Source organism: Lissotriton vulgaris, chromosome 9 (genome assembly GCF_964263255.1).
Source record: "Lissotriton vulgaris chromosome 9, aLisVul1.2, whole genome shotgun sequence".
Lineage (NCBI taxonomy): Eukaryota > Metazoa > Chordata > Amphibia > Caudata > Salamandridae > Lissotriton > Lissotriton vulgaris.
The window spans coordinates 567,709,071-567,781,159 of NC_141697.1; the positions used below are offsets into that span (position 1 = coordinate 567,709,071).

General features: G+C 42.2%; 1 protein-coding gene across 2 annotated transcripts; it reads right to left on the reverse strand.

Moving 5' to 3' along the window:
- Positions 1–16,989: 16,989 nt before the first annotated feature.
- LOC147691821 (uncharacterized) lies at positions 16,990–40,706 on the reverse strand. 2 transcript variants are annotated; one of them, XM_086938114.1, is made up of 10 exons: positions 40,676–40,706; positions 40,470–40,567; positions 40,305–40,353; positions 39,278–39,994; positions 36,690–36,759; positions 34,839–34,909; positions 28,789–28,855; positions 20,081–20,518; positions 18,597–18,812; positions 16,990–18,160 (listed from the first exon to the last, which is right to left on the reverse strand). In XM_086938114.1, exons 8-10 carry the CDS (start codon positions 20,516–20,518, stop codon positions 17,900–17,902), a joined length of 915 nt encoding a protein of 304 aa, XP_086794240.1. In that variant the 5' UTR covers positions 28,789–28,855; positions 34,839–34,909; positions 36,690–36,759; positions 39,278–39,994; positions 40,305–40,353; positions 40,470–40,567; positions 40,676–40,706; the 3' UTR covers positions 16,990–17,899. The 2 variants fall into 2 exon arrangements, with proteins under 2 accessions (XP_086794240.1, XP_086794239.1); XM_086938113.1 differs by having other exon boundaries at positions 39,278–40,353.
- Positions 40,707–72,089: the final 31,383 nt, after the last annotated feature.

The window sequence follows — 72,089 nt, forward strand, 5'->3', positions numbered from 1 at the left end:
TGCAGAGGGGGTAGAGGGCCGGCGACCAGGGATCAACAGCCAGCCATCTCTAGTGACACGTCTACGGCGTGGGGTAGGCGCGTCTTTGTCTGTTGCAGTGATTCCCAGCACTCCGCAGGTGTCCTGAAGGGAGCGCAGCTGATGCAAAGTTCCATTCCAGCGGAAGATGAGGCGAAAGGGGTGGCCCCATGAATACTGAGTGTCATGCTCCCGTAGGAAGTCAGTCGCAATTTTAAAGGCCTTGCGCTTCTGCAACGTGACTGCTGAAAGATCTTGGAAGAGGGCCAGGCGGTGACCCCTAAACTCCAGGGAAGGCTTGGTTCGGGCTTCGCGGAGGATCCTCTCCTTCAAGGGGTAATCCGGCAGGAAGGCCAAGAGATCGGGGGGAGGTGCTGAGGACCTGCGCCGCAGGCCCACTCTATGCACCCTGTCTATCCTGACAAGAAAATCGGTTGGCTCACCTAATATCTCTCTGAACAAGTCTCTCAGGTAGCCCGCCGCGTCCTCCCCTTCTTCTCCGAGAGGAACGCCCCGGACCCGAATGTTGTTCCTCCGGGACCGGTTCTCAAGGTCCTCTGCATGTGATTGAAGATCGATTTGTTGGTCCCGCAGCCGTATCACCTCCTGCTGGAGTTGCGTGATCTCTTCGTCTCGGGCGTGTCCGGCCTCCTCTACTGAGGTCACCCTCTCACCCAGGCCATCGACCTCCCTCCGCACCTCTCGAACCTCCCCCGCCACCTCCTGCTTCAACGTCTGAAAGTCCTCTCGCAGGGAGCTGAAGAGTGATTCAAGAAAAGACCTGGTGACCGGCGGCTCTCCTCCGCTCGCCCCCTGGGAGCCACTCGATTGGCCTGGGGAGTGCTGTCCCCGATCTTGCCTCGCAGTGCCCCTGTTCAGCATATCCGGCAGGGTACGATCACCCTTCCTGTTCCCTTTGTTGCCGGCCATTCTGCGTGGTATATTGCGCTTCTTGGCTACTTGCAGAGACACTGAATGGCCGCAGCCCCTTGCCGCTCTCTCTGGGCACCAGCCGATCGGCCTGCACTGCTCTCTCGTATCCCCAGTGCCCCTGCGCCGTCGTCTGCGGTCCGCTCACCCCCAAATCCGGCTATCCTCTGAGCCTTCTAGTCCACGTGCCAGGCCCGCACTGGTCCTGCAACTCAATTACCACCATGCACCACTCTCTGAAATGCCGGCTGCTTCCCGAACCATAACAGAACAACACACTTGCCAGTGCTGAGAAAATGATTTACACAAACTATTGAAATGGTGTACATGACAATGACATGGACACTTGCTTTATGAATTGCAACTTTTTAATTTTTCTTTTTTTCTTGCAACCTATTCAGTTATGCATCTTTTTGATTTTGTGCATGGGAATACAAAACATTCTATGTACATATATATACAAACGTGAAATACAAATAAACAATACGGTATGTACAGTGGGTTCACAACTTACATGCAACACATTCGTGGACATCCATTCATACAAAACAAACAAACTGGTCCCAGTGTCAAAATAAACTTTTTTGTTCAATAAATGAATAGTCCGTTCTTTAACCTATCTAACATTCAATTGTAATAGTTGTAAGGCAAGCAAAAAAGTCATTTTACAGGTTCCTCAAGATTATTTCAAACAAATCAGGGGAATGACCCGGGACCTGGTCGGTCGACGCGTTTCGAGCCCTGTGACTGGCAGGGTTCTCCTCAGGACCAAACAATAACTACAAGAAAGAAGGAAAACAATCATGACTATGATGTTCCCAAGAGCTCAACACCTCGTTCGCACGCTAGCCACTATCAGCCTACCTTTAGCGTTGGGTCATGGCTCCAACAGGTAATTGTATTCCAAAAATGCAAGGAGTGGTTTGGGGGGGAAGCTGAAACAAGTGGGAAAGACGAACAATAAGTGCACTGCATTTAAAACATACATGCTCGTCATGTTCTGATTCACTCGTGTTGTGTGTGTGTGCGCTTACCTGCGCTATAAAAAATATAGGGGAATTCTCCTGAGGGTCTGGTTCTATGTTGGAATGTCGTTTCTGCAAAAACATAAATAATTGGAAAGCGTATGTTAACGCTAACCATCTGGCATCTCCGTGGAGTTTTGGAAAAGGACTTGTGTGTTCGTACGGTGAGCTCCTTACCGTTAGTGGAGCTCCGCGTAAGTTCTCAAAGTTAAACTCTTCCTTACTGCCGGGGAGGCTTCATCCATGAATGCGGCTCTTAAACAAATGGTGTTTGTCTGCAATAAGCGAGAAGGAAAGTGTGTGTCAGCGCTTGCCGTCCAGCGTTTCATCGGTCTGTTGTGGCTGGGTGCGCAAACTGCCTCGATGTTGCCCCCTCGCGGGTCGTTCTCAATCTTAGACATCACCGTCCACTTAATGATGTCTAAGATTGAGAACGACCCGCGAGGGGGCAACATCGAGGCAAGGCTAAACCAGAGAGAAGCCATGCTAATGATGAAGTTTAATACTGCAGTAACTGGACTCAACGAGATGTCCGAAATTTACAAACCCACTACGTACGTTTGTTGATTTTCCTTAGTCCAGACCCAAGGACTACATCACCCACAATCCTTCCACCTGCAGCCACTCCCACTAACAGGAAGAGTCAGTTTGCGCACCCAGCCACAACAGACCGAAGGGGCAGGAGCGAACAGTGCGATGAGCGGTCCACTTCTACAATCAACACGGAGCATGACTAACGGTGAGAAGGTTAACAGACGGGGACCCCTGTCAATTCCGAATATTGCACAATGAAACGCTGGACGGCAAGCGCTGACACACGCTTTCCTTCTCGCTTATTGCAGACAAACGCCATTTGTTTAAGAGCCGCATTCATGGATGAAGCCTCCCCGGCAGTAAGGAAGAGTTTAACTTTGAGAACTTACGCGGAGCTCCACTAACGGTAAGGAGCTCACCGTACGAACACACAAGTCCTTTTCCAAAACTCCACGGAGATGCCAGATGGTTAGCGTTAACATACGCTTTCCAATTATTTATGTTTTTGCAGAAACGACATTCCAACATAGAACCAGACCCTCGGGAGAATTCCCCTATATTTTTTATAGCGCAGGTAAGCGCACACACACACAACACGAGTGCATCAGAACATGACGAGCATGTATGTTTTAAATGCAGTGCACTTATTGTTCGTCTTTCCCACTTGTTTCAGCTTCCCCCCCAAACCACTCCTTGCATTTTTGGAATACAATTACCTGTTGGAGCCATAACCCAACGCTAAAGGTAGGCTGATAGTGGCTAGGGTGCGAACGAGGTGTTGAGCTCTTGGGAACATCATAGTCATGATTGTTTTCCTTCTTTCTTGTAGTTATTGTTTGGTCCTGAGGAGAACCCTGCCAGTCACAGGGCTCGAAACGCGTCGACCGACCAGGTCCCGGGTCATTCCCCTGATTTGTTTGAAATAATCTTGAGGAACCTGTAAAACGACTTTTTTGCTTGCCTTACAACTATTACAATTGAATGTTAGATAGGTTAAAGAACGGACTATTCATTTATTGAACAAAAAAGTTTATTTTGACACTGGAACCAGTTTGTTTGTTTTGTATGAATGGATGGCCACGAATGTGTTGCATGTAAGTTGTGAACCCACTGTACATACCGTATTGTTTGTTTATTTGTATTTCACGTTTGTATATATATGTACATAGAATGTTTTGTATTCCCATGCACAAAATCAAAAAGATGCATAACTGAATAGGTTGCAAGAAAAAAAGAAAAATTAAAAAGTTGCAATTCATAAAGCAAGTGTCCATGTCATTGTCATGTACACCATTTCAATAGTTTGTGTAAATCATTTTCTCAGCACTGGCAAGTGTGTTGTTCTGTTATAGTTTACATTGGCTCAGCCTTGCTGAGTTTAGGAGCCAAGACCCTTTTTGTTTCCTGCTTCCCGAACCAGCGCTATAACCAGAGGATCTCCGGCCCCTCAGGCTGAGCGTGAATAGTGCACCCTCATCCCTGGTGCAGTCGTGCAAGGGGGCAGTCTAGGCCAGCCGCTCCTTCACTGCGCCACTTCACCTCCAATGTACCTGGAAGGCCACTCGCCAGACTGGGTATGCAGGCACCTAACCTCTCCTAGGCCATGTTGGTTCGGGCAGTCGATACGGCGGGCCGGACCGCCTCCAGCAGCGGGAGAGCCAAGCGGGGCCCCCCCCACTCCAGCCAGTGATGCCCGCCAGTCCAACCTCCATCCACAGGCGACTCCGGAAGTGCGGGCCGCGGCCGCGGCGCCGCGCAGGTTCCCACGCCCGATGGTGTCTCAGTCCACAGCTGTCCTACCGGGGCTCTCACTCCGCTGCCCGGGTCACATACCGCTCAAGGGGACAAAGCTCCACTCTCTTCTTGGCTCCACCAGCGGGGCTCGGCCGGTTAAGGGCGTCCCCGGGTTCCTTCAGGCTCCGTCGCGTAGGCCGCAGCCACGGCCTCGCGTAGTGCGCGACACCGGAGGCCTCACCCCAGGCCCTCCGCTACCAGGAATCCGTCGATCCAGACCACCGGAACCCTCCGCAGGGTGGGAGAGGCGTAATCTCCACCGCCAAATAGGCACCGCAGTCTTGAGGCCCTTCCGCTCAATGCTGCAGTTACGCGGCGAGCCCTGCTCCGTCACCGGCCCACGCCCAGGGCCGTCGCTGCTCCCGGCAGTACCTCCGGGGTCATCCAGCTGCAGCTCCGGGGTTCTTTGTCGTCCCGGTCGGCGTCACCAGAGTCTCCCTTCCTCCCGTTGCCGATTTGCCGCAACGTGGGGGGAGAACAGCTTATACAGGCGGCATGAGGGACCAGGCTCGGAAGAGCTCACGGAGAGTGCGTCCACTCACTCCGCCATCTTGGCCACGCCCCCGTCAGCTCCATTTAGAAGCAAATATGTACACTTTCTAATGCACGTAGGAAGAGATGTGTTATATTGCTGCAGGCCTCTTAATTCTGTTCTGCAGGCCTCGTGATGTTGGTCTGTAGGCCTCGTGATGTTGGTCTGTAGGCCTCGTGATGTTGGTCTGCAGGCCTCGTGATGTTGGTCTGCAGGCCTCGTGATGTTGGTCTGCAGGCCTCGTGATGTTGGTCTGCAGGCCTCATGATGTTGGTCAGCAGGTCGAGTGATGTTGGTACGCTAGAATCTCACTGATGCCGTGCATAATGTGCGCTGAGTACCGCCAAATGTCTGGCTTCGGCATCGAACGTTGTGCATGTGTACTGCATGGGTGCTAAGTGTCAGTGCGATTCCCACATGACAAAAACGCCTCATAACTCATTTTGTAGGTGTACACATTTATTTTTGTACAATTTGTACAGAGTTGTAGTCTTTGGTCGTTTTTCCTCATCCGTCAATGAAGCATGATTCCCTGTCAATATCTGGTCGCTCCTTGTGTCACTGTCAGGAGACCGGGTAGACCATGTAATGGGCTTGTTGGCTCAATAGTTCCTGAATAAATTGGAGGCTACTGCAGGTCCTTTATTAATCACAAAAGAAGGGGGTTTGGGGTCCGAGGAGATTTTGAGAACAGTAAAGGTTAGCGCCCCATCCTAAGTATCAAGAAACCTCTGGTCTGTGAAACAAAAGGAAGTGTCACAAGGAGCGATCTTGCTGCAGAGGGGTATCCCTTTAAAGCACAGCTTTCCAAACTTTTCATGTTGGTGACACACCTTTTTGTGAAAAAATGTTCAGGGGCATGGTAACTAGAGCGAGCGCAGCGAGCGAGCCCAAACCACCTAAGGGGCGTCGGGCCCCACACACACACACATCCCACACACCCACAAACAACCCCCTCCACACACACCCCACACACCCACACACAACCCCCCACACACACCCCACACATCCACACACACACCACACACACACAACCCCACACATACCCACACAGCCCCACACACACAACCCCACACACACACACACAACCCCCCCCACACACACACAAACAACCCCACATATACACACACAACCCCACACACACACAACCCCACACACACACAGCCCCACACACACACACCCCACATACACACCAACCCCACACACACACAACCCCACACACGCACAACCCCACACACGCACAACCCCACACACGCACAACCCCACACACACAGCCCCACACACACAACCCCCCACACACACAACCCCACACACACACAACCCCCCACACACACAACCCCACACACAAACACAACCCCCCTCCACACACACACACACCCCACACACACACTCACACCCACACACACAACCCCACACGCACACACGCCACACACACACCACACACACACACACCACACACAACCCCACACACACAGCCCCACACACACACAACCCTACACACACACAGCCCCCCCACACACAACCCCACACACCCCACACAGACACACACCCCACAACACCCCCCACACACACACCCCACACACACACACCCCACACAACTATTCTGAAACCAGCTTCACCTTACCTAAAGCGCCGGGATTCTCTTTTTGAGTAACCGTTGCGCTATACTAAATAAAAAAATAACATAACATAACATAACAACCCCCCCCACACACAGCCCCATACAATCCCCCAAACACACACACACACACAACCCCACACACACAGCCCCACATCCCCCCACACACACAACCCCCCACACACACAACCCCACACACACACAACCCCACACACACACAACCCCACACACACACAACCCCACACACAACCCCCCCCACACACAGCCCCCCACACACACAGCCCCCCACACACACGGCCCCACACACAAACACAACCCCACACACACACAACCCCATACACACACAACCCCACACACACACCCCACACTCACACCCCACACACAACCTCCCACACACACAACTCCCACACACAGCCCCCCACACACACAGCCCCCCACACACACAACCCCCCACACACACAACCCCCCCACACACACAACCCCACACACCCACACATGGCCACACACACACAACCCCCCACATACACACACAACCCCCCCACACACAATTCCCACACACAACCCCAAACACACAACCCCCCCACACACACACAACCCCACACACACAACCCCCACACACCCCACACACACACAACACCACACACACAACCCCCCACACACACCTCCACACACACAACCCCACACACCCAGTCCCACACACACACAGCCCCCCCACACACAGCCCCACACACTCACTACACCACACCCACACAGCCCCACACACACACACAGCCCCACACACACAACCCCACACACACAACCCCACACACACACAACCCCACACACAGCCCCCCCACACACACACCCCACACACATACCCGACACACACACAAAACCCCACACACGCACAGCCCCACACACACACAACCCCACACACACACAGCCCCACCCCCCCACCCACACCCCAAACACAAGCCCACACACACACAGCCCCACACACACAACCCACACACACAGCCCCACACACACACACAGCCCCACACACACACACACAAAACCCCCCCACACACACACAACCCCCCCCACACACAAACCCACACACACAGCCCCACACACACACACAACCCCACACACACAACCACACACACAACCCCACACACAACCACACCCACAACCCCACCCACACCCCACACACACAACCCACACACACCCCACACACAACCCCCCCCCCACACACACAACCCAGACACACACAGCCCCACACACACACACACAACCCTACACACACACAACCCCCAAGCACACACAACCCCACACACACCCACCCACAACCCCACATACAAAAATGGCAAGTGTTCATTCGTAACACTACTGGTGCTCATGTAAAGCGCTCTGATACCTTTGGCTCTAGTTTGCTCAACAAAAAAAGTTTGGCAAAAGCTGCGTGGTAAAGCGTAAAGGATGTTTTCTACCATTGTTTATCAACGTAATTGCTTTCTTAGAATTACTCCTTGAGGACCCCCCTTTCTCCCTCCACCCAATCATACTTTGCAGATGTCATCAAAAGCGCAGTCTCTTTCAGGCAATCTTGTATTCCCTGCAGTCCATCAGGGGTTAAAACATCTGAAATAGCGAGCAAGGATGAAACCACGGCATGAAAAAGTCTGTTTAACCAGCTGCTTTCGCTTTATAGTTGATACACTGTCATCCCACAACACACCTATGTATGGGTCGCGACACAGTGACGTGTCGCGCCACACAGTTTGGAAAGCTATGCTTTAAAGGGATGATATACCTCACCCACCAAAGGTGACATGCTTCATCATTGAGATTCTCCTCATGCTGTGATGCCTGGTCACGGCACGGGCTACCGCTCCCTCACTGAGAGGGAGAAGCTCAGGGATGTTTTGTGTGGCGGTATGTGTACCCCAATGATAAGCTCAAGGTCCGTGGGGACAGAAGCGCAAAAGAAAGGTGTGTGAAAGTAAAACTAGCGCATGGGTACTTTATTTGTGCATCCCTGGGCCAGGATTAAAAATTGGGCACTTGCGGCAGGACCATATACCCGCAGTTAGTGTCAAAATGTGGTCGACATGTTTCAGCCTAGTCACCTTCATGCAGTGCTGTTAAGGCTTTCTTCGGGACCAACTAGTGCTGCTGCTCAAAAATATGTAACAAATAGATAATCACAAGTAAAAAAGAATTGTGAATTATACAAAACCATCCAGTGATCCTTAGTTCATCCTAGTTTGGGGGGGTTCACTGGTGGTCCCATTATGATTTGGAAAGAAGCCTCACCTCAAGCTGGCCTCTGGCTCAGGAAAAATCACTGCCCAGTTTTGGGCAACCACGCCTCTGATGCCACATCGGGAGGGAAATGCCAGGAGCCAGGGTAGACCATGCAATTGGCTTTTTGGCTCAGTAAAACCTGAATAAATTGGAGGCTGTTGAGATCACCACTTGTGGAACCCAAACAGTCGAAGGGAGAAGAAAAAGAATAGGATGAATAGAGGGGAATTAGTGGCAAGCAGAAGGGTAAGGTCAAATGAAAACAATGGCTGACTGCAGCTGGTCAGGACTTTAAACCAGAGGGATTAAAAAACCTATTAGGTGATCCTTTAAATACTGTTATGTTAGAACAAGAAACTGAAATACGGTGTCCAAATGTCATGCAGCGATCTAACTACGACCTAAAATCAAACTTGCAAATTGGATTCTCTTAAATGCCACAGGGCTTTGGATCTGCTATATAAATCTAGCTATCTCCTACAGACTTTCTTTAGTTTACCTTTGCCATAGGAATACAATTTGTTTTCAATAACACCCTAATATTTTCATTCATCATCCAGTCACTTGTGAGAAGCAAACAGTGTCTCTTCCTGTGACTGATGGTGCTTACTTGCTAACATTTTTTAAAAGAGGTAGGGTGTTTCAGGCTTCACAACCACTATTTATCGTACTGATGACACCACCGGAAACGACATGACATGACCTTTGGATGAACAATTACCTCACACAAAATGACATAACGGGATCCAGAACATATAAAATGATTGAATGCCTTCTGAAATAGATGATCTCATGCAGTACAAATTATGTAAATTGAATTAGTGAGTTTTTATCGCTGTTGGCAGCCTTTACCTACTCACAGAGTATCAGTAATGCTCCTTCCTCTTCCTCGCAGAAGTCCCCCAAATCCGCCAAGCCAACAGTGGACAACACTCCATCCCACACCTGGCGGCCAAAGCTTGGAACAACCTTCTCCTGCACCTCAGGACCAATTCAGCAAAGGACTCCTGGCTGTTCGAATGAACAGACCACTGCGAAGCAGCTAGCATCCTCAGTGCCTTGAGACCATCACAGGTGATTTGCAGCTCTTTACAGATCCTGATTGATTGAATCCTGATTGATTGAGTAACTCCAGCAGCAAATGCAAAGCCTGCTTTTTCAAAATAAGGCGCAATCTTCAGAGGGTTGTTGGTAATAATCGTCCTGCGCACAGTGCTAGAATTTACTTGTTAACAGGGAAAAACACAAGTTCCCCAAAAGCTGTGAGATTGAGCTGGTATTTGTGGTATGAAACCAGTGTTCTATTGCCAAAGTCATTACGTTTGGGAAATGTGATTTGTGATATCCCGTTGTACAGTTTAAAAATGTGAGGCCTTTTATTAAACTGCAGGAGAGAGTTCTGTTTCATCCTGATGGGTGCGTGGTGGAAAATAAAACTGTGTAGGGAAGTTGCTCCCCACCCCACCTCTGGAACTTAGTTGGCCTTTTACCCGAATGTGCCTTGGCAAGGTTCATCCTGCATGCCGCAGGCTCTAGGCCCGCTCTTTTTCCCTCAAACTAGCAATAAACAATTTGTACACACTATGTTTGCCAAAGGAGTGTTGCCAATCAAGGACAAGGTCCGAGCCAAATAAATAGCCTGGCTTGGAATCAGGAGAGGAAATGGCTATTTGAGGTCACCGTTGGTTGTTGCGGCATGATGGTGGTGCTGCTACAGTCAGTGCTTTAAGTGGAGTGAAGAAAGTGTGGCGTCTCTAAATGGGGTGTAGTCCAATAAGTGGTTGAAGTGGGAGGGATCGGAGGGGCACGGCGTGCCCATACTTTTTTAATTCAAGGAAAACCTTTCCCCTACTTTTCGTGCAAAGACACCCGTCCCGGGACGGTTAATGCCAAATCAGATTGAGAACGAGGCCATTCGACCGGTGTAGAGGTTAATTGGTTGAGGAGGATAGCTGTGAGCCGTTTTTTCACACCGACTTTTCAGGATGTTAGAGCCTGTAAGAATGACAATGGACCCCAGGAGCAATGACAACAGGCCGGTCGCCATCTCCCGCCCCTTCTGAAGGCACAAGGGGGCGGCTCTCCACAGGAGACCAGCAGAGCTCTCTCTCTGCCTTAGGACAGGAGAGAGTCGAGGCGATGCCAGCCTTCAGGAAAGTGACTTCAGTTCAGGATGACAGAACACAGCATTTGTCCCCACTCCCTGGTCCCAGATAATAATTTCTTTAAAATTACTCGAAGTAATTTGAATACTTGCCCTTTTGTTTATAACTGCAGTTTTTTTTATATTCAGAAGAGATATGCATTACCCGAGCCATATCGCCACCCAGACTGATTACATGACCGAACTTACCTTTTCTTATTATTATTTTAGCCCAGCTGTTGGAATGCTTAACTACTAAATATTAACATAGAAAAAATGATGTTTCTCTTATTTCACACAGAATGTTGGGTTAAACTTGAGGTGAGGAATTGGCTTAATAAATGTAAATGCTATTGTTGTCTTTGCCGATGCTGGGAAGACCTGGGGCAACGATAAATCACCTTGCTGCTACTCTCTTGGTTGGATTGCCAGTAGATATGCTTCTTATTCAGGGGCGTAGATACAAATAATGCATCAGGTACAGTAGCACCGAATGCCAGAGGGGTAAGGAGCCAATTGCACCCCAGGTATGTCCCTTTATGGCAGGGGTCTTCAATCTGTGGGGCGCGACCCCCAGGGGGGTCGTAGAGTCCTGTGAAGGGGGTCGCAGATTGTCAGTTTGCCTTAGTGGCGTCGGGCTGATTGCTCACGGCGGAGGCCTAATTCACACCCAGGGGTGAAAAACAACAAAGCCTCATTAACAAGTAAAAGGTCTTTTAAAGACCTGTAAAGTACTTGAGTGCGGCTTTGTGAGCCCGGCTCACATACACGAGGAGGGGAAGGGATGGGGGCAGGGGAGGGTGGCTGGGGGAGGAGGCTGTAAAGCACAAAGCACGAACCCTCATACCTGGCCCCTGTGTGGGAGAAATGTGCCTGAGAGTCTGTTCTTCAGGTGAGATGTTACAGCCTGTCCGCCCCCCGCCCCCAGCAGGGAGGCACAGAAATGCCCTCCCATGAGAAAGGAAGAAGAACAAAACGCAGAGAGATACTGACCCCCCCTCCCCGCTCCCCTCCTATGAGAGGGGCACAGAAAAGGTGGGTGGATGAATGGATGAAAGGGTGGATGAATGAAGGATGGATGTGTGGATGGATAAAAGGTTGCATGGATCATGATGGATGGATGTTTGAAAAGGTAGGTGGATGAATGATGGGTGAATGGATGGATGAAAGGGTGGATGAAGGATGGATGAATGTATGGATGTAAGAATGAAAGGGTGGATGAAGGATGGATGGATGGATATGTGAAAAGGTGGGTGGAAGAATGATGGGTGGATGGATGAAAGGGTGGGTGAATGAATGAAGGATGGATGGATGAAGCGGTGGGTGACTGAAGGATGGATGTATGGATGAAAGAGTGGATGGATGATGAATGATGAGTGGATGGATGGATGAAAGGATGGATGGATGAAAGGGTGGATGGATGAAGGATGGATGGAAGGATGAAAGGTTGCATGGATGAATGATGCATGTGTGGAAAAAGTGAGTGGATGAATGATGGGTGAATGGATGGATGAAAGGGTGGATAGATGAAGGATGTATGTATGGTTGGAAGGAAGGATGAAACGGTAGATGGATGATGGATGGATGTATGGATGGATAAAAGGTTGCATGGATGATGGATGGATGGGTGTGTGAAAAGGTGGGTGGATGAATGATGGGTGGATGATGAAAGGGTGGGTGAATGAAGGATGGATGGATGGATGAAAGGGTGGGTGAATGAAGGATGGATGATGAATGAAAGGGTGGGTGAATGAAGGATGGATGTATGGATGAAAGGGTGGATGGATGAAGGATGGATGTATGGATGGAAGGATGAAAGGGTGGATGGACGAATGATGGATGTATGGATGAAAGGGTGGATGGATGAAGGATGGGTGTATGGATGGGAGGATGAAAGGGTGGATGGATGAAGGATGGATGTATGGATGGATAAATAAAAGGTTGCATGGATGAATGATGGATGGATGGATGTGTGAAAAGGTGGGTGGATGAATGATGGATGGATGGATGGAAGGGTGGATGGGTAAAGGATGGATGGAAGGGTGAAAGGGTGGATGGATGAAGGATGGATGGAAGGATGAAAGGGTGGATGGATGAAGGATGGATGGATGTGTGAAAGTGTGGGTGGATGAATGATGGATGAATGGATGTGATGAAGTCTAACAGGCGCATTTATGGTTGTCGATAGTTGTTGATGATGAGGAGTACCAGTTTATAGAAACTTTTGTTGGAAGGGGGTCCTTAAGCCTAAAAAGGTTTTACAAGGGGGTCTCAGCATCAAAAAGTTTGAAGACCTCTGCTTTATGGTCAAGGTAAACTTGCTGCTGACCTAAAGGAGGTCTTTTTTGCAGCAGTTGTACAATGCACTGGGATTACAGGCAACTTTAGTAAGAACTCTAGTGAGGCTGATGGGAAGTTGGAGAAAGGGCAATGCAACTGGGTGACACATAGTCACACCCAGCGCCAATAAAGAGTTTAATGTAGGCACACATTCTTTTCTTCCTCTCTTTATTACAGGAGCAGAGGCCAAAAGGAACGCCCCCAATAACCAACTAACCTTTCTTTCTGCTTAAAAAAACCCATAAGGAACATATGCAAAGCCAGCCTTGTAATGGCGTTTTATACAATTTACAATGTACTGTGCCTTTATCCAGCACAATGGTACTAGTTTCAATTATCTAGGAAGATAATTAAGTGATTTTACAGGCTTGTAAAATACAGTAATCTACCTGTTCTGGTCACCTGTTTTACTCACAGTTGGGAGTCTTGCAGTCTAGTATGTCTGATTGTGTGTAATGGGTTTTTGTGCAACTTTCTAACTGCCCTAAGATCTTCACATGGCACGATGGCCATTCCCTCTGGCTTCATTGACTTACGTAGAAGTCTTGGGAAGCTTTCAACTGCAGCTGCCAAGTAGAAGACGTGGACCGCCGAAGCTAGCATTTGGGGATGAGCAGAAATGTCTCATTCAGTGGCGGTAATTGGTTGTTGTCTATGCACACCTTAACTTTACAACTAATCCACACGTAATCGAAAAAGAACTCAATCAGTGTGCAGAGCCTGATGGTGTGTACCTAATCACACCTGACGTAAACAAGAACAAGCATTTACAATGCAATGGTTTCGCCTTTGTTAAAGTTAGAGCTATTGGCATTGCTCTTGACATTATTTTTATTTATGTATTTTTTAACATAAATAAATGGCATTGTCATTTACAATGCCACTAGCTTTATCTCTCGCAAATGACACACACAGAGCCCCCCCCACACACACAGCCACACAAAGCTCCCCACACACACAGCCGCACAAAGCTCCCCACACACACAGCCGCACAAAGCTCCCCCCACACGCAGCCACACAAAGCTCCCCACACACACAGCCACACAAACCTCCCCACACACACAGCCACACAAACCTCCCCACACACACAGCCACACAGAGCCCTCCACACACACCCACATGGCACAAGCAGGCAACAGGGGCACACTGAGGCACAAGCAGGCAACAGGGGCACACGGACGCACAAGCAGGCAACAGGGGCACACTGAGGCACAAGCAGGCAACAGGGGCACACGGAGGCACAAGCAGGCAACAGGGGCACACGGAGGCACAAGCAGGCAACAGGGGCACAAGCAGGCAACAAGGGCACATGACAATGGGGGTCCCTGGCGAAACGCGCCCTCGCCCCTCACCGGCGGGAAGCCACGCAGAGAGGCGTTTTTGTTTTTCTAAGCCCTATTTGTTTTTTTTCCATCATACACCGGCCTTTCAGCAGCCTGGGGCTTTCTCTTGAAGTAGTGGGGCAGGGAAGCAAGCACAGCGAGGGGGCAGGGAACTAAAATTAAAATACTAAAAATAAAATATTCCATGTCGCAATTAAAGTTACCATCACCCAGTCACTCGTTAATGACTGTAAAAACAGCATCATCGCCTATGTACTAAAGGGAGGAGTAAAGAACCTCAGGATGCCCTTCAGTGTAAAAGTCTTCATTGGCTTAGGGTGCAGGTGAGCCTTACTTTTGTTTGAGAAAATGATTTGAGCAGGCCCTGTCCCGTCCTGATGCTCTATTCATTAGGTAAAGACAGGCACCAAGAAACAAGTTAAAATAATACAATAAGATGCACACATGCCACATCAAAATGTTGCTATGATATTTTTCATCTTGGGGTGCATGATTCATAAGCTGGACTTTATTGCACCCAATAAGTACCATAAAGAGAGAGATAAGGGGCCTAAGATAGAACGTCAAAGGCTTCATTAAACTGGAACGTTTTAAAAATGTTGCTAAAATGTATGTGTTCTTGCTGTTTTCTGCAATCCTGTGGTAGGCATGTTACAGAACAACTGTTGTACTAAAACTGTTTTGCCCCCAAAGCTGCAACGTGCTCTGCCAGAGTCCTTGGATTTGTAGTGTGCATATCTTTTCATCCCTTTGTTGTCCAAAATATACTGGGGTGCGGGGAGTTGCAAATATTGTGTATAAGGGAATAGCGAGCAAGGAAAGAGGACTTTCTCTCGGAGATAAATAACAGGGCAAGTCTTATGAAAAGCTTCCTGTTTATGGCAAAGTTGAAGTTCATCACAATTCCAATGTTCTTCACCTTGGAGGCCATATAAAATCCCCAAGAGGTACACACCATGTAAATAGTAATAACTGGGAAAGTTCTGAGGAGTTTGTATGCCGCTGGCAGCATTCTTGTATCTACCATAAAGGAGTCATGGATGGTCAGAGACTCAAACAGTTGCATAAGCACCTGTTGGCACATCAGCCTCAAATTCCAGACAACATGAACTAAATGTTAAGTTGCTCTGAGAACCAGAACATTTAACAGACCCTGATATCAAACAAAACAACCTAGGTCTGGACTATAGTCTCTATTAACATTAGGAAATTCCTTCTTGGATTGCAACTAGTAGCAACCTGCATGAGTCTCAATCTGAGACCTTAGCTCTCAAATCTCCTAAAAAGGCATCAGTACTTGCATGAGCATTGAAATGATTCTTTACAATTAACATATTTTGGGGCTGAGCAGCATGTAGGGGCATAAAAATTCACTTTCATCTTAGCTGACGGACAGCACCACCACAGTAGAAATATTTCCTACAAAGTTTAGAATGGACTCCAACCGTCATCAACAACTGATGGAATGCAAAAGCGCACAGCAGAATGCACCCAACATATGAATCCTCAAGGCAGCCATTGCCAGGCTCACACGTTTACCAGGTGAACATCCAGGGTGAATTAAGAGATCACAATAAATAGTACAAAGAAACAGCACAATGACATTAAGAACAGTTCGCTGTGGTCCTGCAAACTTCTTTAAAGAACATATACAATGATGTGAAGGTTTTAGAATGCAATTGCATGTATTGTTGGAAAACATCAATAAGGCACTTGAGGATGTCACACCGAACGATGCATAAGTACAATATTGCACAGTGACTTTACTAGTTTGAAAAAACCATAAGTTCTGAAGAATCCATAGATTGATGTTAAATGTTGCATGGATGACTGATGGATGTGTGAAAACGTGTGTGTATGTGTAAAGGATGGATGGATGTATGGAAGGATGAAAGTGTGGATGGATGCAGGTTGGATTGTTGAAAGTGTGAATGGATGAAATGTTGGACGGAAGGACGTATAAAAGAAAATGTAGGTGGATGGATGTATAAAATGTTGCATGGATGAATGATGTATGGATGTGTGAAAAGGTGGTGTGATGAATGATGGGTGGATGGATGAAAGTGTGAGTTAATTGATGGATGTGTGAAAAGGTTGTGTGATGAATGATGGGTGGATGGATGAAAGTGTCGGTGAATTGATGTATAGATAAAATGATGGATGTATGAAGGATGTATGAAGGATGGGTGGAAGAATGAAAGGATGGATAGTTAAAGTTGCATGGATGTATGATGCATGTGTGAAAAGCTATGTAAAAAAAAATTTACACATTAACATTTTTGCATGTAGCTCAATTTGCTATAGAATAATTACATTTGTTGTAGTCTTTTTCAAGTAAAATTGTCCATTAACATATCTTATGTACTCTGTAATAATAATGCAAATACAAGATAAAAAGCTTTAAAAAGTTTTATTTAAGTAAATATATATTTAGTATTATTGTTTGCAAGCAAATTAAACTTTAATTAAAATACTGTATTTTTAGCCTTTTAACTGAAACATAATTTGAATATCTCCCATTTTTAATTAAAGAGAGTCTGTCAAAGAGATAGTCTATCAAACAGAGAGAGAGTCTGTCAAAGAGAGAGAGTCTGTCAAAGAGAGAGTTTGTCAAAGAGAGAGAGAGTCTGTCAAAGAGAGAGAGAGTCTGTCAAAGAGAGAGTCTGTCAAATAGAGAGTCTGTCAAAGAGAGAGAGAGTCTGTCAAAGAGAGAGAGAGTCTGAGAGAGAGAGTCTGTCAAAGAGAGAGTCTGTCAAAGAGAGAGAGAGTCTGTCAAAGAGAGAGAGAGTCTGTCAAAGAGAGAGAGAGTCTGTCAAAGAGAGTCTGTCAAAGAGAGAGTGTCAAAGAGAGAGAGTCTGTCAAAGAGAGAGAGAGTCTGTCAAAGAGAGAGAGAGTCTGTCAAAGAGAGAGAGAGAGTCTGTTAAAGAGGGAGAGTCTGTCAAAGAGGGAGAGTCTGTCAAAGAGGGAGAGTCTGTCAAAGAGGGAGAGTCTGTCAAAGAGGGAGAGTCTGTCAAAGGGGGAGAGTCTGTCAAAGAGGGAGAGTCTGTCAAAGAGGGAGAGTCTGTCAAAGAGGGAGAGTCTGTCAAAGAGAGAGAGTCTGTCAAAGAGAGAGTCTGTCAAAGAGAGAGAGTCTGTCAAAGAGAGACAGTCTGTCAAAGAGAGACAGTTAGTCAAAGAGAATACAAGATAAAAACCTTTTAAAAAATTTTTTTAAGTAAATATATATTTAGTGTTATTGTTTGCAACCAAATGAAACTTTAATTAAAATACTGTATTTTTAGCCTTTTTACTGAAACATAATTTGAATATCTCCCATTTTGTACATTGATTTACAGTCAAGTATTGTGTTGTTTTTCACAACTCATGTATTTTCCGTATGTATCCATTTTGTAATATTACATTGACATTTTTGGGCAAGATTGGCATTAGTGCTTCCTGAATGTCGTCAATGTCCGGTGGTATTTGGAAGTAGTCCAGTAGAATATTGTTATCTATTTCGACTGATTGTAAATTTTCTGCATTATCAATATGTACATTTAGTGTACTGTGTTCCTGATTCGCATTTTCGAGGCTATATATAGTCATATTTATTTCTTCTTCTGGCGGTTCTATTTTCTGTGAAGGAAAAAGAATTTAGTTAATTTCATATTTATGAAGTTATTTTATTTCTTTTCTTGTGTTGACCTACGGACAAATTTCTTGATATATGCAGTCTTAAATAATGTTAATAAGTAGTGAAGATAGTTTAAGAAAGGATAGTTTGTGAGTACGTATAGTGAAAAGGTATAATAGAGGATTATAGACTGTTTTGTAATGTTATAGATACTTTAGTAAAAATACGTTTTCATAAAGTGGAGAGTATAAGTTAGCTTTATAGTAGTGATTAGTATAATACATAGTGTAGCTTAATGCATTTAGATAGAGAGTATTAGAAGCGATAGTTTGAGTGAATTTTAATTAGTGAATATAGAGTTTGATGGTGTTTGAAGAAGTAGATAGTATAGATTGAGTAGTAGAGCAAGTTATTAATATTTTCATAATTTGTACTTACTTGAAATTGTGTATTCCTTGTTGTGTTTAACATTTTATTGTTGTTAAATTCATGCACTGTCAAGTGCGTCATCTTAATGTAGGATCCAATTTCAATGGGAAAGTCTGTGGCATCTCTCCAAAGAGTTATTTTTACTGAGTCCGTTGTGTCTTTCACAGTTATTGATTTAAGTTTTGTATCTTGTCCGGCAATAACAATTGTTTTTATTTCTTCTTCCTGTAAGATAAAATTGGTAATAGAAATTAAAGAGAGTCTGTCAAAGAGATAGTCTATCAAAGAGAGAGAGAGTCTGTCAAAGAGATAGAGAGTCTGTCAAAGAGATAGAGAGTCTGTCAAAGAGAAAGAGAGTCTGTGAAAGAGAGAGTCTGTCAAATAGAGAGTCTGTCAAAGAGAGAGAGAGTCTGTCAAAGAGAGAGAGAGAGTCTGTCAAAGAGGGAGAGTCTGTCAAAGAGGGATAGTCTGTCAAAGAGAGAGAGAGTCTGTCAAAGAGAGAGAGAGTCTGTCAAAGAGAGAGAGAGTCTGTTAAAGAGAGAGAGTCTGTCAAAGAGAGAGCGAGTCTGTCAAAGAGAGAGCGAGTCTGTCAAAGAGAGAGCGAGTCTGTCAAAGAGAGAGCGAGTCTGTCAAAGAGAGAGGAGTCTGTCAAAGAGAGAGAGTCTGTCAAAGAGAGAGAGGAGTCTGTCAAAGAGAGAGAGGAGTCTGTCAAAGAGAGAGAGTCTGTCAGAGAGAGAGAGAGTCATCAAAGAGAGGAGTCTGTCAAAGAGAGAGAGTCTGTCAAAGAGAGAGGGTCTGTCAAAGAGAGAGGGTCTGTCAAAGAGAGAGTCTGTCAAAGAGAGAGAGAGTCTGTCAAAGAGAGAGAGTCTGTCAAAGAGAGAGAGTCTGTCAAAGAGAGAGTCTGTCAAAGAGAGAGTGAGTCAAAGAGAGATAGTCAAAGAGAGTCTGTCAAAGAAAGAGAGAGTCTGTCAAAGAAAGAGAGAGTCTGTTAAAGAAAGAGATGGTGTCAAAGAGGGAGATAGTCTGTTAAAGAGAGAAAGTCTGTCAAAGAGAGAGTCTGTCAAAGAGAGGGAGTCAAAGAGAGTCAATGAGAGAGAGTCTGCTCAAAGAGAGAGAGTCTGTCAAAGAGAGAGAGACTCTTTGAAAGAGAGAGAGAGGGAGTCAAAGAGAGAGTCAAAGAGAGAGTCAAAGAGAGAGTCAAAGAGAGAGTCAAAGAGAGAGTCAAAGAGAGAGAGAGAGTCTGTCAAAGAGAGAGAGAGTCTGTTAAAGAGAGAGAGAGTCTGTAAAGAGAGAGAGAGGGAGTGAAAGAGAGAGTCTGTCAAAGAGAGAGTGTCTGTCAAAGAGAGAGAGAGTCTGTCAAAGAGAGAGAGAGTCTGTCAAAGAGCGAGAGTTTGTCAAAGAGTGAGAGTTTGTCAAAGGTGTAAGTATTGTGTGCAAGACTTTTTGGTATATAGTGTGTGTGTAAAAGGGTGAATTTTTTTTTATAAGCTTACCTCAGCAATAGTCCCAGAAATGCTCATTAATGAGCGTAGTGAAGCTGCTTTTACTGTTTTTATCGGTGATATTGGTGGAGCAGGGGGTTGTAGTATATATTGTGCCTCCTGTATTATTTCTTGAGGTATAGATAAGGGCATCATGCGTGATAGTTTCGTTTGTTTTGTGATGATAATCACATTGTTTTTGGCTAAGAAATTGCGAATCATAATTCCATTCCCTTCTTTCGTTTGCTGGTAAAATGGCTCATTGTAGCACGTTGCTTTAATGCAACTACTTTCATCAGCTAGAGCTAGATGATACATTACTTTGTGCTCTTGTTTAGCATTTGTATAGTTTGTTTTTGTCGAACATTTTATTACGTTGGCTCGGATTGTTTTTTGGTAAGGTTTGTTGTCTTCATGTTTCATTTTTTTGAGGTCTTCTATGGAAATCATCTGAAATGAGAGAAAATGTTAGTACACATTCTGAGCATACATTTTTCCCCTTTTGCTATTACCTGTAATAAAATAGCATGTTAATGAAGTTGTTGCATTTTAAACTGCCACCCATAATGCTTTGTGATCACTGTAATATGATTCTAATGTACCGTAGTGCATGATGTTGTCATTAGTATAGATGTGATCTAGTGTAGAATTGTAGTCTGTTGTGTATTGTTCTATTTTTTGCTGGCATTGAAATTGCTGCAGCATATATTCTAATAGCAAAGTTCTGTTTGGTGACATTTGTGTTAAATCTATATTGAAGTCTCCCATGATGACATATTTTGAATTTGGATACAAGTAAATTATGCTACTTAAAGCTTGTAATAATGTCTGCAAAAGTACATGTGGTGGTTTGTACAGTATAATAAATAAGTATTCAGAATCATTAAGATGCAGAGTGAAAATTAAAAAGTCAATTTCGTGTTGTGTTTGATATATTGGCGATAAAAGCATGTTTTTTTTGTAGTAAATGGCAATACCATGCTTAGTGTGCTGGTTGTGAAATTTATCAAATAATAGTAGGTGATATTGTTCTATTAAGAACGTATTCTTATCTGCTTTTCTAGTTGTGTTGATTTCAGTAAGGCATATAATATCACTGTTCATGATATTTTTGTCTGATTTCATAGCAGTGTAATTTCTTTGCAAGGACCGTATGTTATGGACAATTATATTACACTGTTGTCTATAGCTATGCAATTGTGGTACTGATATTTGTAATAGCATGTGTGTTCTTAAACGTGTCATTTCTTCATGCACTTTTGGATGTACAGCTATTTTGTCTTGCTGAAAGTTTCTAATGTATATGTTGTCTAAAGATTTAGCTCTGCTTAAAGCTACATAATGTAGATGATGTACTTTACTGTTGTTAAAGTGAATGTAAATGGGCTCAATTGTTTCTCCTTGTGTTCTATGTATAGTTCTTGCAGATGATTGTCTCAATGGGAATTGTTTGCGTATAATAGTTATAAATTTCTGTGTATATTGGAAATGCCGTGTAATAGCATGAATGGGTGTCCAATGAGGCAAAATATTACTGTGATATATGTGTTTGTTTTCTTGTCTTGTTAATTTGCCTACTGTTTCTTTATCAAAATTAATCCAAATTACATTTGGGCTGTTATTGATAGTTTCCACAAATTCTACTATACCTGTTGCACCATTTGTTAAACCATCATTGACATTTATATTGTTAGTTAAATCATATCTTAATTGCAATGCAATATGTAATATTGATGGCAGGCTCATTGTTTTAGTAGAATCTGTGGGCAACTGTTTTAGTATTTTTTTTTTTACTGCTTCACTTAAGTCTGCTGCAACTGTATCTATTGCTGTAGCTGTGTAAACTGGGTAATGGGTTATATGTTCTAATAAAACTGCATTATTTACGCTATTGACTTCATTGTTAGTTCCCATAATGTAAGGGATCGTTTTGCTAATGTTTTCAGGTGGCTCTATTTCTCGTGTTTTTATCTGTATAATATCCTCATTTGTTTGTTTCCCTTCTCTTAATCTGTTTAGTAGTTGAGCAAATGGCAAGTCATTTTGTTGTCTCATTATTTTAGTCAACTCAAATAACTTGAAATGTGTCTGCCATAAATTAGTACTTACTGGCCTATATGAATGTTTTGGGTTGTCAAATATGTATGGGTCAAAAACTGGCTTCAATTGGTAAAAGTCTCCAATTGCTAAAATAGATATACCGCCAAAAGGGAGATCAGACATTTTTATCTCTTGCAATCTATTATGTATAAAGTTGAATACATTAGCCCCTACCATTGATATTTCATCAATTATTAGCAATTTAAGATGCATTAGCTGACCTTGTAGTGTGCTTCTATTCTCATGAGTTAGCTGTCTATGAGTTAGTGTTTGTGAAATAGGTATTTTAAAAGTACTATGTAGTGTTTGTCCTTGAATGTTATGTGCTGCTTTGCCAGTTGGAGCTGTAAGCAATACATATATGTTATCTGGGTTTTCTCCTGCTTTTGTATTGTAATAACGTACTAATGTTTGGTAAAGTGCTGTTATAAGGAAACTTTTGCCTACTCCTGCACCACCTGTACAAAATGTGTAGCATGGTGTTTCTTTAGTTTTAACCCAATGCAAATGATGATATATAAAGTTAAGTTGTTCTTCTGTTAGATTTTGCATTATACTATCATATTGTTCTTTTGGCATTATGTTATTGCTTATTGATTCTTCTCTACTTGTACTTCTAATCCCTAAATCAAATGATAGGTCATACAATGGGTTTTCATTATTTTGCACTTCATGGCATATGGTGTTATCTTCTTCTGTATCTATTGGTGGTAGCAATGTATCTAATATACTAGTTTCATTGCTATTAGTGGTTAGTTGTTTATTATGTTTATTATATTTATTATGGTTTGAATCAACTGCATTTTTAAGTTCTAGATAGCGTTCATAATAAGTTCCCTTGTTATTAATTATATTATGTTCATTTCGCCATGGGTAAAAAAGCATGAGCAATTCTCTATAGTAATTTTCTGAGTCATTTTTGATGTTAAATCTGCAATAGCGAATTACTCTTGCTTTTTTTCTTTTTATGCAGTTTGTTTCGTCTACTAAATTTATCTCAAGTTCTTCGTCATCTGAGCTATGAAAGTTATTTTCAATAAGGAAATTGTCATGGCCTGTTTCTTCTTTTCCTTTACATTTTTTCTTTTCATTATACATAGATGCATAGTCAGCTAATGTACATGTTTCTAATTTTACAGGGCGTTTACTATACCTGACTATAATATTATCATATTGTATTTTACAAGACTCATCTGGTAAAGAATTGATAGTTTCGATGTCTTTTAATAAGTATGTACGCTTTTCATTAGGACTTGTATTGATAAATACAAAAGATCTTGAACTTTTCCGTAAAGGAATTTGTAGTATTAGATATGCTGCTTCTTGTGCACTTATTTCTGTACAGTTTAAGAATTTGTTCCCTATATGCTTAAGTTGTTCCTTAATACTTGGATTAGCATGTACTTCTTTAGCAGCTTGGGCAATTAGTTTGCTCATTCCTCGCTGTGATTTACTAATGTATGAAACAATATACACAGCACATGCATATGCATCTAAGATGTATTGTATATCTATGTTTGCTTGCCATGCTTTCAAAATAGTTGGATTGTAGTTATTTATAAAGCATTCAGCTGGTGTTCTTTTCAAGAAAATAGTATTTTTTTGTATAATAGATTGTATACATAAAGTATATTGTTTTAGATCTATGTTCATTGAATGCAAAAACTGTTCAAAAGTATAATTTGAAAATTCTTGGCTATTTATAGTTAGATGTATTAGTTCAATTTGCTGTAAGAGCTCGTTATTTGTTTTGTCTAGCTCTATTGGTTCTAGTATAAAAGTTTCAGGCATTGGATATCTGGGATAATGATATTTGCATGTTCTTTTATGTTTGATACGGCAGTTCTTGGTATGGCCGTGTCTTTGTAGAGGTAGTAAAGACTCTATATCTTGTTCTTCTGTTTTTGCACATGTAACATACTTATTTATGAAAGTAGTGACTTCATCTCTATCAGAAGTTTCATATAGTGGAGCATTTTCTATCCATATTATAGCATGTATATGTGGTGATCCCCGTTGTTGGAATTCCACTCTATAAAAGTAATCAATAATTTTGCCAATTGGATTACTTTCATGCAATAAAACAGAATTAAATAATTTCCGAACTTGAAAGTCAAAATGTCTTGCACATGTAATGGGATTCTGCTGTATTAATTTGCATTTTGTTTCCCATGACATATTGTTAAATTCTTCTTTTGTGCATTCTGGTCTCTTTTCTGTACGTAATAATATGTTAATTAAGTGATACCATTTCGTTTCTGCAGCAGATAACGTTAAAAAAAAGTTGGTAATCCTAATTGTCTAATCATAGCAAAGAGGTCTTTTTTGCATTGCTCCCAATATGGTGGTGAACTACGGATAGTTTTAAGTATTTTGTATCCTTCATTATACTGCAAAATTGTATCTAATTTATTCTTTATGTCTTTGGCAGTTATAATGTTTCCATTATTAAAGTATTTCCTAAGAGATATAAATATTTTGCTCTGTAATTGTTTAATGTGTAATGTTTTTAATTTAAAGAAAAGATTAGTAACACACTTTGCTACTCTTAGATCATTACTTCTTACTTCTGATTGACAGATTGTGCTGTAATGTATTGGGACATGCCTTTCTTCATTAGTCGGCCTTCGTTTCCCGCCAAATATAGTTGGGAATGCCAAATATTCAGAATCTTTGTCTTCATACAGGCCTCTTGGTGTGTTATATTCTGCAGGTGCTAAACTTAAAATATTATTTGTTTCTGTAGTAATAGTTTCATTATCTAACATAGTATCTAAATTTCCTGCTGGAATGTTGTCTGAGGAATCTGACGTATTACTTGTATCTGAAGTCTCATCACAAGAATGTATATCTTGTGTTGTATAATCCCAATCTTCATTAATAGTGATTCCATATTCTTGAAACAAAGTGCTTGTAGTGGCTAAATATAAAGCTGCACGTTTAACTTTGTTTGGTCTAACATTTTCATAATGGGTATAAGATTTATAACTTAATTTCCTTTTTAATTTTATTGGAATTGTCATGTTATCATTAATTTGCCTTGGTAAAACAGTTACTGTTGTCATAACGTCTGCAGGGACATTTACTACTGCACCTGATAGAGATTTTTGGAATCCACGTGGTAATGTTCTAATTTGTAAAAAAGGTATTCTTGGCGATACTAATCTTTCTTCTAAGTTATGCAACTGTAAGACTGGTGGGATATCAGGAAATGTCATCCCATTATATACTGAACATGGAGGTATTTTGTCTTTTGATATATATGTGTAACATGTTCTGCATATCTCATTTGTTCTGTATTTGCTAATATTACATTCTATGAATTTAGCTCTCTTACTAATACTGTGTGTATTTTGAAGACTTTGCTTATGCCAGAGTTGATTGCAAATAGTGCATGTGTACTCGGGTCCATATCTTATTTCTTCCTGAAATATCCTAATTATCTCATTTGTTGTTTGACCTGTTATATGTCTATGATTAAGTTCATTCTCTTTGTTTTGTGTCTGTTTTCTTTTTCTAGTACTGTTTACTTCTAGAATTTCTATATTTGTTGGTTGAATTAGTGATTCAACATTAGCTGTTAATGTGTTTATTATCTCAGTATTGTTAAGAGCTATGTGTGAAGCTAAATAACTGTCTTCTGTTACATGCAGTCTATTGTCCTGACTATTGCTGTTTTGTGTGTTTAGTATTGTATTTTCTACTTGTAAGTTATTCGAAGGAATTTCCCCTAATGCATTTATAGATATATGTGTCGTATGAACATATATGCTTTTTCTCGACTTTACATTTCCTTGTCTATGATTCCGTTGTGTTTGGTGTAAACCTTTTTTGCTAATTGTTGTTATGTTCACTGTAGTTAAATCTAAAGTAATACTCTCAGAATTAGTAATTTGTTCTCTATTGCCTAATTTTAGGATGTATTCTATAATAAGATTAATAGAGTCAAGGTTGATAGCAATACATGTTCCATTAGGATGTTGTATTGCATTTTCATTTTGGCTATGTGAATCAAATAGAGAGTATGTATGTAGAGTTTTGAAGACTGAAATTATATATCTACCTATAGAGATCAATATACCAGTTTGTGAATTAATTGTAGAAGTTAGTGCAGATATAAATTTACTATGTAAAGTTTGTGCTGATTTTGTTAGTTCTTCGCTAAAGCATTTTTTGAGCTTTGTAGAATAGATTATGTCATTGCTAACTATGTAATTTGGTAACTTTAGAGGTTGCATACAATCTTGTTCACCGACAGAGTGCATTTCAGTGTACAAAGCATCTCCAAGATTCATAATACAGTGCAAGTCTACACTATCCCAAATATATGCTGGTTTACAGTAGTTCTTTAGAATAGCAAATATACTATTTTGAAGACAATGTGTATAGTGACTAGTTTTATCACTATGTGTATTTTTGTCCTGTGGATGTGTGTTATGTAAAAAGGGAATTTCTTGTGGTGTTTGTGTTAAAATATGTGAATCTATATTGGTATTATTTGTGCTACTTTCCTTGTTCTGCAATGTGCTATTGTGTATATTATCATGAAGTAAACTGTCATTACTTCCAGTAATAAGTTTATATGTATTATAGTAATCACTTGAATATGTGTTTGTATGTACATTACTTGTGTTTATTGTTTGTTGTACATTTATGTGTGTGTTATTAATTACATTAGTAGAATATGTGTTGGTATTTAACTTACTTGCTGGTATTGTTTGTTGTAGATTTATGTGTGTGCTATTAATATGTTGTCTTTCTGTGTTGCTCTTAAGTGTTTTCTTAAGTATACTTGCATATGTGTCAGTAGGAGTAGTCTCTTCTGGTGTATTAGTATATTGTGTTGTGCTGATCTGCTTGCTGTTCTCTTTAGATTGATTATTAGGCCCTGTTGTAGTGAGAATTGCACAGGAATACGTACTAGTACTAGGAGTATTATCTAAAAATGCTAATGGCTGTTCCTTATTCCAAAAAGTTTTTTTTTTAGATTGACATCTCTGAATGATTTTTTTGGCATTTTCTATACGCATTTCAAATGCTTGTGTGAAAAAATTTTCACTACCTTTAGTAGAATACACATAAAAAATTTTCGGTGCTACTGCATTCTTATTTTTTTCATGACGCACCATTGCTTTTTGAAGTGATTCTTTTGTAATCGTACTTATTTGTATTGGAGTTAATTCATACGGCACACAATTCAGGTTTGGTTTCTTAAGATAGTGTGCCAGATTAGTGATGTACTCTAGAAGTTTTTCAAATGTGAACTGTATAGTAATACATGTTCCATTTGGATGAGGCATTCCAGTCTTATCACGACTATGTGAGTCAAATACAAAGTATGAATCATTTTTCTTAAAAATGGAAATAACATAAATTTCCATGCAAAGTATAACACCGGAGTTGGAATCAAGTGCAGGTTTTAATATTTTGTTGAGATTTGGAAACGAAGGGTCACATTGTTGTAATATGTCTCCATAATAAGGTTCTTTAAGTTTAAGAGAATAGATAGTAGTATTGTGTTCAATAAAATTAGGTAACTCATCTGGATGCCTAAGTTGTTCGCTATTAAGTAAATGCATATCTATATATAAAGCATCACCTAATTTCATAATGTAATGCAAGTCTTCTTTAGTCCATGTATGTGCATCTTTGTAATAGTTGTGTATAATTGCAAAAGTACTATTTGGCAAGCATTGATAACCTCTCGAATTGCATGTAAATTTGTCATGACCTTGATGATAATCTGCTGCTAGTATTTGCATGTTAGCTAATCTAATTTATGAAATAATTTGATATCGCTACAGTATTGCTAGATTTTTTTGTTATCCGCGAGTCTATTTTCGTTCTCTTATTTAATCTCTATATATATATATATATATATATATATATATATATTTATATATATATATATATATATATCTATTGCTAATTTATATTTTATTTTGTACTTAACTATAATGCAAGGCAATTAATTGAACACTATTTTTTTGCATTGTATTTTAGGTAGCAGATTTAGATGTATTTTGTTTACAATTTTAGTGATGTACTAGCTATAAGTTATACTATTAGCATATATATATATATATATTTGGATATATATATATGTATATATATATAGTTATTTTACTGTTAAATATATTCCAAGTTACAGGTTGATAGCTTATTTAAAAAACATACTTCTAATTGTATATATTTCCAAACAATTAGCAATTGTCTTTATAAAAGAAATAATTTTCAATGTTAAGTATATAAATATATATATAATTTTTTTAATAACTAATTATATATCTGATTTTGTCTAGTTTTTTTTCTCTAAATCCACTCTATTGTTGTTTTGGACTTGTTTTATAGTTGGAGCTGCTATCAAAAGAAAAAGCAATTACTTTTACTTTTTTGTTAACTATTTTTTTTTCTTAAGATTAATGTTACCTATGGAAATCTTCTATATGATCTTTTCGAATTCTAAGTATATACTATATATATATATATATATATATATATATATATATATATATATATATATATATATATATATGGGTGTGTGTTGATATGTGTTTTGCTTTTTCCCTTGCTATTTCTATACTTACAAGTCAATAAAGAAGCAAAATAGATACTTTTACCGTGATGATGTTTTCACTGATGTTGTGTCAAAGAATTACGTCTGATGTTATTCAATCAATTGGCAATCTAAGGAAGAATGAAACAAGCATTAATATTGAGTTGACTTATTAATATAATAAAAGCGGCTCGATACTCAAGACTATGTGTAGAAGTTGTATGTGTAGTATGTGTGTGGACTGAGTGAAGCATATTAGTAGTTGTAAATCGAGTATTAGAAGTGTATGTAGTATAGAGTAACTAGTAATGTATAGTAGTAAGGAGGATAAAGTGAGCAAGATAGAGAGAGATGGAGGGCAGGAAGAAGAGATGTTAATAAAGAGGGGTGGTTAGGCAATATTGAGAGTAGTGGAAAGATGAAGAGAAAGATAATGAAAAGAGAGAAGTCTGATAAGGAAGAGAGGATATAGAGGTGTAGAATGTAAGCTACAAAAAAATAGAAATGTAAATTACATGAAGTGATTTTTATGAGAAGTTGTAAAGAGTGTATTAGATGCATTGTTTGTAATTTTAAGCAAGTACAAAGGAATAGGAGAGGTAGTGAGATTAAGGAACACTTAATCCCTTGTTAAATCTAAATAAACAATAGAAGAGACGTTAAATACATCTGAATTTGCCACAGAGACTGAGTGATGCAACTGGGGAATTGCACACTCACTTTAGGTGGAAAAGAAAGCCCTCACACACCGACCTAGTCAGTGTCATGCTTCATCATTGGGCCCCACCAAAGAGGCCGAATGCCTCTTTGGTGTGCTACGACGCCAGAAGACTGCGGAGCAGGTTTTGTGAAAAAGGCATGTTGTGAGTTTTATAATTAAAACTGCCTAATGTGTAAGTAAAAATCTATAATTCTTGATGCTTAGTACACAAATGAAAGAGTTATGTGTCTGAATTTAATGCCCAAGGTAATGGATTTGTTAATTTAAAATACTAATTAGTCAGTCAACATGTTTCATGTTTTACAGTTGTTTACATTTCCTTAGGCATTTATAATGACAGAATTATACCCCGGCGGTATGGACTCTCTAATCGCCCACCCTGACCTGGGGGCGTGAAAGTGAAAATATCAAAAAAATGATTTAGTGCATAAAAAAAAAGGGGAAGAGCAATTGCTCATTCCAAAAGTGTTTGTGCACCTGTAAAAGAAATAACAGACAAACATAAAACTTTCACACAATTAGTTGTAAATATAAGTCATTGCGTTTGTCCAGTGTGTTCTATAGTTGTTGCATAGTGTTCCTAAATAAACACTATAGTTAACATCATCTATATAGCCTTATAGGGATGCTCACACTAACTTAGTGAAGTGGAAAAATGTGTGTAAAGCACACAAAGTAGCTAGAAAGTGTTGATGAAGAGAGGAGACACATAAGAGATCAAGAGGGCTAGAAAGCAAGAAGAGAAGTAAGTGCAGAATGGAGTGAGAAGATAGCAAGTAAAAAAAGTGCAAGATAGAAAGTGAAGACAAGATGGAGACGTAGATAGAGTGTGAAGACAGGAAGGAGAGAGGACATGAGAGAGAGAAAAAGGGAGGGAAGAGGGTGCAGGAGAGAGGGATGGTAGAGAGAAAAGAAAGCATAAAGGAGATAGAGATAAGAATGATAGATAGGGAGGAAGAGGAACATGGAGAGTATTAGAAAGAGAAAAAAAAGAAAAAGGAGAGTGCAGGACAGAGAAGCATGATAGATAGAAAAGGAGCTAGAAAAAAGAAAAGAGCAGATGTAATAGGGGGCAGGAAGAAGGAAGAGAGCATAACGGAGAGATATATAGAGAAGAATGAATAAAGAAGTAATTAAAAAAAGGAAGAGAGAGTGCTAAGAAAGAACGGAGTATGCAGAGAGGAGGTGAAAAGAAGTTAGAGAAAGATAAGTAAGAAAGAGGAAGAGAGTGCCGGAGATAGAAGTATGATAGATAAGAAAGTAGAGAGGATGCAAGATAAATGGAGATCATGAGAGAGAACGTAAAATGGGCAAAAGACTGCAGAATGGAGGCAGAGGTCCAAAAATATAAGGAGTGCAAGATGGAAAGGCAGAACAACATAGGGAAGGATATAGAGAGCAAAAGGAAGAGCAAGAAAGAGAGAAAGCAGGAGTTAAAGGGAGGGTGTCCATGAGGGAGAGTGATGGCAAAGGGAAAATAGCAGAAGGGAGATAAAAAAAGAATGATGATAGAGAGTGAGGAAGAAGGAAGGAGAGAGAGCAGATGGAATAGGGGTCAAGAGTAAGAAGAAAGAGAGCAAAAAGGAGAGAGAAAAGAGAAGAGAGTGCAGAATGGAGTCAGAGGGCAAGAAAGAGAAGGAGTGCAAGATGGAAATGTAGCACAATATGGGGAAGGAGATAGAAAGTTAAAGTAAGAGAGAGGGCAAAAGGGAGAGCAAGGGAGAGAGAGAAAAAGCATGATGTAAAGAGAAGGATGGAAGAAAGAAGGTGAGAGGGTAGATGAAGAAAAGCACAAGAGTGTGAATATAAGATGGAGTGGCCAAAATAAAGAGAAATAAAGAAGGAATACAAGATAGCAACATAAGGAGCAGAGAAAGAAAGGAGAGAGATGGAAAGGGTATGCAAGAAGAAGAGAGGGGCAAAAGGTAAGAGCAACAGGGAGAGAGATAAAGATCGAAGGAATAGGAAGAGAGGGCAGGAGAGATAAGCATGATAGAAAAGGATGGAGAGAGCAAGCAGAAAGGAGAAAGGACGCAGGGCGCAAAGGGAGCAGCTTTTTTGCGCAAGCCAAAACCTAATGAGAACTGTAGTGTGAGTTTGGGTCGGCCCTCGTCATTCATTGTCTGGCTCCATAAATTGAGCCTAGCCATTGGACGAGGGGCCTGTCCGTCAATTTAAAGCAGACTCAGGGGCGTTCAAGATTCTTTGGCTTTTGCCGACAAAACTACGCCGGGAACGCCCCCGATTCTAGCCCGGCATTGCCGGGACCTGCCTTTGATGACGTATCAGGTTTCTTTGTCTGTGGCGGAACAAATTGCAGGTAAGCGATGATGTCTTTTGTAATATAAATGACTGTATTTTTTGAATGCCCCATCCGAAATGTTTAATCACGTTTTTTTTTTGTTCTCTGCAGGTATTTTGCGACGGCCCGGTGGGGGGAACAATTTCCGGGCGGGATCCTTGGCTCGCTGTCTGTCTCCGTCTCCATGGTACAAGGGATTTCTTGCAGGTAAGAGATGGTATCTTTTAAGGACAGAGATGGAGAGTGAAGGCAGGAAGGAGATAATACGCAGGAGTAAGAAGAAAGGCAGAAGGTAAAGGAAGAGTAAGAAGTAGGGCATGAGCAGGGAGGGAGAGAGAGCAGATGGAAGAGGGTGTAGGAGAGAGGTATGGTAGAGAGAAAAGAAAGCATAAAAGAGATAGAGAGAAGAATGAAAGATAGGGAGGAAGAGGAACACGGAGAGTATTAGAAAAGAAGGAGAGTGCAGGACAGAGAAGCATGATAGATAGAAAAGGAGCAAGAAGAAAGGAGAGAGCAGATGGAATAGGGGGCAGGAAGAAGAAGGAAGAGAGCAGAAAGGAGAGATATATAGAGAAGAAAGAATAAAGAAGTAATTTAAAAAAAGAAGAGAGTGCAAAAAAAGAACGGAGTACGCAGAGAGGAGGTAAAAAGAAGATAGAGAAAGAGGAAGAGGGTGCAGGAGATAGAAGTATGATCGATAAGGAAGTAAAGAGGACGCAAGATAATGGAGATCATGAGAGAGAACGTAGAAAGGGGAAAAGACTGCAGAATGGAGGCATAGGGCAAAAAATAGAAGGAGTGCAAGATGGAAAGCCAGAACAAGATAGGGAAGGAGATAGAAGTGAAAGTCACAGAGTGCAAAAGGAAGAGCAAGGAAAAGAGAAAGCAGGAGTTAAAGGGAGGTGCATGAGCAAGAAAGAATTAAGAAGGGAGCAGTTGGAAGAGGGGGCAAGAGGGAGAGTGATGGCAAAGGGAAAATAGCAGAAGGGAGATACAAAAAGAATCATGATAGAGAGGGAGGAAGAAGGAAGGAGAGAGAGGAGATGGAATAGGGTGCAGGAGAGAGAAAAAAGAGCAAAAAGGAGAGAGAAGAGAGTGCAGAATGGAGTCAGAGGACAAGAAAGAGAAGGAGTGCAAGATGGAAATGGAGAACAACATAGGGAAGGAGATAGAAAGTGAAAGTAAAAGAGAGGGCAAAAGGGAGAGCAAAGGAGAGAGAAAATGCATGAGGTAAAGAGAGGGTGGGAAGGAGGGCATGAGCAAGAAATAAGTAAGAATGGAGCAGTTGGAAGAGGGTGCAAGAGGGATATTGATGACAAAGAGAAAAGAGCAGAAAGGAGGGAGATAAAAAGAGAAGCATAATCGAGTGGGAGCTAGAAGGAAAGAGAGAGCAGTTGAAATAGGGGGTAGTAGGGAGAAGGAGAGAGCAGAAAGGAGAGATATATATAGGAGAGCAATAAAGAGAGCAGGAGGGAACAGATTGTGATGGAAGAAAGAAGGTGAGTATAGATGAAAAAAAGCACAAGATTGTGAATGTAAGATGGAGTGGGCAAAATAAAGAGAAATAAAGAAGGAATACAAGATAGCAACATAAGGAGGAGAGAAAGAAAGGAGAGAGATGGAAAGAGTATGCAAGAAGAAGAGAGGGGCAAAGGGTAAGAGCATGCGAGAGAGAGATAAAGATAGGAATAGGAAAAGAGATGGCAGGAGAGATAAGCATGATAGAAAAGGGAGAGAGGAAGCAGAAAGGAGAAAGAACGCCGGAAATAGAGAGATAAAGAATGAATTCAAGAGACAGCTACATTTAGGAAGTAGAGAAAGAAAGGAGAGAGATGGAAAGGGTATGCAAGAAGAAGAGGGGCAAAAGGTAAGAGAGCAAGAGGGAGAGAGATAAAGATAGAAGGAATACGAAAAGAGAGGGAAGGAGAGATAAGCATAATAGATAAGTAGGGAGAGAGCAAGCATAAGTAGAGAGAGCAAGCTGAGACGCAAGCTAGAAAGAGCATCAGAGAGAAGGTAAGGAGGAGTAAAAGTGAGAGCAGAATAGAGTGAGTAAAAGAAAGTGCATGATAGAAAGAAAGAGAAGAGGGGAATACAGGAGAGAGTGTAGGGGCAAAAGGTAAGAGCATGCAAAGAGAGATAAAGATAGGAATAGGAAAAGAGATGGCAGGAGAGATAAGCATGATAGAAAAGGGAGAGAGGAAGCAGAAAGGAGAAAGGATGCAGGAAATAGAGAGATAAAGAATAAATTCAAGAGACAGCTACATTTAGGAAGTAGAGAAAGAAAGGAGAGAGATGGAAAGGGTATGCAAGAAGAAGAGGGTCAAAAGATAAGATAGCAAGAGGGAGAGAGATAAAGATAGAAGGAATAGGAAAAGAGAGGGAAGGAGAGATAAGCATAATAGATAAGTAGGGAGAGAGCAAGCATAAGTAGAGAGAGCAAGCTGAGACGCAAGCTAGAAAGAGCATCAGAGAGAAGGTAAGGAGGAGTAAAAGTGAGAGCAGAATAGAGTGAGTAAAAGAAAGTGCATGATAGAAAGAAAGAGAAGAGGGGAATACAGGAGAGAGTGTAGAAGAGAAAGGATGCAAAAGAGGGAGAGGAAAAAAAAGAAGGAAAGTAGGAGAAAGTGAGGAAAGAATAGAGCAGGAGTAAATAAAATAGAAAGACTGCTGGCAAAATCATGAATGAGATGCAGAGTAAATGCAAGAGAGAGGAAAGGCAAGAATGCAAAATTGAAAGGGAAGGCAAGAGAAAGATGTATATATGTTGCATGTGCTGTCTCAGTATCTAATCATTTGCTCATCTCCAAACTAAATCAAATGTTGTTTATGAGGCAAACTTTTGTGTATATCCAGCAAAGAATGCCCAGTACAGACAGAAAGAACAAAGTCTTAGTTATAAGTTTTCCTTTACCTTTGACCTCTCTCCTGATTACGACCTCACCAGTGCTGCTTTCATCTCCAAAGTAAATTAAATGTTGTTTATGAGGCAAACTTTTGTGTATAACTATCTAGCAAAGAATGCCCAGTACAGACAGGAAGTACTACCCAAAAATGTCTAAAGTAAAATAAGTTTTAAGTATTAACGTACCGTGTTGAATGAACGAATTTGAAAGATGTGTCCTCGATGGGGCAGTTGCACCAAATGGCAAATTTTTTGTCCTGTAAAAGCAAAATATACCGTTAGCAAAAGTTTGAGAAGAGTGAGGACATTTGTGTGAAGTATATTAGAAGTTGTAAATAGAGAATTAGAAGCAGTATGTATTATAGAGTAACTAGTATAGTAGTAAAGACTATAAAATAACAAGGTGGAAAGAGATAGAGGTCAGGAAGAAGAGAGAGATGGATAGAAAGAGGGGAAGATAGGCAAAAAGAAAAGGAGTGAAAATAAAAAAGGAGAAGGATGATGAACAGCGCAAGTTAAAAAGAAGCTTGATATGGAGAGAATGCAAAGAAGTGAAAAGACGACAAAAATAAAGACAAAAATAAAGAAGTAAGAGTGCAGGAAATTGAAGTATGATAGATAAAGAGTGAAGCATAATAGAGAGGGAGCAAGAAGGAAGGAGAGAGCAGCTGGTAATTGAAAAAAGGAAGAGAGAGTGCAAGAGAGAACGTGAGGAACTTTTTTGGACAAAAGAATGTCAAAAAGGGTATATAAAGAAGAAAACCACAAGAGTGTGAAAGTAAGATAGGTAGAGTGTGCAAAATTGAGAGAAATAAAGAAGGAATACAAAAGAGCGAGATATAAGGAGGAGAGAAAGAAGGAGTGGTGGAAAGTGTCTGGAAGAAGAGAGGGGCAAAAGGTTAAGATATCAAGAGAGTGAGAGAAATAAAGATAGAAGGAATAGGAAAAGAGAAGGTAAAAGAGATAAGCATAATAGATAAGTCGGGAGATAGCAAGCAGAAGGGGGAGGACGCAAAAAATAGAGAGCACGAGAGAGAAGAAAAGGATGGGTAAAAGTGAGAGCTGAATAGAGATGGAGTAAAAGAAAGTGTGCAAGAGAGTGAGAGAAATAAAGATAGAAGGAATAGGAAAAGAGAAGGTAAAAGAGATAAGCATAATAGATAAGTCGGGAGATAGCAAGCAGAAGGGGGAGGACGCAAAAAATAGAGAGCACGAGAGAGAAGAAAAGGATGGGTAAAAGTGAGAGCTGAATAGAGATGGAGTAAAAGAAAGTGTGCATGATAGAAGGGAAGAAGATTAAAACAGGAGAGAGAAGGTATAAGAGAGGGCATGAAAAAAGAGGGAAAAGAGAAGAAGAAAGAAAGTAGGTGTAATAGTGAGGGAAGAATAGAGCAGGAGTAAATTAAAGAGAAAGACTGATGGCAAAATGGGAAAGGAGATGCAGAGTAAATGCAAAAGAGATAAAGGCAAAAATGCAAAATTGAATTGTAAGTCAAGAGAGTGAAATGTATGTATGTTGCATGTGCTAGCTTAGTATGTAAGCATTTGCTGCCGGGACCTGTAAAGAAGGTGGGGATGAATATATAGGGTGAGGGCAGAAGAGTGAGAATGCAGGAGAGAGAAGGAGAGCAAAAGAAAGAGAAAGTCGGAGAAAAGGAGAGAAGAATAATGCGAGAGTGAAAGAAAGGACATTGAATGTAAAATTGTGAAGGAGATGCAGAGTAAATGCAGAAGAGAGACATAAGGAAAGGCAAGAAAGAAATTGAAAGGGAAGGCAGGAAATAAAGAGATCTATGTATATTGCGTGTGGTAAATGAGTCAAAGCATTCCCTACAGGGACCTTTCCAAAAAGTGTTTGTTATAAGTTTTACTTCTCTGTTGATTCCAACTTTACCAGTGGCGCTCTTGTACAAAAGCATAAGATGTGCTTTATGAGCGAAATTTTGTGTATAAGTATACAGCAAAGAATGCTTAGTACAAACAGCAATTATTAAAAAACGAAATGTATTAAGTAAAATAAATAAAGTATTAACATACCGTGTTTATATAACGAATTTCAAATTGTGTAGTCGATGGGTCAGTTGCAACAAACGTGTACTTTTTTATCCTACAAAACAAAAATAGCATTAGCAAAATATTATGAGTGCAGGCCAAAAAAGCAGTGATTTTCTCATTCAAACTGTGCAAATTGAATCTTAGCCAAAGCTTTGCGTACTAGCAATTAATGCGTTCTAATGTAATAGTATGGCAATTATTTGCGTCACGTTACTGGTTTGTATGTGCCTTTAAAAATATAGAAATCCGCGCATGCACGTTGTGAAAAAAAAAAGAAGGAATGTTGTCAGTGTTTTATTTAATTTCTCGCATCGTGCAAAGCAGTTTGTGAACTAAAGTTGTAACTGAACATATATATATATGTGTGTGTGAAAGATTAGTCTTACCTAAATCAGTGAAATGGATTAACAAAAAACATGGTGAAATTGGCCAAATGTATATACAACACAATTGTATTGTAAAGTGATACGTATTCTTACTGCAAATTAGTTTTACAGAAAGGCATACTTACATGCGCAAACATTTTCATCCTAAATGCACAGTTTGCAAACATTTATATCGTAAATGTACCTATTGGCGATGTATGAAAAAGAACTCAAAGGCATTAAACAAAAACATGGGGAAATTGGGAATATGTATATGCAAGACAATTTAAATCTAAAGTAATACGTATTATTACTGATTTGTTTGCACGTATAAAAACTGTAAAATGTGCTCGTAATACCGCTGCTCAAAAGAACAGATTACTTTCACAGAAAGGCCTGAACTTACATGCGCAAACATTTTCCTCCTAAATGCAGTTTGCCGATGTATAACTTTGTACTGAAAGTCGTCGTGTCTCACATTATCCTAACTGTTCTTTATGTTCTAAGTAAATGTAACGTGCCTTCATGCTCTGACTAAATCTAGTGTTGCGACAAACACATGCTTGTGCTCATCTAACTCTCAGCCCTACGATTTGAGCATATTAAATAAAAAAGGGGACAAATTACTTTCACAGAAAGGGCTAAACTTACATGCGCAAACATTTTCCTCCTTTATGCAGTTTGCCAATGTATAACTTTGCACTGAAAGTCGTCGTGTCTCACCTTATCCTAACTGTTCTTTATGCTCTCAGTAAATGTAACGGGCCTTGATGCAATGACTAAATTTAGTGTTGCGACAAACACATGCTTGTGCCCATCTAACTCTCAGCCCTACGATTTGAGCATATGAAATACAATCTGGCATCGCACAAACAAGGCACCCAAAATGTACATAATGACGAATTGCATTAAACAGCAAGGCCTTACAAAGTAAGCATGTGTAAAGGCCATGAATAAAGTAGACATGCGCAAACATTGAAATCGTAAATCTACCTACATTTTTCTCCTAAATGCAGTTTTCCGATGTATAACTTTGCATTGAAACTCGTCGGTCTCATCTTATCCTAACTTCTTTATGCTCTCAGTATAAAATCTGGGACAAATGACTTTCACAGAAAGGTAGAAACTTACATGCGCAAACATTTTCCTCCTAAATGCAGTTTGCCGATGTATAACTTTGCACTCAAAGTCGTCGTGTCTCACCTTATCCTAACTGTTCTTTATGCTCTCAGTAAATGTAACGGGCCTTCATGCTCTGACTAAATCTAGTGTTGCGACAAACACATGCTTGTGCTCATCTAACTCTCAGCCCTACGATTTGAGCATATGAACTAAAAAAAAGGGGACAAATTATTTTCACAGAAAGGGCTAAACTTACCTGCGCAAACATTTTCCTCCTAAATGCAGTTTGCCGATGTATTAGTTAGCCCTGAAAGTCGTCGTGTCTCACCTTATCCTAACTGTTCTTTATGCTGTCAGTAAATGTAACGGGCCTTCATGCTGTGACTAAATCGAGTGTTGCGACAAACACATGCTTGTGTTCAGTTAACTCAGCTCAACAATTTGAGCATATGAAATAAAATCTGGCATCGCACAAAGAAGGCATCCCAAATGTACATAATGACGAATTGCATTAAACAGCAAGGCCTTACAAAGTAAGCATGTGTTCGAATTTTCAAAGGCCATCAATAAAGTAGACATGCGCAAACATTTATATCGTAAATCTACCTACATTTTCCTCCTACATGCACAGTTTGCCGATGTATAACTTTGCACTGAAAGTCGTCGGTCTCACCTTATCCTAACTGTTCTTTATGCTCTCAGTAAATGTAACAGGCCTTCGTGCTTTGACTAAATCTAGTGTTGCGACAAATACATGCTTGTGGTCAGCTAACTCAGCCCCACGATTTATGCATATTAAATAAAATGTGGCATCGCACAAACAAGGCATCCAAAAAGTTCATGAATAAAGGAGACATCCGACAACATTTATATCGTAAATGTACCTATTGCCAATGTACCAAAAAGAACTCAAACGCATTAAACAAAAACATGGTGAAATTGGACAAACGTAAAGGCAACAAAATTTAATTCTAAAGTGATTCATATTATTACTACTTTGTTGCGCGTGTAAAACTGAAAATTGTGGTCGTAATACCGCAGCTCAAAAGGACAAATTACTTTCACAGACAGGAAGGAACTTACAGTTTATGTCGAAAGGCTCCAGTCCGCTGTCTCGAAGTATACCTCCTGAGATCGGTCGAGAAATCGAGAGGCTCCAGTCCACTGTCACGAAGTATACCTTCTGAGCTCGCTCGAAGAAATGTTTCTTTCCGTGGCTGTAGTCCTTTACATACTGTGGAAGACAAAAAAAACGGCAGTTAGTTCATTAAATAACAAAAGACTTGCAAAGTTTGTTGTTAAGAACATGTAGGTGAGATGTTGTTTAGGATGTTGCTGTCTCGACATATGTAAATTGCCGATAGGAGGCTGTCTGGCCGAATGAAAAGGTCATGGATGCTGTGACTCGTTAGAGTACTTAGTGGCAATGTGCGACTTTTGCCGATCTTGAATATCAAAGCTTAGTGGTAGACGAGTTGGCGCCACGCTGCCTGCAAATACAAAAAGAAGTGCTGGTGAATATCATTTTGTTAAAGTAGAAAAACACGATAGCTCTTTCCAATAATTCCCTACACAGAAAGCACACGATATAAAATAACTATTAAAGTAAGCATAATAGAATTACGACACCACGCCGCCGACATATTCCTGCAAATAAAGGGAAAGAAATGAAGTTAGAAATTACTTTTGAAACGTAACAAAACACTCCGGGTATTCGAAAGTGACAGTAATTCTTTAGTTACCAAAAACATCGCTTACCTGCAAGTCGTCACGCCACGGATGAGACCCGACACGGAAACACTAGAGAGAACAGGCCAAAAAAGAAACATCAGAAGAACATAAACAAAATAGCCCGAACACCTGTTACGTTAAATCTACAACACCTGTAATAAAATACAAATTACATTTGAATCTATCTACACCGAGTCGCACTAAGACATGACAACAGCGCTTACCTTAAAGTTGTTCGTCCACGAAGAAAGATCAGAAGAACATAAACAAAATAGCCCGAACACCTGTTACGTTAAATCTACAACACCTGTAATAAAATACAAATTACATTTGAATCTATCTACACCGAGTCGCACTAAGACATGACAACAGCGCTTACCTTAAAGTTGTTCGTCCACGGAGAAGGAAACCCGACACGTCACGGCAGGCTACACAGAAACAATAGAGAGAACAGCCCAAAAAAGAAACATTAAAAGAATATAAACCAAAAAGGCTGAACACCTGTAAAAGAAATACTAATTACATTACAATTTAAATCGCGTACCTGAAATTCCTTGGACCAAGGAGACGGAGACAGACAGCCAAAGATCCCATGACAAAATGGCGACCGGAAATCGTTCGCACGCCGCCGCCGTTCAATTACTGCAAAGAAAGGAATATACATAAACTCAAAAATACATTTTCCATGTCAAAAAACTCACGGGCATTGAAAAGGGACAGACATTTGTTACAAAACACAACATGGCTTACCTGCAAGTCGTCATGCCACGAATGAGCCCCTACACAAAAACACAAAAGAGAACAGTCCCAAAAAAGAAATACATTACAATATAAACAAAACAGGCCGAACACCTAAAAGAAATTACAATGACATACAAATTTAAACAGCGTACCTGAAATCCATCGTCCCACGAAGCCAGACACCGAGCGCAAAATGGCGAGCGGAAACCGCGACCACGCCCAGATCCCGGGACCACGCAGCGACGCGGAAAAAAACCTGCAACGAAAGTGATATAAATTAATTCTAAAAAAAGCTTTACAAAGTTACAAAAACTCACAGTCATTAAAAAGAGACAGCCATTTATTAATTACAACACACACCATCGCTTACCTGCAAGTCGTCACGCCACGAAGGCGACCCAACCCGGAAACAGTATAGAGAACAGGCCCCAAAAATAAATACATTACAATAAAAACATAATAGGCTGAACACATAAAAGAAATTACAGCGACATAAAAATGTAAATTAAAAAACACACCATCGCTTACCTGCAAGTCGTCACGCCACGGAGGAGACCCGACACGGAAACATTAGAGAGAACAAGCGCAAAATATATAAAACAAATAGGCTAAAGACTGTAAAACACATAAAACAAATTACAATTATATAAAAATTAAACGCGTACCTGAAATCCATCGTCCCACGAAGCCAGACACCGAGCGCAAAATGGCGACCGGAAACCGCGACCACGCCCAGATCCCGGGACCACGCAGCGACGCAGAAAAAAACCTGCAAAAGAAGTGAGATAAATTAATTCTAAAAAAAGCTTTACAAAGTTACAAAAAAGTCACAGTCATTAAAAAGAGACAGTCATTTATTAATTACAACACACACCATCGCTTACCTGCAAGTCGTCACGCCACGAAGGAGACCCGACACAGAAAAATTAGAGAGAACAGACCCCAAAAATAAATATACATTACAATATAAACCAAAAAGACAGAATACATATAAAACAAATTACAATAACATACAAATTTAAACCGCGTACCTGAAATCCATCGTCCCACGAAGCCAGACACCGAGCGCAAAATGGCGACCGGAAACCGCGACCACGCCCAGATCCCGGGACCACGCAGCGACGCAAAAAAAAAACCTGCAAAAGAAGTGAGATAAATTAATTCTAAAAAAGCTTTACAAAGTTACAAAAACTCAGTCATTAAAAAGAAAAGAGACAGTCATTTATTAATTACAGCACACACCATCGCTTACCTGCAAGTCGTCACACCACGAAGGAGACCCGACACAGAAAAATTAGAGAGAACAGGCCCCAAAAATAAATATACATTACATATAAACCAAAAAGACAGAATACATATAAAACAAATTACAATAATATACAAATTTAAATCGCGTACCTGAAATCCATCGTCCCACGAAGCCAGACACCGAGCGCAAAATGGCGACCGGAAACCGCGACCACGCCCACATCCCGGAACCACGCAGCGACGCAAAAAAAAACCTGCAAAAGTGAGATAAATTAATCCAAAAAAAAGCTTTACAAAGTTACAAAAAGTCACAGTCATTAAAAAGAGAGTCATTTATTAATTACAACACACACCATCGCTTACCTGCAAGTCGTCACGCCACGAAGGAGACCCGACACAGAAACATTAGAGAGAACAGACCCCAAAAATAAATATACATTACAATATAAACCAAAAAGACAGAATACATATAAAAGAAATTACAATAACATACAAATTTAAACCGCGTACCTGAAATCCATCGTCCCACGAAGCCAGACACCGAGCGCAAAATGGCGACCGGAAACCGCGACCACGCCCACATCCCGGGACCACGCAGCGACGCAAAAAAAAACCTGCAAAAGAAGTGAGATAAATTAATTCTAAAAAAGCTTTACAAAGTTACAAAAACTCAGTCATTAAAAAGAAAAGAGACAGTCATTTATTAATTACAGCACACACCATCGCTTACCTGCAAGTCGTCACGCCACGAAGGAGACCCGACACAGAAACATTAGAGAGAACAGACCCCAAAAATAAATATACATTACAATATAAACCAAAAAGACAGAATACATATAAAAGAAATTACAATAACATACAAATTTAAATCGCGTACCTGAAATCCATCGTCCCACGAAGCCAGACACCTTGTCCAAAATGGCGACCGGAAACCGCGACCACGCCCACATCCCGGGACCACGCAGCGACGCCAAAAAAAACCTGCAAAAGAAGTGAGATAAATTAATTCTAAAAAAGCTTTACAAAGTTACAAAAACTCAGTCATTAAAAAGAAAAGAGACAGTCATTTATTAATTACAGCACACACCATCGCTTACCTGCAAGTCGTCACACCACGAAGGAGACCCGACACAGAAAAATTAGAGAGAACAGGCCCCATAAATAAATATACATTACAATATAAACCAAAAAAGACAGAATACATATAAAACAAATTACAATAACATACAAATTTAAACAGCGTACCTGAAATCCATCGTCCCACGAAGCCAGACACCGAGCGCAAAATGGCGACCGGAAACCGCGACCACGCCCAGATCCCGGGACCACGCAGCGACGCAAAAAAAAAACCTGCAAAAGAAGTGAGATAAATTAATTCTAAAAAAAGCTTTACAAAGTTACAAAAAGTCACAGTCATTAAAAAGAGACAGTCATTTATTAATTACAACACACACCATCGCTTACCTGCAAGACGCCACGAAGGAGAGCCGACACAGAAACATTAGAGAGAACAGACCCCAAAAATAAATATACATTACAATATAAACCAAAAATACAGAATACATATAAAACAAATTACAATAACATACAAATTTAAACCGCGTACCTGAAATCCATCGTCCCACGAAGCCAGACACCTTGTCCAAAATGGCGACCGGAAACCGCGACCACGCCCACATCCCGGAACCACGCAGCGACGCAAAAAAAAAACCTGCAAAAGAAGTGAGATAAATTAATTCTAAAAAAAGCTTTACAAACTTACAAAAACTCAGTCATTAAAAAGAGACAGTCATTTATTAATTACAACACACACCATCGCTTACCTTACAGCGAGCCAAGGATCCCGACCGGAAATTGTTCCCCCCGCCGGGCCGTCGCAACCTGCAGCGAAAAACCCAAAAAAAAACGCGATTAAACATTTCGGATGGAGCATTCAAAAAATACAGTCATTTATATTACAAAAGACTCCATCGCTTACCTGCAAGAAATCCCTTGGAGCACGAAGACGGAGACAGACAGCAAGCCAAGGATCCCGACTGGAAATTGTCCCCCCCAACGGGCCGTCGCAACCTGCAGAGAAAACAAAAGACACCATCGCTTACCTGCAAGAAATCCCTTGGAGCACGGAGACGGAGACAGACAGCGAGCCAAGGATCCCGACCGGAAATTGTTCCCCCCGCCGGGCCGTCGCAACCTGCAGCGAAAAACAAAAAAAAAACGCGATTAAACATTTCGGATGGAGCATTCAAAAAATACAGTCATTTATATTACAAAAGACTCCATCGCTTACCTGCAAGAAATCCCTTGGAGCACGAAGACGGAGACAGACAGCAAGCCAAGGATCCCGACTGGAAATTGTTCCCCCCAACGGGCCGTCGCAACCTGCAGAGAAAACAAAAGACACCATCGCTTACCTGCAAGAAATCCCTTGGAGCACGAAGACGGAGACAGACAGCAAGCCAAGGATCCCGACTGGAAATTGTTCCCCCCGCCGGGCCGTCGCAACCTGCAGCGAAAAACAAAAAAAAAACGCGATTAAACATTTCGGATGGAGCATTCAAAAAATACAGTCATTTATATTACAAAAGACTCCATCGCTTACCTGCAAGAAATCCCTTGGAGCACGAAGACGGAGACAGACAGCAAGCCAAGGATCCCGACTGGAAATAGTTCCCCCCGCCGGGCCGTCGCAACCTGCAGAGAAAACAAAAGACACCATCGCTTACCTGCAAGAAATCCCTTGGAGCACGAAGACGGAGACAGACAGCAAGCCAAGGATCCCGACTGGAAATTGTTCCCCCCGCCGGGCCGTCGCAACCTGCAGAGAAAACAAAAGACACCATCGCTTACCTGCAAGAAATCCCTTGGAGCACGGAGACGGAGACAGAAAGCGAGCCAAGGATCCCGACCAGAAATTGTTCCCCCCGCCGGGCCGTCGCAACCTGCAGAGAAAACAAAAGACACGATCGCTTACCTGCAAGAAATCCCTTGGAGCACGGAGACGGAGACAGACAGCGAGCCAATGATCCCGACCGGAAATTGTTCCCCCCGCCGGGCCGTCGCAACCTGCAGAGAAAAACAAAAAAAAAAACGCGATTAAACATTTCGGATGGTGCATTCAAAAAATAAAGTCATTTATAATACAAAAGACACCATCGCTTACCTGCAATTTGTTCCGCCACAGACAAAGAAACCCGACACGTCAGTAAAGGCAGGTCCCGGCAACCTGCAGAGAAAAACCAAAAAAAAAAGTCATTAAACATTTCGGCTGGGGCATTCAAAAGAGACACTTATTTAGATTAGAAAAGACATCATCGCTTACCTGCCATTTGTTCCGCCACAAACACTGAAACCCGACACGTCACCAAAGGCAGGTCCCGGCAATGCCGGACCAGACACGGGGGCGTTCCCGGCGTCCCGTGACGTCGGCAAAAGCCAAAGAATGTCGGGAACGCCCCCGTGTCTGGTCCGGCATTGACGGACAGGCCCCTCGTCCAATGGCAAGGCTCCGTTTACGGAGCCAGCCAATCAAGGACGAGGGCCGAACAAAAGCCACACTACCGTTCTCAACAGGATTTCGCCTGCGCGGAAAAGCTGCGCAGAGCGCAGCTTCCGCTAGGCGAAACCTAAAAAGGGGGGGCTAGCCTGATGGTGTGTAACTAATCACACCTGACGTAAACAGGTGCGAGCTTGAGACCAGCAGGCAGGCAAGCATGCTGGCCCCCCCTTTTTATCATTCAGTGGGGGGGGCATAGAGTCTTTGAGCAAAAAGGATAAGCAGGCTTTTGGGCATTCATATGCGACTAGGAAGGGCACTGAGCCGCAGGGTGAACAAGAACATTAAAAAACTAGGAGTGAGAGGTCTTGGGCGAGTGAGGTTAAGAAGGGCGAGCAGGAGTCCCTTGAAAGTGAGGTTAACAGGAGCCTCTGCAAACTAAGATTGAGGCTGGACACTAAGATATCAGAGTGTAAGTTCAAGCCTCAAGGAGCTAAATTGAGCAGGGCATTTGCTGGGAACCTAAGATTGAAAGGGAGCATGTGGAGCTTAGGTTTTCACAGGAGTTTGAAGATGTAGCAGTAAGTCGGAAACTCAAGGCCATAGTTTGCACAGAGCATCAGTTGAGCTGAAAGAAAACAGACACCTCAGGGAATTTCATAGTGAGCATGGTCTTCAATGACATGGGAGTCTGCAGGAGGTTTTGGTAAGCGTAAGCAAGAGATAGAGAACCTACGGTTGAAGGGGGATAAAAGTGGACCTGAGGTTGAGCAAGATTGCAAGGGCATGTGGAAGTGTGCAGAAGACTCTTGTCATCTTAATGTGAGCTGGAGTCGGAGGGATGTGAGGCTGAGCAGGAGCAGCTGGGCCCATAAGGTTGAAATGAGCTTAAGGTTCCTGATCTGATGGCGAGTGGGTAGTCTTTGGACAATCTGATGATGAACAAGAGCCCCACTGTCTTCAAGTGATCAGGGCATCAGGTCCTTAAAAGTGAACAGACGGAAGGATGGGCATGACCTTCTTGTGACCTGTTGATTAGTGGAAAGTGAGGATCCATACAAACAAATAGGAGCTTTAGTACCTAATGGCCAGGAAGAAGTCATGGACCTGAGAGGGGGCGTAAGGGGGGCACATTAATGAAGAGAGATTCATGGACCTGAAGATGAATGCCCAGAGACCAGTGGGTGAGATGCAGTGGAATAATTACGCTTTCAGTCCCGACCAATGTTACTCACCCTAGCAGCTATGGCAACTTTGTCTACCATAAAGTTATTCGAAAGTTAGCCCCATGATACTAAACATGCAAAACTTCATGAAAGGTTGTAATCCGCAAATGTGGGCCTCTTTATTTTTTGGTTTAGGTGCCTGGGCCAATTGTTGGCCCCAATCCAACTCTGAAGGCAGGGAGTCGCCTGTGCTGAGATACCTAGAGAAGGACAGGCAGCTAAACAAGCCTTCTTGTCAGAGTGGCTGCTGCTTGAAAGAAATGTAAATGTGCACAACTGGTTGACCTGCCCATGTAAAGGATGCTTGGCTTTAATTAGTGGAATCACTCAAAGTCTCCTGATGACACAAATGTATTCTTTTTGAGTGGTATTGCAAGGACAGTTATAAAATAAATGGCACTACGTACAGTCTGGGTATTATTAAAATCTATATTTTGGAAGCATTTTATCTTAAACTTTTTTGCGCATTTCATAGCAGCCTATCTTATACTTAGTATAATGCTAGTTAAAAATAAAGACTTTCATATTCACAGTGCTTTCTGTCACAGACTGGACCTCGTAGCACTAATAATACACGTCACTATTCTCAACCAATGTTCAATTCTGTGGCCATCTGGTTACAGAAACAGACCTCTGCCAGTGGTGTAATGAAACTTGAGGCCCCACCCTACAAAGTACATGGAGAGGGCCCCCACACTCCAGGCCCAGTAAGGAGCTCTCAGGCCAGTGCCTGTGCACAGTGCCGGCGGGAGCCTGCTGGATCTCAGGCTCCCCAGCACAGCGGGGACTCATGTTATGTCACTGACCTCTGCAGTGCATTAACTAATAAATGTTTTATAATGTCCAATGGTGCATTTCCCACTAATTTACTTGATTTGCACGTGAGTTATTTTTCATTTGAGGTGTGCTTTTTTGTATGTCGTGAAAGACCGGACAAAAGTTACAGAATATTTTGCTTTTTTAGCCACGCCTTGGACTCCGCCCCCACACTCACTCTCTCACCCAGCCCCCATGCAGCATCACAGTTCCCTTACTTTTTTTTAATGCACTTCGACCATTGGTCCAATAAACCTAACCAAGAATCTTTTCCAAAAGACATGGCATCTGTGTGGTTTAACTGTGTTAACTAAAATTCTATGCTTCCTATAGCGTGCCACCTTTCCAGTATTTTGATGCCTGTCTGTGAGCTTTCTGTTATTTCGTCCTGATATATAACACAAAACTGACATATGCCTAAAACAAGCCAGTACTAGTGACGTTGTCAGTGTTTGTTAGCTGTTTAAGATTGTAATTAATTTATATAGCGCTTACTACCCATGATGAGACATCGAGGTTCTTTAATGCGACTAGCACGCTACTCCGCAACCCAAGATTAGTGGTTAATCCAGTGGTTAATGTGATTAGTCATGCGTTCACAAGAAAAAAATTGCATGCATTTACTTCAGATACTTTGTGATAGAGAGGTGTAATCAATAGTGGGGGCTGTGTGATTTCAGATGAATGGTTGGTGAGCTAGATAGGATGGAGGAGATTAAGTAATGTTAGGTTACGGGGACAGGGTTTTAAAGAATGAGGGGTTGAGTGGTATAAATTGAGATATCAGCCAATTGCAGAATTACAATAAGAATGATTAAGGCAGACAGGCATGAGACTGAGAAGAGGCTATACTCAAAAATAGAAGCTATGTAGAGAACGGAAGGTAGGAAGAGGTTCATTTTGAAAAAATAAGGAGGAATCAAATTGAAGTAAGAGAAGGTCAATCTTTCATGCAGGGTTTTAGGAGTATAGTGGGAGAAGGCTTTCTGAGATAGTAAGCAAATCAGAGGATGTAAGCTGAAGAAAGAAACAAAATTCTCCTTAATGCTCCATATGCGGGACAGGCAGTTTAAACATAACATTCTGAGTGTACACAACCTTTAAGCATTTGGGTCCAGATGTAGGTGGGCAAATACCGGTCGGTAACGGTGAAATTTGGTAAATTTCACCGTTACCGACCGGCATTTAGCCATGTGGGATGTAGGGAAGGAATCGGTAATAAGGAATCCTTAAATACCGATTCCTTAATACCGATTCCTTATTGGCCTTGCATATAAGGAATCGGTAATACCCATTCCTTAAATGCAATGTAGGTAGCGCTTAAAACGCTTCTTTGCGCTTCTGTCCCCACGGACCTTGAGCTTATCATTGGGGTACACCTACCGCCACACAAAACATCCCTGAGCTCCTCCCTCTCAGTGAGGGAGTGGTAGCCCGTGCCGTGACCAGGCATCACAGCATGAGGAGAATCTCAATGATGAAGCATGTCACCTTTGGTGGGTGAGGGATTTCATCCCTTTAAAGCACAGCTTTCCAAACTGTGTGGCGCGACACGTCACTGTGTCGCGACCCATACATAGGTGTGTTGTGGGATGACGCCATAGCATCGGGAAACAACCTTTACGACGCAACTTTTACAACGCAGTGCCTTTACAACACGGTATTTACAACAAAAACCATTACAACGCATTGCGCTGGGGGGCGCTCTAGGATAGGGAATAACTTTCATTTACTATCCAACACCTTCCCTATTGTCCACGGGGACTGGAGTTGGAATAGTAAATTAAACTATTCACTATCCAGCACCCCATAGCACTATGCGTTGTAAAGGTTTTCGTTGTAAATACCGCGTTGTAAAGGCATGCGTGGTAAAAGTATGCGTTGTAACGTCATACATCCGCAGCATCCCCCGCGGGAGTGCTACGGCACTGGTCCTGAGCGCGCGGCCCACTGCAAGCCTCTCAAGTAAGTGACCGTCTCACTGTGAGACTCGGAGTCAGGCGAGTCCAAATCCATACATTCGTTTTTTAGTGGCAGCGCGATCACCTGCATGAAGGTCGGTGTCTGGACTGGTCTCTTTTCCTGTTTTACATGCTTCATGTAAAACAGGAAATGCGACTCCCGTCCAGAAAGGATCTTGTGACTTTCCATAAATATAGTTTTTTCTAGAATGTTTTCCCGTTAATGCTTTACAGATACAAACACGCAGTTATGCTTAACGGGCCACGGACAACACAGATGGAACTAACCGAGATAACAAGGATAGTAAGAGTTCACCCCGGTATCCCACCAAATGAAGCACTGTGATAAGGTAGAGGAAATATTTGTTTCTTTATCGTTGCCTGGGCCATCTAGTTCATATATAATTGACACGGTCCATGTCCTTCATTACATTTTGCTGTTCGTCAGTACATTTCAGAGAGACACCATTTCCACTTTCATACTGTGAACCTTTTGTTTTTGGTGAAGTGGAGTACATATTTACAAGTGTGCCCATATTAACGATCTTGCACTGAGGGCGGTATTTGTGAAAATAGTAAAATTGAAAACAGGTAGAGGAAGCTTAACGCTTTCTTCATGGGAGGCATTTTAGGAAGTTAAAGCAGAAAAAGAGGACCGAACACGAAATGTTCCAGGGTTTCAAAGTACTCAAACAGGCGATTCTTATGTGAACGTAGTTTGGGGACCAATCGACCATCAGTGTAGCCAAGTGGCTTGCCATTGATTGTGATATACTGGAAAGGCTCATAGAAATAAGTAACAAAACAGTATAAATGGGGATGAAGGTCAAGGGTCGTGGATTGCAATTGTGATTCAAAAATGAAAATTGACTGTTATGAGAAATTTGAGATAGAAGAAACAAAAAGGAATATTCGTACATGCTTGTCAAAACAAAAGGGAAAAGCTTTCCTGTAATAATGACGCTGGTAGTATCATCTCATTAAGGCAGGTGCAGCGATTTTGCCACCCTCCGTGAAGAAAGTTTTTATTGACTAATTGTGAATCAATACAAATGTACCCAAGAACGGTCTTTGCATGTAGTGATAATTTTGTAAAACTGGTAGTCTGAACTTATATTTCAAAGTGGTTTCAAAAGCCATAATAAAGAAACAAGAGTTTTGGTCAAATAATATATTTGCCTAAGATCACACAATTAAGCGGTGAAGCCATAAACTAGGTTTTCTGGTTTCACTTGGTTAAAATTAGCCAGAAAATGGTAACTATTTGTTCTTTCTTATGCTAAGGCTTTGTTTTCACCTCTTTGTGCATTTTACTGCAGGTTTTTAAATCTAGCACAAACTCGACGCAGAGGTATTGGAGCACTTTTTATGAGCACCGGGTACATTTGACAAGATCACATGCATTGTTTATTGACATTGGAAGATTACGTGATCGAGTTGGATCAACATCCTGTGATTCTGGCTCAGAGACTCGAACCGGTCCTCCAGTTAGCAGCTCTGACTGTAACAGCACATCCTGGGTAGTGCAAGGGTGGCAGGCAGAAGTCACATGAAAGTTCGACTCGTTATGGGCTTGAGGTTCCAACAGGACCACAAGCTGAGCAAGAGCCATGCTTCAGTCTCAACCCTGGATTGACCATACGACAAACCATATTGAGAATAATCGTTGTTTTTAACTATTGGTTTTAAAAAAATGTGATATTTTCGGTAAAAATAAAAATTTTAAAGCATTTCTTTCAAAGTAATAGCTTTTGGTCCTAATGTTTTCGATACATAATTTTCAATAGCTGTATTTTACTTTGGGTCCTTACGACTGCACTCTGTTTTCTCTGTTGGGGTAGCTCTGCAGAGGTACAGGAAAGGCCAGGCTGTCTCTTCTGTACTAACAAATACACAGTGCACAAAACCCGCCTAATGAGGTGACATTTGTGCCAGAAGGTGGCTTTGAGTGTCACATGGTATGGTGTGGGGGGGTGTTACACTGTGACAGTTTGCGCTGGGGCTTCTCAGCACAGCTTGATCAGTTTCTGCAGAGAGAGGATGAGGCACGTGGGTATGCTTAAGTCCACCCACTAGAGATTTACCCTGTTTTTGTGGGGGGCGTTATAGAAGATGAGGTCATTTGCAGGCAGTATGGCCTCTCACATCCTATTTAGTACAGTCGGGTCCCACAGTGCCTCTGCATTTCTGGTGCTTTGCTGCAGTTTAAAACATTTCTTGGAGTTTCCTTTTGCTCAGATGAGTGTAAATTCTGGTATTTATGTTTACCTCGTGTTCATATCTTGATTTTCGTCGCGAGAAAGTGTCACTCATAGTCATTGAAATGTCACTCTTAATTACACTGAAATTGTGAAAATGTCACACATAGCAATCTGAAAACTTGGCAGCTATGCCTTGCTGGGACACAGTGATATCGGATCCGCCTCTACCCTACCATCCCAGGCACTCAATCGGTTGGTACACACAGAGTTCAGGCCGGAGAATATTGATTGTTACTGAAGCTGCGTGATGCTGTGATGGGTGTGGAAGACGAGAGCAAATGATACCCAGTAATACAGTGTATCAACTATAAAGCGAAAGCAGCTGGTCGGACAGACTTTTTCATGCCGCGGTTTAAACCTTGCTCGCTATTTCAGATGTTTTAACCCCAGATGAACTGCAGGAAATACAAGATTGCCTAAAAGAGACTGCGCTTTAGATGACATCTGCATAAGTATGATTGGGGGACGGGAGAAAGGGGGGTCCTCAAGGAGTAATTCTAAGAAAGCAATTACGTTGATAAATAATGGTAGAAATCCTTTACGCTTTACCACACAGCTTTTGCCAAACTTTTTGTTGTTGAGCAAACTAGAGGCAAAGTTATTAGAGCGCTTTACATGAGCACCAGTTGTGTTACAGATGGACACTTGTCATTTTTGTGTGTGGGGTTGTGGGTGGGTGTGTGATGGGGGGTTGTGTGTGTGTGTGGGGCTGTGTGTGTGTGTGTGGGGGGGCTGTTTGTGTCTGGGGTTGTGTGTGGGGGCAGTTGTGTGTGGGGTTGTGTGTGTGGGGGGTTGTGTGTGGTTGTGTGTGTGGGGTTGTGTGTGGGGGGCTGTGTGTGTGGGTTTGTGTGTGTGTGTGGGGTTGTGTGTGTGTGTGTGTGTGGGGTTGTGTTTGTGTGGGGCTGTGTGTGTGGGGGGGCTGTGTGTGCGGGGTTGTGTGTGTGTGTGGGGCTGTGTGGGTTTGTGTTTGGGGTGTGTGTGTGGGGGTGGGGCTGTGTGTGTGGGGGGTTGTGTGTGTGGGGGGGCTGTGGGGCTGTGTGTGGAGGTGTGTGTGTGTGTCGAATATGTGTGTGGGGTGTGGGGGTGGGGTTGTGTGTGTGTGGGGTTGTGTGTGTGTGGGGCTGTGTGTGTGTGGGGATGTATGTGTGTGGGGTTGTGTGTGTGTGTGGGGCTGTGTGTGTGTGGGGCTGTGTGTGTGGGGCTGTGTGTGTGGGGCTGTGTGTGGGGTGTGTGGGGGGTTGTGTGTGTGGGGTTGTGTGTGTGGGGAGTGGTTGTGTGTGTGTGGGGGGTTGTGTGTGGGGGGGGTTGTGTGTGTATGTGTGGGGTTGTGTGTGTGTGGGGTGGTGTGTGGGTGTGTGGGGTTGTGTGTGTGGGGGGTTGTGTGTGGGGGGCTGTGTGGGGGGGTTGTGTGAGGGTGTGTGTGTGGGGGGGTGTGCAAGATCACTCCTTGTGACAGTTCCTTTTGTTTCACAGACCAGAGGGTTTCTTGTTTGTGATACTTAGGATGGGGCGCTAACCGTTACTGTTCTCAAAATCTCCTCGGATCCCTGCAGCAGCCTCCAACTTATTCAGGAACTATTGAGCCAACAAGCCATTGCATGGTCTACCCGGTCTCCTGACAGTGACACAAGGAGCGACCAGATATTGACAGAGAATCATGCTTCATTGACGGATGAGGAAAAACGACCAAAGACTACAACTCTGTACAAATTGTACAAAAATAAATGTGTACACCTACGGAATGAGTTATGAGGCGTTTTTGTCATGTGGGAATCGCACTGACACTTAGCACCTGTGCAGTGCACATGCACAACCTTCGATGCGGAAGCCAGACATTCGGCGGTACTCAACGCACTAATGCACGGCATCAGTGAGATTCTAGCGTACAAACATCACTAGACCTGCTGACCAACATCACGAGGCCTGCAGACCAACATCACGAGGCCTGCAGACCAACATCACGTGGCCTGCAGACCTACATCACGAGGCCTGCAGACCAACATCACAAGGCCTACAGACCAACATCACGAAGCCTACAGACCAACATCACGAGGCCTGCAGACCAGAATCAAGAGGACTGCAGCAATATAATACATCTCTTCCTATGTGCATTAGAAAGTGTACATATTTGCTTCTAAATGGAGCTGACTTTGAAAAGCATGTTTGATGCATCTGTAATATGCTTAAAGGGGTTTCCAGAACCCCTGTCTACTCAGGAAGAGAAAAAGCAATATTGCGAGGAGGTGCACAGGTTGCACAGTTCAAAGCGCACAATTGTGGGGACAGATGCCAATAAGACGCTCACCCAAAACTCTGTGCCATACCTACAGGAAATTGCACTGGTTCAATGAGAGAATTACACACTTCATTAAAATGTGCACAAGACACATGCTAGAAAGTTACAGCATCCTGGAAAGAGCAGCCAACCCAGATAGACTCAAAGTCGTGCTAAAAGCTGCTACCCTAGAAGTCACCGGCCAAAGGAAGAGGGGACAAGGAGTGTGAAAGCAGTCAGCCTCAGAACAACTGCTGAAAGACCAGCCCAGAAGCGAAAAATCCAGAAATTAGTGAAATGCAACCACCAGATCACTGACAAGAGACCTTCTAGCAGAGGCTTTAGGAGCTCTGTGAAAACTGTCATGGGGCTACCAGACTGCATCAATGTGGCTCCATTAACAAGCATTTACAATGCAATGGTCTTGGAATTATTAAAGGTAGAGCTATTGGCATTGCTCATGACTTTTTTTTAATTTTTTTTATCATAAATAAATGGCATTGTCATTTACATTGCCAATAGCTTAATCGTTAAATAAATGGCATTGTCATTTACAATGTCAATAGCTTAATCGCTCGCAAATGCATGACCTATTGCATTTACACCCACACAGAGCCACCCACACAAAGCCACCCACACACACATGCAGAGCCACCCACAGTCATTCACATAGAGCCACCTACACAGAGCCACCCTCACACAGACAGAGTCACCCACACATAGAGCCACCTACAAAAAAAGCTATCCACACAGAGCCACACACACACACACACACACACACAGAGCCACACACACACACACAGGCACACACACAGAGCCACACACACACACAGAGCCACACACACACACACACACACACACAGCCACACACACAAAGCCACACACACACACACAGCCACACACACACATACCAACACACACACACACACAGAGCCACACACACACAGAGCCACACACACACACAGCGGCCCCCACACACAAATGAAGGATTAGAAGTAAAAAATATATTAAAAAAACAGTGCAGTGGCACACATGGAGGGTGGGTTCTATCAGGTACAAATAGAGCACTGTGTCAGAAGTCAAGATGCTACTCTTCTGAGCATTAAATAATGTCTCGCCAAATGTCCCCAGCTTCTGATCTGCCCCCTTTACAGATAATTTAGACCCTTACTGATGTCAGCAAACAAACAGATGCTGTTGCGAATGCGGCGCACCCTGGCGAGTGGTTATAGTTAGGCAGACCCCGGCTGGTCATATTGACCGAGTTCTGCCCAGCATCCCCTTACACCCTCCCTCCCTCAGGGTCAGCTGGGGTGAGGGTATGGGGAAAGCAAGGACACAGAGCAGGGGAGATGGCATAAAAACACATGCACTCCTATTGAGTGCAACAACTTACAAAAAAAATAGTACTTCCATAAGCACATGGCATATGTAAGTACATTGGCCTCAGACAGGAAGCTATACTTTGTCCATGCTCCACGAGCGGACAAACACAGGAACAGAAAGTGATAGCAGAAGTGAGGACCAATGAGAAACAAAGAAATGAGAGTGACGTCGAAGCCAACCAGTGGTAGGTAATGGGTGACTCTAAGCCCATTTTAAGTCCCCATGTTAACAATTCTCTTGTTGCTCTTATTTGTAAATTAGAGCAATTCATGGGCAGCAAGCAAGGTTCACAGTAAATCGATTCAGTTATCACTTACATGAATAAATAGTACAAGTAATAGGGAGCAGCATGCGCAGAGTGACACAATCGGAGGCACCACTTAAATAAACTCGCAAATCAATTCAGAAATAGCAGTCAAACACAAAATAAAATAAAACTGCACAGAGCAGCAAGAAGCCGTGTAAAGAGATACCAAGAGTTCACAGGTGGAACCTGATGCAAAAGGAGCATTTCCCAAGTAGCAATAAAGGGCCACATAACATAATTGACGCCACTGAGTATAGAGGGGTCTCACAGATGCTCTGGGGCTGCAGAGGTCGCACAAGACTTTGGAGGAGGAGAGCAGGTCCGAGGAGGGTTCTCCAGGCTGGAGCAGGCTCAACGGACCAGGGGCTGCAGAGCTGCGCAAGGGTGAGGAGGACTGAGGCTGGGTGGATCCGAGGAGCACAGAGAGGACACGAAGAGGCCAGACCTACACAGTTAACTGACCCACTCTTCTTTCCCGAGGCCATTAAAGCCGTTGGTTTGGGTCTTTGTGGAACAGACAGTTTTGCAGAGTTAAGTACACGAGCTGACAAAGAACAGGCCCACACCCCCCTGCAGACCGGCTCCCATCCTCAGGGAGCTGACGCAACACTAACTTCCGCACCTCAAACCCAGCGCTTTCCAATAATTGCCCACCTATTCGCCCAAAATGAATCCGTGCCACTTAAGTATACCCCTAAACTTCCTCTTAGGAATAAGAAAAAGCAAGCCGTCAGGAGGGCAGTGGAACACCACCACGTTTCTCCGAGGCGAGGCAGAAATGCCTCGGAGAAACCACTGCCATTTTCGTGATTGGGGAGCGTGTTTTCGTTCTCTCCTCTTCCCATTGGCTGGAAGGTAAAATTCCAGCCAATGGGAAGAGGAGAGAAAAAAAACAAGAAAGAACCTTAAAAAAACGCCCCCGAATCCGAAAAAGACGGGCTTGGACCGAGTGACGCCCCTCTCCTCCAATGGCTGGCCAGCATTTACTAGGCCAGCCAATGGAGAAGAGGGGCGGGTTCCAAGCCCCCTCTAAAAAACATTAAATCTTTGGGCTCCGCCCACACTGCTTACGGCAGTGCGACGGAGTCCTCGACCTAAAAAGCGACAATATGATTGAGATAAGGGTGACGAAATAACTCATCCAACCAAAATAGAAACATTTAAAAAGGGTTAAATTAAATCGGAGAACATGGATATAAATGTAAAAGATTGCAAGGAGGCAATGACTTTGTGTAAAAGCACTGATTTAGAGAAGGTTTCGTTTTACACTGTTTAATGTATAAGCGTTTATGGAAGATCCTGGGTGCCACACATTGGAGTGTTTTTATTAGAGTATTCTTGTTCTTCAGGCATGGATCTTTGCACTTTACAACTTTTTTATGTCTTATAAAGTATTTTTTTTAAATGTTATGATTATTGTATTTATACTTTAGAACTTTTTAAGAGCTTTATTAAATAATATTTATATCATGAATTTGTGGTGAAAATTGTTTGATGGCATTTTAATAAAAAACAGTTTAGATTTAAACTAAATGATTCATTGAAATCGGTTTATCAATCAATCAATAGTTCTTTATTCCGCCAGAGAGGCCATAAAAGACAGAAAAACGGCAATACACAACATATTGATACAGCAACATTAAATGAGAATTTCCATACTTCGATCATCAGATGAGTAAAATTCATTAGAACAACAGAATATCTCAATATGAAAGCAGTGTGCAGAAAACGGGGCATCGACCTGCCCTCTGCATGACCCTCACCAGAATCCCTCATTGGGCAGGAAATACGGTCATATAGTCATGGACACACCATTCCACTGCAGTAGTTCAACATTCTGTGCGGGTGGGAGGGGGGTGTACAGTGGTATTACCGATTCCTTAAATGCAATGTAGGTAGCACTTAAAACAGTGCACCTCAGCCTTAAGGAATCGCTATTTACCACCAATTTCAAGTTGGTGGTAAGTAGCGATTTCCTTTCAAAAAGCACTTTTTTGCTTTTTGTAATGTGCCTTGTGGCACACATCCATGCTCTTAGGGCATGTATGTGCGCCACATGTGCACACATGCACATTTCAGGGGTGCTACAGGGTGTCCTGTAGACACCCAGGCACCCTTGAAATACCTCCCAGTATTACCGATTCAGTATTACTGAATCGGTAATACGGAATGTCTTCACATTCATTTCTATGGGCCTCCAAGCCCATAGGAATGAATGGGTAGGTATTGGTTATATCGAATCTCAATTACCGTTTCAGTAATAACGAATATTAAGAATTTGGTATTTTTTACCGAATTCTTACCTACATCTGAAATATCGATTTCTAAATACCGAATCGGTAAAATTCGGTATTTAGAATCCGGTATTTCCCTATTACCCACATCGGGCCATAAAAGCCTTAGCCTGTTGTGTACCAAGCCTAGCCTACCCCTTTTGAGCATAGTATGGAGAATCCCAAAATTTGTACAGGGTCTGTAGGCTGCACAAGGGGAGTTGGAGCAAAAAAATACCAAGAAAAGAACTTATCTAAAAAAAAAAAATCTTACCTTATTATTCAATAATTTAATATTTTTTCACTCACTCACTAAACTTAGGGCTTCATAGTGATGCTGGTCGGATTTGTGTCCGACCAGCACTATGGCAGAAGCAGGACTGCCCGACTAGTAATCGGCGGCCCCGCTGCCCACATTACAATGCAACCGCCTTCACGGTGGTGGCAATGTGTATACTTTATATATCAGTACAAAATATACACATCTTATATCTTATCTATAAAAGCACAGTTGTAGCACACCCTTCTTATTCACAAAGAATTCAAAAAAGCATATATCAAATGTATATATGTCCTGACAAAATATGCTAAAATTCTTTAGTCCACAGGCGAGTGTATCCTATTCAGATCCTCTATAGATTTTCTAGGATCATCCACAAATCACATCCATTGGAAAAGCTCATTTATTCATATAAAACAAATTCCCAGCAGTTATTGAAGCCAACACGTGTTTCGTCTGTACACATCTGTATTCAGACTTTTTCAAGGCAAAATGGATGAAAGTAAGGCGGGGTTCCACGATGCAACGGGTCCTCCTTGCCGGTAGTGTCCAGGTATACACTGCTGATATCATAAATCAATACGTAGTTCCAACTAGTAGTATATTTCCTTGATTAGCTGGCAAGTCTACCGCTATATCCGTAATACAGTCGTGCTAGTGCTGCTAATTGTAGTAGGTTGAGGTTCACAACTCTGGAACCCCCAACTTGGGTTAGTAATGTCCCACCTACTGTTATGAATGATGTCCTTTTGGCGTTGGGGCAAAATAAACCCTTATTCACGTTCGAATTTCTGTATTGATGTTAAACAATTCACTGGGCCAAATCCTGATAAGTCGGTCCCCTCGCACGCCAGAGTGACTGATTGACACACCAATCCGAGTGACTGGAGAGTTACACGTCACAGAAAAATCACATGACTTGAAATGGAATCCAGAATAAAGGAATTGATTGAATGCCTTCTGGAATAGATGATCTCGTTCAGTATAAATGATATGAAATAAATGAGTGAGTTTTGATCGCTGTTGGCTGCCATCACCTGCTAACAGAGTACCAGTAAATCGAGCTGCAAATGCAAAGCATACTTTTTCAAAACAAGGTGCAATCTTCAGAGGGTTGTTGGTAATAATCGTCCTGCGCACAGCGCTAGAATATACCAGTTAACAAGAAAAAAAACACACAAGTTCCCCAAAAGCTGTAGAATTGAGCTGGAATATATGGAATAAACAGTGCTTTAAATGGGGAAAAATAAGTGCAGGTACTCATTAAAATGAGCTAGAGGTGTAGTCAAAGGTATGGCTAGGGACGGGGCTAAGGGCAAGACATGATGATACTTAACAACTTCTATATTAGTTGCAGCACATACCAAAACAAGTGAGAAATGTGTTTATATAAACAAAGCAGGTTAACTCATTACACAAAATGAAAGAGAAATGTGATATGTTAACATTTCCTTTTTTTGCAATAGTAGCACCTTCTTAATGTCACACTGTTAATTGCTGTTTATTACAATACTATATATTTTGCAGCACGCGAGTAGGAAGAAACTGAAAATACCCCCACGTCGAACCACAGGCGAGTAGGAAGAAACTGAAAATACCCCCACGTCGAGTCAAAGCTCTTATGGCACCAAGCAAATGAAGCAACTCATCATGATCCTCCGCAGAAGATATCTCTTGTCTTTTCCATTGATCTATCCTTTCATCCTACCATTTACCTGCTGATGTCCACCATTTAACCTTTACATTCTATCCTCTATTCAGTCTTTCATCAATCATTAAGTTTTTCACCATTCCGTCTCTCCACCCTTCATATCCAAACCTATCCATCCATCCAACATCTCCAAACCTATCCATTCATCCTTTCACTCATCCATCTCTTTATCCACCCTTTCCCTCATCCATCAATCCTTTCGCTCATCCATCCATTAACCCTTTCACTCCTTTATTCCACCCACCCTTTCACTCAATCCCTCCTATCACTCATCCATCATCCATCCTTTCATCCACCCTTTCTATCTTACATTCATCCATCCAATCTTTCTCTTATCCACCCATCATCTGCCCTTTTATCCAATCATCCGCCCTCTTTCACCCATGCATGCTTTCAACATCCATCTATTCACCCATCCATCCTTCCATCTATACATCCACCCTTGCTCACTCATTTATCCCCTCACTCATCCACTAACTCACTCACCCACCCACAATAGTTATTTATGAATCTTTGCCGCTGAGCAGACATGTACAAAGTGCCACCCATTTTCTTTAAAATACCTCCTGAGAGTGTCTTGATTCTCTTTCTCTCACTTTTTTGTCTTACAAAAACAGGCATACACACAAACATAGCAGACACACAAAAGGCTCAGGTATGATAAAAGCCATCTTTTCTCTTCACGTACCATGGATTTTTGAATTGCCACCAGGGCCAGACTGGCCGTAGCTCGATTGCCGCTGCCAGGGGACTAACAGGATTCCTGTGCTTACACAAATGCACAGGATAGTGTGAATGTGATTGCCAGCACAGGGCCTGAATGGACCCTGCTCTGTCAAGCACAGGGTGATTGTGGGCACGCGGACATTATTCAAATGAGCCCTGCTGAATAGCTCAACTGAGGCTCAGATCAGGGCTACAGAAGCAGCGCCTTGGCTGCCAGAGACACGTTCCACTCCTACTCACCAGCACAGCCTATGTGCCTACCTTTTCATGAGTAGCGGTACTCCCCAGGGCAGTAGAGAAGTGCTGGTACTCAGAGACTTAAATCTAAGAAGTGCTGGTACTCAGTACTGGTGAGTACCGGCCCATTTAAAGCACTGGTCATAACGAAGTATGCTATTGCCAGAGTGATTTATGTTGGCAAATGTGATTTGTGATATCCCGTTGAAGAGTTTAAAAATGTGATGCCTCTTATTCAACTGCAGGAGAGAGTTGTGTTTTATCCTGATTGATGCCTGGTGGAAAATTAAACTGTGTAGTCATGTTGCTCCCCAGCTCACATCTGGAACTTGGCTAGCCTTTTAACCCAACGTGCCTTGGCAAGGTCCACCCTACATGCCGCAGGGTTTAGGCCTGCTCTTTGTCCCTCAAACCAGCATGAACGATTTTTATGCACCATGTTTGCCAAAGGAGTGTTGCCAAGAAAGAACAAGGTCCGAGCCAAATAAATAGTCTGCCTTGTAAACAGGAGAGGAAATAGCTATTTGAGGCGACTGTTGATGGTGGCGGCTTTTTGAGGGTGCAGCTACAGTCAGTGCTTTAAGTGGGGTGAAAATGGGAGGGGTCTTTAAAAGGGGTGTAGTTAAAGTAAAGTAACTAAGAATCTTTTGTTAAAGGTATAGCCTATGTAATTAAGGATGTGGCTTAAACGTGTAAACTAAATTCCTGTGCGTCCGATAGCGTGCCACCATACCAGTATTTTGGTGCCTCTCTGCAAGCTTTCAGTTATTTCAGCCAGATATATAACACAAAACTGACATATGCCTAAAAGTTAAAACGAGCCAGTACAATTGGCTTTGTCGGTGTTTGTTTGCTATTTAAGATTGTAATTGTATTTATATAGTGCTTACTACCCCGAACATGCATTAAGGTGCTTTACAGCGAGTAGCACGCTACTCCGCAACCAAAGATTGGTGGTTAATCAAGTGGTTAAAGTGATTAGTCATGTGCTCTGAAGAAAAAATTGCATGCATCTACTCCAGTTACCTTGTGATAGAGATGATATTAATACCAGTTAGATATAATCATTTGTGGGAGCTATGGGGTTTCAAGTGAATAGTTGGTGAGCTAGATAGGCTGGAGGAGATTAAGAAATGTTAGGTGACAGAGTCAGCGTTTTAAAGAAGGAGAAGTTGAGAGGTATTAAATGAGATATCAGTCGATTGAAGAATTATAATAAGAATGATTAAGGCAGACAGGCATGAGACTGAGAGGAGGGTATACTCAGAAATAGAAGGCATGTTGAAGACAGAAGGTAGGAAGAGGGTCACTCTGAAAAAGAGAAAAAGGAATCAAGCCGAAGTATTCAAGGTGCATTTGTTCATGCAGGTTTTTAGGAGTATAGTGGGAGAAGGCTTTCTGAGATAGCAAGCAATCAGAGGAAGATGCAGAAAGAAACAAAATTATACATAGAGCTCTATATCCGGGGCAGGCAACATAAATATGTGATTCTGAGTGCACACATCATTTAACCATTAAGAGCCCTAGCCTGTTGTGTACCAAGCCTAGAATAGCCCTTTTAGACATAGTCTGGAGTTTCCCAACCTTCGTACAGGGTCTGGATGCTGCACACGTTGAGTTGGCATCAAAAAGAGAAACACCTTACCTCACTATTCTGTAATTAAATGTTTTTTCACTCACTCACTAAAATAAGTTATTTTCCACTTGCTGAGAGCATCTTGCCACTGCACAGACAGATTTATACCGTTTTCACACCTATCCTATCCTGGTGTATGTTGTGCATGTTTGTATATGTGGCCATTGTAATATATGCACCTTGTACATATTTTTTCAATTTTAATTTTATTTTAGAGTGTTTTATAAAACGCGCAACATAACTCATGGGTATCAGAACGCTGTACATAGGGTTGAAAGCGCAAGATGAAAGCTCTGACAGATAAATCAAAGTAAAAGAGTCACACTGGGGTAATACAACACATAGCACAATTATACAACCATTAGTCTTCATTATTCTACCACTCCATGGTGGGTATTTGCTGTTGCTCTGAGACTTTTCGGATCAAGGTACCCCGAGGAGCAGAGCTTTCGAGGGTTCTCCTGTAAAAGACATGTGTCTGATCCATCTAAAAGTTGCTGTCCTTGATACCATCCTTGTGTCCTAGGCCTTCGAAGACTATGCAAGGAACGATTCATTAGTATCTTTTTTACCTCTTTTTTGAACAAGAGGGTTGATGAGTTAGAGCGTACTTGGGTGGTAAGGAGTTCCAGCTCCTTGGTGCTGCCCCAGAGAAGGATCGTGTGTAAGTTTTTTGTTTTCGGAATCTAGGAGGCTCAAGCCTGAGAGAGTTAGCACTTTTTAGGTAGTGGCTGCCACTTGAGATTCAAATATTTTCTGCCAGGTAACTTGGTTCTTTAAAGTGTAATGCTTTGTGTGTTAGGCAGGCAATTTTCAGTTGAGTTCTTGCCTCAAGGGGAAGCCAGTTTAGATACCTAAGTGATGGGGTGATGTGGTTATGGTTATAGTGTCTAGTTCCTGTTACCAGTCTAGCTGCGCATTAAGAGTTGTTTTGAGTGGAGTTGTTCTCGCTTTGGGTAGCCCTGACAGGGCTCGGCAAGAGCCATATTCTTGTCTGGAGACCACCAGTGCTTGTACTGCTTGTTTGAAGTCCGAAGGTGGTAGAAATGGTTTAAATTTCTTCAGTGTTCTGAGTTGAAATGTCGCAATGCGTGTGGCCCCTCTGATGTGAGCTTTCATATTTAGATTCTTGTCCAATGTTATTCCAAGGGATTTCGTGGAGGTAATTGATGATAGGTTTGCGATTGAGCTCGTCCAGGTGCTTTAGCCAATCTTGGATGAGTGAGGAGCTGTTTTGTGGGGAGAAAAGAAGGAATTCGGTTTTTAGAGAGTTCAGCTTGAGGTTGTTTTGAGAGAGCCAGGACTGGGTTTTGACTAAAGTGTTGTTTAGTTGAATGACGTCGTCTGGGGAGGATATCTTTAAGTATAGTTATGTGTTGTCTGCGTACATGTGGTATGCAATATTTGATTGGCTGAGGATTTCAGTTAGTGGTTCCATATATAGGTTAAAGAGTGTGGGGGAGATGGTCGACCATTGTGGGTCTTCACACCTCATTGGTGAGGAGTCAGAGAGTGAATTGCCAAGGTTGATGCGTTGTGAGTGATTCTGTAGGAAGTAAGCAAACCAAGCAAGCACTTTCCCAGATAGCCCCATTCTTTTTTCTAGTACTTCTAGCAGGGTGTTGTGATTGACCGTGTAAAACGCAGATGAGAGGTCTAGGAGGATGAGTAAGAACGAGTCGTTGTTGTCTAATATCTTCAGGGTGTCATCCATTATATGGGCAGTAGCTGATTCAGTGCTGTGTCCTGATGTAAACCCTGAATGAAATTTGTTGAGTAGGTTGAAATGTTTAATGTGCTGGCTCAATTGGTTGTGCACACATTTTTCCATGAATTTTGCTAGAAAGGGGAAATTTGACACCTGCCGAAAGTTGCTCAGGATTGAAGGGTCAGCACCCACTTTTTTCAAGAGGGGCATCACTTCACCAGTCTTCAGACATTCTGGGATGCTGCCTTGTTTTAGTGATGAGTTAACGATCTCCGTTAGTATAGGTGAGACAATGGGACTTACTTCCTTTAGTGTTGTGGAGGGGATGGGATCATTGAAATGTGAGGTTGGTTTCAGGTTGGTTTCATAGATAGTAAAACTTTGAGGACCTCGTCCTCTGTTAGTGTTTTGAAGTGGCTCAATGTGGCTTCATTTTTGGTCTTGTAAGGGTGGTTCATCCCTTGTTCCATCATATGGTATGTAGGGTCATTGATGGGATAGTGATCATTGACTATATTGTCTTGTGAACTGTGATTGACGGTTGCAATTTTCCTTTTAGATTTCTAATAACAATTCACAGTTTTCCATTGAGTTATTATGGAGCTTAGTAACCTTGTTCACCCCCGTTTGTTGGTTGACAATTTCAAACAGCCGTTTTGGACGATTTTTTGCATTATCTAGTTGGGTTTTGAAGTACGATGCTTTGGTTTCCCAGATGTGTTCCTTGTAGGTATTTTGTTGTTCATGTAGTTTGCTTAGAAGTAGCGTTGAGGGTTCCTGTCTCCATCTTCGCTCCGACTGTCTAAGACTTCTCTTTTCCTCATTTAGGCTTTATTTATGTATTTATTTATTTATAGAGCGCATGAATCACCCCATAAGGGTATCTCCGCGCTTAGGCCACAGCAGCAAATTCAGGAGACTTGCTAGAACAGCAAGATTTTCAGTAGTTTCCTACAGGCCAGGTAGTCTGTGCAGTGCCATAGGCAAATGGGGAGATCGTTCCATAGGCGAGGGCCGAGATGGTAAAATGCCTTACCTACTTGTCGAGATTTTCTAATGCGTGGAACAGAAATCAGGGCTTTGTCTTCCGAACGAAGGGGTCTGGGCGGCACATAGTTTACAAATTTCTTGTTAAGATAGCTAGGGCCTAGACTGTTTACAGCTTTATAGGCCATACAACAGATTTTGAAATGAATCCTTTTATGTATGGGTAGTCAATGTAACTTCTTAAGCAAAGGGAGGGAGGCTGTTCTAGAGGGGCATCGGCCACCAGGCGAGCCAAGGTGTTTTGAACCACCTGTAATCTGTTTATGTCCCTTTTATTTGCTGAGATCAACAGCGCATTACAGTAGTCTAAGTGACTTAAAATTAATGCCTGGATCAAGGTTTTCCTTGTAGACACAGGTAGGAAAGGGAATACTCTTCTGAGCATGCTGAGGTTGTGGAAACAGGCTCCGATGGTAGCGGAGACATGGTCTCTCAGGGTGAGTTTTTGGTCCAGGCGGACACCAAGGTTTTTCACCACTGTTTTAGGGCAGGGGATGGGGCCCAGTTCCTCGGGCCACCAAGTAGGAGACCATACCAAGGTGGCATCGCCAAAAAGCATTATCTCGGACTTGGTGGCGTTTAATTGGAGAAAATTATTTTTCATCCATTCCGCTACAGATGTAATTCCTTCACGAAAGATAACATGGCAGTTAGGGTTGGATTTGTCAAGTGGAAAGAGTAACTGGGTATCATCCGCATAAGATATGGGGACGAAACCCAGATTTCTCAATAGTTTTGCCAGGGGAGCAACGTAAAAGTTGAACAAGGTAGGGCTCAAGCAGGAGCCCTGAGGGACTCCCTTGGTGACCTAGGAGGTCTTGGAGTGGTAAGAGCCTAGGTTCACAGTCTGAGTCCTGTCAGTTAGGAAATTGGTTACCCATTTCAAAGCTAGCCCTGTGACGCCTATGTCACTTAGTCTTCTAAGTAGGACATGGTGGGATATAGTGTTGAATGCTGCGGAAAGGTCAAGCAGCACCAAAAGTACCGCCTGACCCTTATCCAACAGCATCCTGACGTTGTTGGTGACTGGTACAAGGGATGACTCAGTGCTGTAACTAGGGCAAAATCTGGATTGTGAAGAATCTAGACTATAGGAGGATTCAATGTAGTTGGAGAGATGCGTGTTGATGTGTTTCTCTAGGATTTTGGTGTGTAAGGGAAGTAGTGAGATTGGACAATAATTTGTTATGTCTTCCGAAGGAATTTTCACCTTCTTTTTAATCGGTAGAATCTGAGCAGCTTTCCAGGCCGGAGGGAGGACTCCTTCCGTTAGGGAGCTGTTGAGAATATTGCAAATAGGGTTGAGAGTACCAAGGCTGGGAAGGTTTTATTCTTTGCTTCTTGAGTCTCAGAGGTGCGACTGCCTCCATTATATTTGATACTGTTCGTTGTAGTGTTCGGTTAATGCTGACACATTCTGTTTTGTTGCAGGGGGAGTGAGTTTTTTTTTGCACAATTCTGTCATTTTTGCCTTGTCTATGTTATTAATGCCTCTCTCCCAGTATTTTTGTTTGGTTAGTTGCCCTTTGGTAGTCTGTGTGTTCATAATAATATGGAATAATATTCTGTAATGATCCGACCAGTCTATGGGTGTTATTGAGTTTATTGACAATGCCCCTTCTCTGGATATGATAGAGTCGAGCGTCGAGCCTTTGTTGTGTGTTGGGCTTGTACAAGACTTGGTCAAGTTTTGATCAACTAGGGATCGTTTGGAGTACAGACCTGTGTGTCGTTCTCGTCATTCCAGTGAAGGTTAAAGTCACCAAGAAAGATCGCATTGGGGTGTAGCATGGAATATATTGTGATTGTTTCCATTATCTGTTCAATGAACAGCTGGATGTCTCCTGGAGGGTGCTCAAAGAGGTGTACTTTGGCTAGCCACTTTGGCTAGTGATTTCTCTGCTGTGTAGATTTATGCACCCATGTATTCACAGGATGTGAGATTGTCGACAGGGAAGGTTTTGACTTGAGCAGTGTTCTCGTGAATGATTACAATCCCGCCTCCTGGTTGATATTGTCTGTCGAGGTGTTGTATGGTGTAGTTTGGAGGACCGAGTAAGTCGAGCATCGGAGCGGACCATTGATTTAGCCAGGTTTCTGGCAGGAAAAGAATAGCCAAATTATGTTGAACAATGGTTTCGGCAAAGTCTGTGGCATGTTTGATCATGGATCTGCAGTTTATTAGCATACATTTGATGTTTGGTTTTGGGTGTGACGGGGGATAGGGATTTAGTTCCCTTGTGATTTCAGTTAGATTCCCATGGTTTGTGTTCTGTCTTTTTTCTCGAGGATTTTGTCTTTCTTTGAAATCCACTGTCTTCCTGTTGAAGACTTGTGTGTTGAATGGTGGTGTGTGGTCGTTGAAGTACAGGAGCAGGGTTTCAATGTCTTTAGTGGATAGCTAATTCTTTGCTCTCATGGGTCGAAGAATGGATGGCCAAGGTTGGGTGGTGTAGCTAAAGGCTGGAAGTGGTAGGTTGTTAGCAATCGTGGTTGCTGTGTCCCTCAGGAGTTGCTTAATAGCTTGGAAAGCTAGTGAGGTTTCTTTGATGCTTGAGTAAGCTATGTTTACAGCATTTATTAGGTTTTCAATTTTTCTTTCCAGCTTGTTCAGCTGGGCGTTTCAATGGGTGGTCAGACTGTGTCTACTGATCGAGTTGTGTTTATTCCCAATGTCATCGTGTAAGGAGAGATCGCTTCTTCGCAACTCCATGAGCCCTGGGCTTTGTGTGCAAGTGATGTGTTTATTGCCTACAGGAGTATGTGTTTCTTGTGTCCCCGTGGACAGATTAATTTTGGTGTCCGTGTAAGTCTTTGCTCAATACGGGTGAAGATCGATGTTTCTTCCATATCTATTATACTCATCTTTGTGGGTCTCCTTGCCTCTCCGTTCTTCTCTAGTGTTTGTTGTTGCAATCAGGTGTTGTGGCCCTGTGCTAGCATCTGGATTGTGAGCTCCAGGAGTTTGACTTGGGTTCTTAAACGTTTTTGTTTTTATTGTAGAATTGTTTCCGTTCCTCAAGAGGTGGTGGTTTATATGATTGATGAAAGTTGTATTAGGGTTTTGGACGTTTGTGTTGGAGAGCAGGTTTAGTTGGAATGAAATCGATGAGGTGTGAGGTGTTGGACGAATCATTTCAGAGAGTTTAATACTTGTTCTGAAGTGTATTCCATTCTGAGAGGTTGTTGACTGAACTGTGTATCTTGGTATATGAACTGGGATGAGCTAGCTCTAGTGTGTTCTCTTAGTTCGGGGAACAATTGATCAAAGATTTCAAAGTCAGGGTCCGATGCCTGTACTAGTAGGATGCCATTCTTGTAGATTGTTATGGTCTCTTCTGTTTTGAATGATTGGGAGCATGAAATAGACAGTTTGAGACTGTGTAGTATTTTGTTGGATTTAGATACCTTAAGTACTGCGTGTATCGATTTTCTCCACCTTGATGTATGTAAAGGGGCAGGTGCGTGTAACACCGAGGAAGAGGGTTCAGGAATCAGGGGGGTAGAATCCAACGAGGCAGAGTCAGGAAAAAGTGCTCTTAGGGAAGGCTTTATTTTTAAGTATGCTTTACGCCTTTTAGAAGTCACTTTTAATTTGGCAAAGTCCGAGGTCTCCGTCCTGACACCTCTTGTAAATCCTGAGTACTCCAGAATGATGTACTTTATCTCGACACTCTCTTTGGTAGGGAGGGTAGGAGATGTCGTCAAGGAAGCTTGGACTCGTCCGGAGGCGTCCCGGAAAAGAAAGAGAAGAAAAGGCACAATCACTGGGACGTCCGTACACGACTTGCCAGGGCCCGGGGAGTGAGGGAAACCAAGTGCTCAGTTATCAACAGCCGTTCGGTGTGCTCATGAGGGGGGGGGAAATCCACTGACTGTACACTATTTACACTGGGTCTCTCGGCTTCTTCGGGTCGCTCCTCCCCACCCAGCCAGCCACAGAACCCCGTACCTTGTCCAGCCACGTTCCTCCCGTGGGACCGTGGCAGGGCGAAGCGCCAAATCGGTGGCCTCCTGGCTTGTCGCTCTCCGCTGGGCTCTTTCCACGCGCTCCTCCTACTCCTTCGAAACTCGACTCCGCTACTCTCCGTCTCCACTCCAACACACCTTCCGCCTCCAGGGAAACGCCGTCCGTCGTCTCCTTCTCTCTTCCGGCATTTGACTCCTCGACGCTTGCAGGGGGCGTGGTCACGCCGGCTTGTAGTCCATAGTTAAAGGGACCGTGTTCTTCTATCGGAGCAAAGTGCCATACATTATCGGTCTCCTTCATGCCCCATTCCTGCAGACCGGCGTCCTCAGACAGTGCAGGGATGGCAGGGGGGGTCCGCGGGATAGCCGACCACCAATCCTCCGGTACAGCAGCAGAGGCATCAGTCTGTAGGAGGACGACAGAAAGGGGGGTCAACGGTAGAGCAGACCAGCCGTCTGCGTGTACAACATCACTGTCATCCCCCGGACCCGCCACCCCGTCACAATGTACAACAGAGTGAAGAAGATCAGGTATGATTTTAATGCTCCTTTCTTTAGGCAAAAGTATGAGTCAGTGGTTAGAGTTTCCGGGTTGGTCTTCAAGAGGCTGTGTTTGAACTGTTTTGCTGTGTTCTTAGAAATATTCGGTGGGTAATGTTTTTTGATGGAGTTGGGTCCAGATTTTGAGAAATGTCTGTTGAGGCCCTTGATTTGTGGTTGTGATATTTTGTTGTAGTGATTACTTGACCATGGGAAATTTTGTGGTGTTGCGTCGCGCTCAATGTTGATCATGTTCTTCCCTGGGGCGTGGTTAGCAGCCCTGTACTCTAAATGCTCCTGTGTATTGAGAGACTAATCAATACAATGTCTACTAATCAAGTTATTGAGTAATAAGTAAGTAAGTAGATCACCGCCCAGGACCCCAGATTTTCAGATGAGTTACGAATGTGGAGAGTAAATTTCTCTTTTTTTTTTTAAACTGATGAACCACCTCCTGTTATTTTACCAACCCTTTTACCCTTACAGGATGGTTTTCCTACTGTCTAGGGAGGTTATATTGAGTATCTACTGTCTTGTAGTCTTATTTTACTTTCCGCGATTCCATGAACGGACTTGTAGTCTTATTTTACTTTCCATGATTCCATGAGCCTTGGATTACAGTCCTCTGTCTGTTACAGTGTCCAGAAATAGTTATTTCTAGTCCTTCCTTTATTCCATAATTCAGCCGGTCACTAGCCTCAAGAACTACTTCAGTTTCTGAGCTCCCAAGGTCACCATTTTGCGATCTATGTTTTGGCTAATTCCTTGATTAAGGAGACTGATATTGGTTACAAGATGGAGGCTGAATTCAATTAATGTAAATCCCTGATCGAGAAAAAAGCAGATTTAATTCCGCTTTGTTGTCTTTTTTAGATTTTTACCCTCTTTGATGCCCTTTGTCTTAATTGGGTTGAGGCTAGGGGGCGCAGCTTTAATTGCGAGTGTGTGCCTGTTGAGCACAAATCCGCCTAACCACAGTGTGGCAGCGTATCATAGCAATGTATTGGCTGCTCACCTGATATAATCTGCCTGCGTTGTTAAGAGAGAAAAGGAGGGATGTCCGCGTCATCTTGATCTGCTTGTGTCTCCACTGCCAGCTTGTCACCATTGCAGGGTGAGGGTGGAGTCCGCGACCCGCGTCTTTTCCTGTCTGGTCGCGTACTGATTCTCTGGCAGGAATGATGTTGTCATGCGGCTCACTTTATCTTGAGGCCTTTCTAAGTACAAGTTGCAAAGGGAGAATTGGATGAAATGATGCCCACATGCTGCTAAAATCAAGACACAGACACTAGATATCTGCTTAGATAACATATAAGCAAAGCAGGGCGATGGAGGCCTGTGGGATTCATTTTGAAAGCCCCTGGCCTGATCCTGTACACAAGTTGTTTTTCCAGACTGTGAAAGTGTAGAGCTGCAGGAGTGAGGAGGAGGAGGAAACGACCTAGACAGTGAAGTGAGGACAGGGACAAGGCTCCTATAGAAATTACAAATTGCAGTGTCATCTTTCATTTAGTTTAGGTTTTTAGGTAGGATGTTTATTTTATATTTATAAACAGAAGCAAAAGGCTGCAGGTTTACAACATGCATAATATGAATAAACTATAGGTAAATAAACACCACAGTCATGCAGCATACTTAGTCAAAAACCATAAGTGTATCACATTTGTATAATGAACTTCAACAGCATTCTTATTACTATACATACATGATGGTGTGAGTACATCTTACAACATATTCAGTGAACAGGAACCAAGTTCCTTTAAAAAGCAAAGAAACAGGAGGGCACACATTTTGGAATTGGTCACATGATTTTAAATAGCACATCGATTCACTTGCAATGCATAAACGGTACAATCATCTCTTTTAAAAGATCTTTCAAAGAGTATGCGGGACAGAAAAAAAGGAAAATATCAAAGCAAGGTAAATTATGCTTATTCAGAAAATTTAGGAGAATTGTGCGGTATCACTCAAGACTGTTTACAGAATGTAAAAGATGCACTTCACAATTTCACTATGTATTACAAGATCATTGCCACTGATGACATGTACAACTTTCCCATTTATTAACGCTTCCTAATAAATTGCGTTTTACCAATATAAATTCATAAGAATTTAAGAGCTGAATTTATGACTTAAAATTAAACTCCCACAGGTTATCACACTTTATAGCCTTTGGGAATCGGCCATGACATGTCCCACAACCTCTTAATCAAACTGCAAAGAGGGCACTGCCTGTTTTTATGTAATAATTGTATATGAATATTCTCTGTGGTTTCCTATTTTAGGTACTTTGGGGTCAATTGGCAAAGGCATAAAAGAG

What these genes read in the sequence shown, in the direction of transcription:
- LOC147691821 (XM_086938114.1), bottom strand. Translation starts at nt 20,518, where the DNA reads ATGATTTCCATAGAAGACCTCAAAAAAATGAAACATGAAGACAACAAA. An exon ending in TTTCTGGGACTATTGCTGAG is followed by an intron (nt 18,813 to 20,080) that starts GTAAGCTTATAA and finishes TTTATCTTACAG; the next exon opens with GAAGAAGAAATAAAAACAAT. An exon ending in CAAGGAATACACAATTTCAA is followed by an intron (nt 18,161 to 18,596) that starts GTAAGTACAAAT and finishes TTTCCTTCACAG; the next exon opens with AAAATAGAACCGCCAGAAGA.